General features: G+C 39.9%; 1 protein-coding gene and 1 long non-coding RNA gene across 2 annotated transcripts; one reads left to right on the forward strand and one right to left on the reverse strand.

Annotated features, from left to right (window-relative positions):
* Nucleotides 1-20,954: 20,954 nt before the first annotated feature.
* LOC119527568 (developmental pluripotency-associated protein 4-like) lies at nucleotides 20,955-21,887 on the reverse strand. The gene is made up of 2 exons (XM_037827724.1): nucleotides 21,831-21,887; nucleotides 20,955-21,785 (listed from the first exon to the last, which is right to left on the reverse strand). Exons 1-2 carry the CDS (start codon nucleotides 21,885-21,887, stop codon nucleotides 20,955-20,957), a joined length of 888 nt encoding a protein of 295 aa, XP_037683652.1.
* Nucleotides 21,376-27,915, forward strand: LOC119527572. Its single transcript, XR_005215438.1, has 5 exons — nucleotides 21,376-21,494; nucleotides 22,596-22,661; nucleotides 24,319-24,357; nucleotides 24,481-24,624; nucleotides 27,860-27,915. It is a non-coding gene; the product is annotated as an uncharacterized LOC119527572 (long non-coding RNA).
* The last annotated feature ends 32,907 nt before the right edge of the window (nucleotides 27,916-60,822 follow it).

Raw genomic sequence — 60,822 nt, forward strand, 5'->3', positions numbered from 1 at the left:
AAGATTCTGTTTTACCAAAAAGGCTAATGCATCCTGGGCCAGCAAAAACAAGTCTATTACACTCTGTATCTTGCTTTGTTCACATATATCAGACATTCTTCCATGTAAAGTAATCAATATAAATATAATGCCAATAATGGAAATAAAACTCATTTTTGTAAATACCTACAATATGGAATATAACATCTTACTATTTGTGGATATACAGCTGTCTCCCCCTCATTTCCCACAGTGCTCCAGCACTTGTATTGTCTAGGTTCATTTATTTCTGTAATACAGATTCCAAAAAGTAAGATCACAAGATCAAAAGATGAGCATGTTCAAAACTGTAATATTTGTACCCAGATTACATTTTAGAATCTGTTGCAGTTTGCAATTGCTTCAGCAGTATAGGATGAGAGTGTCGGATGCCCTGGGTAATGCTGTTTTATCATAACTACTTCAATTCTTGCAAATCTCAAGGGTGAAAATGCTATCTCACTCAGAAAGAAAAAGAATGACAAATGTGCATACATGAAAAATACTTTAACTTTGTATGTCAATGAAAAGACAACTTTTTGAAATTCAAAGCCAGAAATTAGCCTGAAAGAGCCTACTTGATACAGATACAACAAATGAAAGTTTAAAGTCCCTAATTTGCATTTCCTTGACAATTCAGTGAGGTTAAGCATTTTTCATATGTTTATTAGCTACTTGCTTTTCCTCTTCTGCAATTAACCTCTTCAGGTCCTTTCTTATTTTTAAAATTGTTGATTTTTTTTCATGAATTTTTAAACTTTTTGTGCAGTAGGAATACTTCTTAAATTTATCAGCTCATCTTTTAGGAGCTAATAGGGAAAAATATATTGTTTTCCTCTGCTTAAATATATTATTTTTAAAATATCTTTCTACATCTGTACACATATATACCATTATTCAAGTTCCTAGAGGTAAATCATGATTTTTTGTATTTTGTCCCCCCTTTTCTGCTTTGCTTCTGGCATTTGGACTCGGGTCTCCCGCCCTTCTTCCACATCTTCCCAGACACTGGCCATTTCTTGGTTTCCTTCAGAAGAGCACTTGGTGCACCAAAAAGACGAATCTCAGATTTTCATTTGGTGCTGGGCACTGTTGGCCTCTCGCCACTCTGCCAAGTGCCGCAGTCCTCCTTCTGAAACAGAATACGGACAAAAAGGAGCAAGAACAAGCTACAGTTCATGAACAGAAAATCCTTGAGCACTGGGGCCTGGTCTATCTTGACCTCCACTCTCTCCTCATGACTAGAAAAACGCCAGGCACAAGGTGGGGGCTTAATAAAGTGGGCTGCAGGAATTCACACACACACACTTGCAAAAATGAAGGATCCTACCTTGTGTTCTATGGCAAAAACCCCAGCTAGAATTCATCTTCCAATGTAATAAGCACAAATGTAGCTTTGTTCAGCACCAATTTTTGCTCACAAAGCCTTGGTTTTCCTCCCTGGAACTATCATGAGTGAAAATAATAATGTTTATGGGACACTAGGTGCCAGGTGCTGTGCTAATAAGCATCTCACCTGAACCATCTTGCTTAAAACTCACAATAACCCTCTGACTTTAGGTACTATGTTACCCAAATCTAAAAGAAGAGAAAACTAAAGCTTAAGGAGGTTTAATAACCATTAAGTGATGATAGAGCTGGGCTTTTATACCAGGTCACCTGACTCCAGAGCTCTTGGATGAGCTTTTGAAATTCTGGTCAATTTTATGGAACAAAATTTTTTAAAGTCATATGTGAAGCAATTATTACTCTTCTGAATAGTGTTTGTTCTCTTCTAGATTAATCATTGGCATCCATATATCTAAGCATTTTAAGGAGTTCAAAGCTTTTCACAAGTATTGCCATCATTTAAAATATAAGGTCTATGGGACAGTTTGCAAGTGAGCAGCAGAGAAAGAACAGAAGTGAAACCTTCTAAGTCAGAGGCTATTCTTTGCACTGTGAGTCTGTGTTGATTCTAATTCTAGTTTCTAGCTTTGAATTTCCTTTTTTTCTCTATTTTTCTTCTTTTTCTTTGTACTAATGGTTTAATTGCTTTTTCTGATCATAAAACAATGTTTGAGTATTGTGAAAATAATATTGCAGTAAAATTCTTTGTTTGAGCCTGGGTTCCCTAGAAATCAGAGTGTGGGCAAAATTCACATTATAAATCTTTGCTGGAAGGGTACAAATCCAGGAAAGCAAAAGTGAAGGGGGACAGGACAATGAGGCAGAAAAAAGGTTGCAAATAAAAGATGGTTTTTTATGGGACTGGCCTCAGCTTCATCAGAAAGCACAGCTGGTTGCTTGATCATTCTGGAAATTTCCAGAGAGGCCACCCGGAAACATTCAGGTGAGTCCATCGGGGTTAGGGGAAGAGGAAGAATTTATTCGTGGTTTTCTCCTATCTGCCACCTAGTGGTCAAAGTTCACTTCATTATTATTATTATTTCCCCACACTTCTGGTGTTGTTACCCGGCCTTCTGGCCATCCGTGGAGGAAGCAGCAGTGGCATCTGCACAGGAGCCTCAGCACACAGCCTGAGCCACGAGCAAGCACATTTCCCTTTCTGCCTGTAGCCTGCATCCTTCCAGACCCTGTGCAAGCAGGGGACCCATTAGGTCTTGTAACTCAGTGGTGACATGGAGGGCCTGGGGTGGGAGGGAAGGGGCCTGCAGTGTGAGGCATGAGGTTGGGTGATCTTCAGCCATGCCTTGGGCGACATGGGAGACATGGAGCAGCTGTGAAATGGGCCGAGGTGGCTGAGCAGCTGCAGCCATGATGTTCCATGAGTTTTCCACAACGAAAACCAAAACTGCCTCTCTGCAACCCAAAGGAAGGTGTCTTTCTGGAGTGTCATTAATAGCCCTGAGTAGCAAACCATGGCCGAAGACCAATATCTTGGTCTGTCAGGACATTGCTGTACATGTCTTCTTGTGCACATACAGAAGATTTTCTCTTGAGTGTATATATCAAGAAGTGGAATGCTGGATCATTAGGAATGTACGTTTTCAACCTTACTAGTTATTGTCAAATTATACTTCTCAATAATGCTTTAAATAGTGTCTTATTATTGATTTAGTCCGATTCTTTAGCTTTCTTAGAGATATGTCTAAAACTCATCTATTGATTCATAAATTCACTCTGGAAAAAAATCACTGCATATCCCTATCACAATTTCTTCCTTACTAAACTGGTAATAAGCATCTTTTGCCAAACTCAGAGGGAAACTGAAAGTATGAATTAAATGCTTTCTGTGAGTATTTTGAACTTCTTGAAGAGAGAGGCTATTTCAATACACATTAATTTTAAAACCAAAATTTCCCGTTGTTTCCAGGAGAGGGCACAAATTCATTGTATGATTTCTTTTAGTGCCATTTATGACTCTCACTAACCTCACCCCATGAGCACCCTTACATACCCTAACTCCTATTTTGCTTCCATTTAACAGAAAAATAGCTTCAGCTATCACTTCAGAACCTGTGACAGGCAGCTTTAGGGCAAATTCCTTACCTTGCTGCAAGATCTGGAGTGTCCACTGCAGTTTCACAAGGTTATCACATAGGGCTGTGTCCACTGGGGCTAGAATGAAGGAGAGAAAAAAAAAAGGTCATTTGAATTATATACCTATGGCTTTAAGTTACAGTTCTTACATGATTTTTTCCTCATTTCCCATGGCATAAGTGTACCAATAATGGTGATAAGAGCAACCCAGGCAATAAGAGGGTGCATTGTCTGTAGGAAATTTTAAAACAATAATTAAAAAGACCAAAAGTTGTTCTGCTTTTTATTATAACCATACACCAGCAATTCTTTATGCCAGCAATAAAATACACTTCTTTGAAAAAAAACATTTGTTGGTCTAAGTTCTAAAAAAATTGCTACAGTTACTATTCTTATTTTATATATCATAAAATTCAATAGTAATTGCAGCAATTTTTTAGAATTTAGACCAACAAAAGTTTTTATTGGTCTTTATTTATTGTATTGCTTATCCTTTAATTAAACTTTGTATTATACATGGAAATTAATTCAGAGAATCTCTGCAATAAATGGGCTTACCTACACATGTTTGAGAGTAAATTCCTAATGGTTCAGAACTGTTGAGAGCTTGCTTTGCAAGCACTTCATGTCTCCATTGACTGAACTTGAGTTACTACAACTCCTTCTAATTCATTTTAATTTTCTCATTCTAAGTGACCACTTGGAGATTTTATTTGTGATTAAAATTTTAAAAATGAATTCAACACTAGATTAGGGCTGGCATAAGAAAGAATCAGTGAACTTGAAGATAAAACCACTGAAATTATTTCATCAGAGGAGCAGAAATAAAAAAAAAAATGAAGGCAAGTGAACAGAACCTAAGAGACCTGTGGGACACCATCAAGCATACAAAAGACATTATGGAGCCCCAGAAGAAAAAGAGAGAAAGGTGCTGTGATGGTTGGGTTCATGTGTCAACTTGGCTAGGTGGCCTAGCTGTCTGGTCAAGTGGGCACTGGCCTGACGATTCCTGTGAGGCTATTTGAGGCTGGTTGGTTTGTTGGATCATCAGTCAATTGACTGCAGCTGACTGATGATTCATCAAGGGGCGTGCTTCCACAGTGAGAGAATGCAATTGGCTGGATTTGGTCCGGGTGATCAGTTGGAGGCTTATAAGCCGGACGGTTAGAGAACCTTCACTTCTTCTTCAGCTGCTCAGTGAAGCTTTTCCTGGGGAGCTCGTCGAAGTTGCCAGTTCGTTTCCTGAGGAGTTCGTCAAAGTTGTCGGTTCGTTTCCTGAGTTCTTCAAAGTTGCCGGTTCGTTTCCTGAGGAGTTCGTCAAAGTTGTCGGTTCGTTTCCCGGGGAGTTCGTTGGACGTCTTCCTTGGAGTTGACAGCTTGTTGACGGCTCTGCAGAATTTGGACTCGTGCGCTCCCGCAGTTGCGTGAGTCACTTTTACAATTTGATAATAAGAGACATCTCTCATTGATTCTGTTTCCAAGGAGAACCCTAACTAATACAACTTGGTACCGGAAGTGGTTCTTGAGAAACGGAATCTTAAAATGGGCTTTTACAACTTGTTTTCTACTCTGATTAGATTCAGAGGCACTAATGACTCTATTTCCAATAATCAAGAGGGTACTAAGAGTCCATGGCAGGAGTTGGCAAAGGAAATACGCAAAATAGCACCATTTGATTCTCCTAATTGTGCTCTAGTACGAAGCGAGGCTCTGGGTGACAGCGTTTTCGACACTTTCACAGAGTTTTGCAGTATTAAGAAGTATAATGATGTTGGCTGGCTGCTCTTAGATACTTTGGATACAGTTGTAAGAGAAAGGGATGAGCTAAAGGCTTCAAATTCAAAACTTGAATGCCGTATGACAGATGTAAAGAGTTCCATCTGTGCCCTGAAAGAAAATCTTATTTCCTGTGCCCGCAGACTGGAGGTTTCTGAAAATCAGACGCAGTCTCTTATTGTGCGAGTAGCACATTTACAGCGTAAACTAAAATCTCAACCTCTCAGGGTGTCTGCTGTTAAAGTAAAGGCATTGATTGGAAAAGAATGGGACCCAGAAACTTGGGATGGAGACATATGGATTGATAATAATGACAGTGAGGACATTGGAACCCTGGATTCTGCTGGGTCATTGTTAGATTTACCTGTAGAGGGCTGTCCTGGGGAAACAGCTTCTCTGCCTCCAGTCTGCCCTAAGGAGCCTGCCACGCAACTCCCACCTAAGGAGATTGACCCTTCAATGCCTGCTAATCTTGTAATCACCTCCCCTGAGGAAGCAGCCCTCACTCTTTCGTCTGGAGAGACTAATCCTGTTTTAAGAGATGAAAATGCAACAGAGTGCCCTGAGGTGAATGGCTTGAGAGATAATTATAACTCTTTTCATGACCCACCCCCACCACCAGTTTTTGCTTCAAGACCTATAACTAGGCTCAAGTCCCAACAAGCCCCAAAGGGTGAGGTACAAAGTGTGACCCATGAGGAAGTACGCTACACTCCAAAAGAACTGTATGAGTTTTCCAACTTATACAGACAGAAACCAGGGGAATATGTGTGGGAATGGATATTGAGAGTGTGGGATAATGGTGGAAGGAATATAAGGTTGGATCAGGCTGAATTTACTGATATGGGCCCACTAAGCAGAGATTCTGCATTCAATGTTGTAGCTCGAGGGGTTAGAAAGGGTGTTAACAGTTTGTTTGGGTGGCTGGCTGAAACATGGATCAAAAGGTGGCCGGCATTACCAGAAGTTGAAATGCCAGAACTGCCCTGGTATAATGTGGAGGAGGGGATTCAAAGGCTTAGAGAGATTGGAATGTTAGAGTGGATTTATCATGGAAAACCTGCTCACACAGTCCTGGAATGTCCAGAGGACACACCTTTTACCAGGACTGTAAGGAATAAATTTGTGAAACTAGCTCCATCATCCCTGAAGAGCTCTGTAGTCGCCCTTCTCTGTAGGTCAGATATTACTGTAGGAACTGCTGTCACTGAGCTGGAATCCTTAAACACAATGGGGATAATCGGGTCCCGAGTCAGCAGAAGCCAAGTGGCTGCAGTTAATCGCCACAGACAAGGTGGACAGGGCTACCATAATGTAAAACAGGCTCAAAGTAGCAATCAAAATAATATGACTCGCAGAGACTTACGGCGTTGGCTAGTGGATCATGGAGTACCAAGTAGTAAAATAGATGGGCAATCGACTAAATTCTTGTTTGAACTATATAAGCAGAAGAATTCTAGGCCACGTGAACAAAAATCTCCCTTGAATTACAAAAACAGAGAGTCACGGCCCCTTAATCAATTCCCAGACTTGAGACAGTTTACAGATCCAGAGCCTCTTGAATGAAGGGAAGGCCGGGTACCCTTGGAGAAGGACCCTGTCACACTGCCAAAAATTTACACTGTTAATCTTCCTCCCAGCCTTCCCCAGGGGGACCTACGGCCTTTTACCAGGGTGACTGTGCATTGGGGAAAAGGAAATGATCAGATATTTCGTGGATTATTAGACACTGGGTCAGAAGTGACATTAATTCCCGGAGACCCAAAACGTCACTCTGGTCCACCAGTCAGAGTTGGGGCTTATGGAGGTCAGATGATTGATGGAGTTTTAGCCCAGGTCCGTCTCACAGTGGGTCCAGTGGGTCCCCGGACCCATTCTGTGGTTATTTCCCCAGTGCCGGAATGCATAATTGGAATAGACATACTCAGCAACTGGCAGAATCCTCACATTGGTTCCCTGACTCCTGGAGTGAGGGCTATTATGGTGGGAAAGGCCAAGTGGAAGCCACTAGAGCTGCCTCTGCCTAGCAAAGTAGTGAACCAGCAGCAATACCGGATTCCTGGAGGGATTGCAGAGATTAATGCCACTCTTAAGGACTTGAAGGATGCAGGGGTGGTGATTCCCACCACATCCCCATTCAACTCTCCTATTTGGCCTGTGCAGAAAACAGATGGGTCTTGGAGGATGACTGTGGATTATCGTAAGCTTAACCAGGTGGTGACTCCAATTGCAGCTGCTGTCCCAGATGTGGTATCATTGCTTGAGCAAATCAACACATCCCCTGGTACCTGGTATGCAGCTATTGATCTGGCAAATGCTTTTTTCTCAATTGCTGTCAGCAAGGACCACCAGAAACAGTTTGCATTTAGCTGGCAAGGCCAGCAGTTTACATTCACTGTGCTACCTCAGGGTTCTATCAACTCTCCAGCCCTATGTCATAATATTGTCCGCAGGGATCTTGATCATTTCTCCCTCCCACAAGACATCACACTGGTCCATTATATTGATGATATCATGTTGATTGGACCTAGTGAGCAAGAAGTAGCAACTACTCTAGATTTGTTGGTAAGGTATTTGCGTGGCAGAGGATGGGAGATAAATCCAACAAAAATACAAGGCCCTTCCACCTCAGTAAAATTTCTAGGTGTTCAGTGGTGTGGGGCCTGTCGAGATATTCCTTCTAAGGTGAAGGATAAGCTGCTGCATCTGGCCCCTCCTACAACCAAAAAAGAGGCACAATGTTTAGTTGGCCTCTTTGGGTTTTGGAGACAACATATTCCTCATTTAGGTGTGCTACTCCGGCCCATTTACCGAGTGACTAGAAAAGCTTCTAGTTTTGAGTGGGGACCGGAGCAAGATGAGGCTCTGCAACAGGTCCAGGCTGCTGTGCAAGCTGCTCTGCCACTTGGACCATATGATCCAGCTGATCCAATGGTGCTGGAAGTGTCAGTGGCAAATAGAGATGCTGTTTGGAGCCTTTGGCAGGCTCCTATAGGAGAATCACAACGCAGGCCCTTAGGATTTTGAAGTAAAGCTTTACCATCCTCTGCAGACAACTACTCTCCATTTGAGAAACAACTGTTGGCCTGCTACTGGGCCTTAGTAGAGACAGAACGCTTAACCATGGGCCACCAAGTTACCATGAGACCTGAGTTACCTATCATGAGCTGGGTGTTATCTGACCCACCAAGCCATAAAGTTGGGCGTGCACAGCAGCACTCCATCATAAAATGGAAATGGTATATACGAGATAGAGCTCGAGCAGGTCCTGAAGGTACAAGTAAGTTACATGAGGAAGTGGCCCAAATGCCCATGGCCCCCACTCCTTCCACCTTACCTTTTCTTGCCCAGCCCACAGCTATGGCATCTTGGGGAGTTCCTTACAGTCAGTTGACTGAGGAAGAGAAGACTCGGGCCTGGTTTACAGATGGTTCTGCACGATATGCAGGTACCACCCGAAAGTGGACAGCTGCAGCACTGCAGCCCCTTTCTGGGATATCCCTGAAGGACAGTGGTGAGGGGAAATCCTCCCAGTGGGCAGAACTTCGAGCAGTGCACCTGGTTGTTCACTTTGCTTGGAAAGAGAACTGGCCAGAGGTGCATCTGTATACTGATTCCTGGGCTGTTGCTAATGGTTTGGCTGGATGGTCAGGGACTTGGAAGGAACATGATTGGAAGATTGGTGACAAAGAAGTCTGGGGAAGGGGTATGTGGATAGACCTTTCTGAGTGGGCAAACAACATGAAGATATTTGTGTCTCATGTGAATGCTCACCAGAGGGTGACTTCAGCAGAAGAAGGTTTTAATAACCAAGTGGATAAAATGACCCGTTTCGTGGATACCAATCAGCCTCTTTCCCCAGCAACTCCTGTCATTGCCCAATGGGCTCATGAACAAAGTGGTCATGGTGGTAGGGATGGAGGTTATGCATGGGCTCAGCAACATGGACTTCCACTCACCAAGGCTGACCTGGCCACAGCCACTGCTGAGTGTCCAATTTGCCAGCAGCAGAGACCCACACTCAGTCCCCGATATGGCACCATTCCTCGGGGTGATCAGCCTGCTACCTGGTGGCAGGTTGATTACATCGGACCACTTCCATCATGGAAAGGGCAGCGATTTGTTCTTACTGGAATAGACACATACTCCGGATATGGGTTTGCCTTCCCTGCACGACATGCTTCTGCCAAAACTACAATACGTGGACTTACAGAATGCCTCATCCACCGTCATGGTATTCCACACAGCATTGCTTCGGACCAAGGAACCCACTTCACAGCAAATGAAGTGAGGGGATGGGCACATGCTCATGGAATTCTGTGGTCTTACCATGTTCCCCATCATCCAGAAGCAGCTGGGTTGATAGAACGGTGGAATGGCCTATTGAAGACTCAATTACGGCGCCAACTAGGTGGCAATACCTTGCAGGGTTGGGGCAGTGTTCTCCAGGAGGCTGTGTATGCTCTGAATCAGCGTCCACTCTATGGTGCTGTTTCTCCCATAGCCAGGATTCATGGGTCCAGGAATCAAGGGGTGGAAACAGGAGTAGCACCACTCACTATCACTCCTAGGGATCCACTAGGGAAATTTTTGCTTCCTGTCCCTGCAAGTTTAAGCTCTGCTGGTCTACAGGTCTTGGTTCCAAAAGGAGGAGTGCTTCCACCAGGAAACACAACAATAATCCCATTGAACTGGAAGTTAAGGCTGCCACCTGGCCACTTTGGGCTTCTTATGCCTCTGAATCAACAGGCAAGTAAGGGGATTACTGTACTGGCTGGGGTGATTGATCCTGACTATCAAGGGGAAATAGCACTGCAACTACACAATGGAAGTAAAGAAGAGTTTTCCTGGCATACAGGAGATTCCCTGGGGCGTCTCTTAGTACTACCATGCCCCGTGATTCAAGTCAATGGAAAACTGCAACAACCCAATCCAGGCAGGACTACCAATGGCCAAGAAACTTCAGGAATGAAGGTTTGGGTCACCCCACCAGGCAAAGAACCACGGCCAGCTGAAGTGCTTGCTGAGGGTAAAGGGAACATGGAATGGGTAGTGGAAGAAGGTCGTGATAAATATGAACTACGGCCACGTGACCAGTTACAGAAACGAGGACTATGATGATATGAATATTTCCTCCTCGTTTTGTGATGATTATGTTTGTATTTGTCTGTGAAGAAAATATTTTTGCTTTCTTCTCTGTCTTATCCCCTTATCATATGGCATAAGCTGTAACGTTCATTTTGAAGATATGGTTTTAGGTGATGTGTACGACTGCCAAGTTGACAAGGGGTGGACTGTGATGGTTGGGTTCATGTGTCAACTTGGCTAGGTGGCCTAGCTGTCTGGTCAAGTGGGCACTGGCCTGACGATTCCTGTGAGGCTATTTGAGGCTGGTTGGTTTGTCGGATCATCAGTCAATTGACTGCAGCTGACTGATGATTCATCAAGGGGCGTGCTTCCACAATGAGAGAATGCAATTGGCTGGATTTGGTCCAGGTGATCAGTTGGAGGCTTATAAGCCGGACAGTTAGAGAACCTTCACTTCTTCTTCAGCTGCTCAGTGAAGCTTTTCCTGGGGAGCTCGTCGAAGTTGCCAGTTCGTTTCCTGAGGAGTTAGTCAAAGTTGTCGGTTCGTTTCCCGAGGAGTTCGTCGGACGTCTTCCTTGGAGTTGACAGCTTGTTGACAGCTCTGCAGAATTTGGACTCTTGCGCTCCCGCAGTTGCGTGAGTCACTTTTACAATTTGATAATAAGAGACATCTCTCATTGATTCTGTTTCCAAGGAGAACCCTAACTAATACAGGTGCAAAAAGAATATCCAAAGAAATAATGGCTGAAAAATTCCTAAATTTAATGAAGGACATGAATCAAGAAGTTCAATGAATTCCAAATAGGATAAACTCTAAGAGATCCACATTGAGACACATTATAATCAAACTATTGAATGCCAAAGACAGAGAAGTCTGCAAGCGAGGAGCAATGCATCATGTACAAGGGAGATTTAAAAAGATTAAGTGCTGATTTCTTATCAGAAACCATGGAGGCAAGAAAGCAGTTGGGCAAATATTTAAAGTGCTGAAAGAAAAAAGTGTGAATTAAGAATTGTCTATCCATCCAGCAAAATTGTCTTTCAAAAATGAGGGGGATCATCTCACACCTACCAGAATGGCCACTATTAAACAAACAGGCAACTACAAGTGTTGGAGAGCATGTGGAGAAATTGGAACACTTATTCACCACTGGTGGGAATGTAAAATGGTACAGCCACTGTTCAGGACAGTCTGGCGGTTCCTCAGGAAGCTAAATACTGAGTTGCCTTACCAACCATCAATCCTGCTACTCAGGATATACCCAGAAAATCTGAAAGCAGACATTTGCACACCAATGTTCATAGTGACATTATTCACAATTGCCAAAAGAAGGAAACAATCCAAGTGTCCATCAACAGATGGATGGGTAAACAAAATGTGGTATATACATATGATAGAATATTAATCAGCAGTAAGAAGGAATGAAGTCTTGAGGCATGCAAAAACATGGATGAACCTTGAGGACATTATGTTAAGTGAAATAAGTCAGACCCAAAAGGACAAATATTTTATGATCTCACTGATATGAACAAATTATAATATGTAAAATCCTAGGCATAAAACATACAATATAGGTTGCTAGGATATATAGGATGAGGCTAAAGAATGGGGAGCAGTTGTTTAATATGTGCAGAACTAGAGTGAAATTAAATGTTTGGAAATGGACATGCCACGTTATTATGAGAATAATTAACAGTGCTGAATGGTGTGTGACTGTGGTAGAAAGGGGAAGTAGAGTCATGTATGTCATCAGAAGGAAAGTTGAGGGTTAAAACTTGGGAATGTATAACAGAGTGAATCTTGTGGGGAACAATGTCTGTGATTAACTGTACAAATACAGTATAAAAATACTTTCATGAACTACAGCAAATTATGACACTATTATAAGGAGTTAATACAGGGGTATATGGGGGAAAAGGTTCCCATCACAAACTGTGGACTATGGTTAACAGTAATATTGTAATACTCTTTCATCAACAGTAACAAATGAACCACACCAATACTATGGGTCAATAATATGGGGGGATAGGAAGTATGGGAGGATTAGGTTTTCTTTTTCATTTTTATTTCTTTTCTGAAGTAATGAAAATGTTCTAAATTTGATCATGGGGCTGTATGCACAACTATGTGATGATACTGTGAACCAGGGATTGTATACTTCTTTCTATGCTGTGTGACTATGTCTCAATAAAATTGCATTAAAAAATGAGGGGGAGATTAAAGCATTCCCATTAAATCATCCCTATAAGAAATGCTAGACAGAGTTCTCCAGGTTGAAAGAAAAGGACACTAGACAGTAGAGCAAAGCTGCATGAAAAAATAAAGGTCTCTGGTAAAGATAACTACATGGGTAAATATAAATACAGGTACTATTATATTTTAGATTTGTAACTCCACTTTTTTTTTTTTTTTACTTCTTACATGATCTGAAATGCAAATGTCATAAAAAAAGTGATAAATCTATGCTTTTGGACACAATGTATAAAGAAGAAATTTGTGACTGAGAACAACATAAAGGTGGGAGGATGGAAGGGTACAGGAACATAGTTTGTGTATGCAAAAAAGTATATGAAACCATATATCTGATAAGGGTTTAAGATCCAGAACATATAAACAACTCCTACAACTCAATAACAAAAAGACAAAACAACTGAAAAAATGGGCAAAGACCTTGAATAAATATTTCTTCAAAGATACACAAATGACCAATATGTACATGAAAAGATGTTCAACATCATTAGCTGTAAGGGAAACACAAATCAAAACCACAGTGAGATACCACCTCACAACCAGTAGAGTGGCTATTATTAAAAAAATTATAAGTTTTGATGAGGATGTGGAAAACAGGAACTCTCATACATTGTTGGTGGGAATTTAAATTGGTGCAGCTACTGTGGAAGACAGTTTGGCAGCTCCTCAAAATATTAAACATAGAATTACCATATGATCTGGCAATCCCACTTCTAGGTATATACCAAAAAATGCTGAAAGCAGGGACTCTGGCATATATTTTACACAAATGTTTACAGCAGCATTATCCACAAAAGACCAAAGGTGGAAGCAACCCAAATACCCATCAACAGATGAATGGATAAATAAAATGTGGTATATATGCACAATGGAACATTATTTGGCCATAAAAATGAACGAAGTTCTGATACATGCTGCAACATGGATGAACCCTGAAGATATCATGTTGAGAGAAATAAGCCAGAAACAAAAGGACAAATATTGCGTGGTTTCACTTAAATGAAATAACTACAAGGTGCAAATTCATAGGGACAGAAAGTAGATTATAGGTTACCAGGGGTGGGGGAGTTAATGCTTAATGTATATACAGTTTCTGTTTGGAGTGAAGGAAAAGTTTGATCACGGATGGTGGTGACAGTAGTACAACTTGTGAATGTAGTTAATGCCACTGGATTGTATGGTTGAGAGTGATTAAAATGGGAAATTTTAGATTTTGTATATGTTACACAATAAAAATTTAAAACAATAAAACAGTGAAAACTGCAAAGTATGTTTTTGTTTCGGAAGTACAAGTCTTAGTCCACATGTGAAATATTTTACTGAATTTTAGTAATATCTTTAAAAATTGAAGCTGATTCCTTTTAAATTATTTTTCTTATTTGTTCTTTAATTACTATTGACCTGTAATGTTATTTTTCATTACTGTGGCAGACTGATGGGTAGGTATATATTTTTTGCTTTCTTTTGAAAAAATTAATGTACTTTAAAAGTATTAATCCATTACTTTTCTCTTTTTGTACTGCAATAATTTTTTTAATTACTTTATTTATTTTATTGATATGATTATATATACAAAGCTCAATAAATAAAAAATTCATTGTTTCTTTTTCTGTCCATTATTATTATTAATTTCCTTTCATGATTATTACTGAAAATAATGTTGCATATAGGAGAGAGATATTAAAAAATTATCTGCTCCATAGGCCAGATACGACAAGATGCACTACTGCTTTCTAGAGCTGTGAAACAGCCTTGTAGATCCATAGAGTTTGGGATTGGAGAGCAGCCTTGCCTGAAGCGGCTGCCCCCTGCTGCTCAGGTGTGAGTTCACCCAGAAGGCTTGTGGAGGGTGGATTAACCCTCACTTTACCTTAGTCTTAGTTTTTTACTCAGAGGTGAACATTTAACTAAAATGTGAACTCAACTCCATGAGGACAAGAAGTTTATCTCATTCATTACTGACCCCAAGAACATAGCAGGCAGTCAATAAATTTTTGTTGGATAAAAGAAATAATTTGGTGCTACTTTGCATATGTTAAAGTTTGCATTTGTGAATATTTCTGAGTGCTTTGTGTGACTATTCCCAGCACAAATGACAGCCACATCAAGAACAGACATCTTGTCATTTACTTCTTTTGCATCCCCACCCCCTGTCATACTAGAAATGCATTAATTGCAGACTGTCTAACCATTACAAGGCCAGGACTCAAAATGGTATTCTGAAAAAAATCGAGAATGGCCAAGGAGTCTAAAATTCAATAAAATAAAATGGTATCGTTGATTCTCTTCTTACCAAATCAGTTTTGTTGTTTTTTTGTTGTTTTTGTTTTTGTTTTTTTTTTTTTTTGGGGGGGGGTTGTGATACCACTCATTAGAAAGAAAAACACTCACCTTATTAAAAGACATTATAGATAATAGTTATCTTTGTCTAATCTTAATCATTTATTTCTCACTCATGTAACTGATGTTCAGGAATGCATCTGACTGTGTTTTCAGAATTGTCGCGGGATGTATTCAGAGTAGGAAGGGAGGCATGTAACTTTTAAAGAATCTGAGCTGCTCATACAAGAGGTTGTTTCAAAGATAAGTAATATAAACTGTTAGTGTTAAAAGACTCTAAACATCTAGGCATAGTCCAGCCTCTTCGGTTTATAAATAAAGAAACCAGAACCCAGAGAGTACAAGACTTTTGTCCAAAAGTCTCACAGGGTGGAGATAGAGTCAGGTCTAGAATCCAGCAATCCTGACTCCTGCCCACGTGCTCTCCTAAATGACAGAGCATCTGCAATACAAGAAAATGGCTCTATATTTGTTTACTGCATTAAATTCCCTAAAGTATTTAAGATAGGTGTTCCAGAGCTACAGCTATTCATAGAGGCGTTTGACTAGACAATGAAAAAGAATGTTATACAGGTATCATTACATTGGCAGATAACAGTATACTGATTAATGAGGATTTGAAGATAAATTTAACAACCACTTACAGTATATACATTTAAAAGGGAGAATTAATAAATATTTACTGAGCATCAACCATGTACATGGCACTAGTTAACTACTACAGAAATTGCAACGATGAATAAATAATAGCACATATGTAATACCATATGCCAGTCTCTGTTCTAAGTGTTTTACATTCATTAATACATTTGCTCTTCACAACAATCCTAAGCATAGCTGCTGTTATCATCATCCTCATTTTACTGATGAGGAAATTGAGGCACAGAGAACTTCACAAAGGTCATGCAACTAATAAGTTGACCTTTACTAATCTGGTCATCTGGCTTGATACACTATGCAAACTATGCTCTATTTTCCATCTTGAGGAGCATAACCATAAGAAAAGGTAAATGACAATACAGATTTAAATAAGAGTTAATAAAGACTATAATATCCACAAGGCAAGGCAGAACATAGAGGCCAAGTGATTGGTAAGTCAGAACTCTTTGGGTGCAAGTGACAGAAATTCACTTTAAAATAGCTTAAGTTATTTGAAGAGCTATTTATTTAGTTATTGTCCATATCAGAAAAATTTGAAGGAAGAATTGCAGGAACTGGTAGCAGGAACTGCCCCTCATCCTCCCTTTCAGAAGAATCTGGTGCCTCAAGTTGCGGGGACTTCCTGGGTTCTATGCTGTGCACCAGCTTCCATCTGCAGACATTCGGATTTCAGCTTTTCCAGCCTGCTGGGGTAGTCACCACAGACCTAGCCACTATCCATGTTCCAAAAATGAATTCACATTGACTCTTCACCCATCCCCTTTGTCCTTGTGGACTTTTTGGTTTCTTTGTTGTCATTTTTTGTGGAGTTTTGGAAGAAACCAAAGAAAATTGCATGCTTTTAAGCTGCAGTGTTTAACCAGAAGTCTACTCTGAGGATTTTCAAATAATTTTCTGTGAAGATGCCACAGTGGCTGCCTCCTGACTTGGGAGTGGTGGGGTAGTGGGGAGCAGAAAGAGAGGAGAGGAGTGGGCAGGCTCTGTTTCCCACCCCTATACCAAGCAGAAAACTCTGCTCTTTTCTGTTTTACATTTTTTTCTTCTAAGATTTCATTTGAAAAGGAGCCTTTAGCTAAAAATAGAAAACCTTAAAAACCACTGCACAGCACCAGGCTGCCGCCTACATATTTTATAGAGTTATAATCATGGTGTAATACAATTTTGTATTCTGGTTTTTATTTTTTTATATTAGATTACATTATAAACATGTTTCCATATTTCTGTAGCTTTTTCATAATCAGTTTCTTAACCTAGTACCTGGCACATGGTAGGGCCTTGATAAATAGTTGAGTGAATGAATTATAATATTTAATAATTGCATTTTTATTAATTTTTATTATAGATAATACCATCAGGCATATAGCTGTTTACTTCTGTCAAATTTATTTATTCATTCATCTATCCAGCACATATTTGTTGAATACCTACTATGTGCCAGGCACTGGTGGTTCGTGGTGGGAATACGGCAATGAAGAAAACAAACGAAGTCTTTTCCACTCAGAGCTAACAATCTAAAAGGGTAAACTGACAGGTGAATTGACAATCACAACACAGAAGTATAAAAGTCATGGAAAACAAAACAGGCTAAGGGAGCACATAGTAAGAGCCCCTAATGCAGACTGGAAAGTCTGGGAAGGCTTCCTGGGCAAGAGAGCTAAGGTGAATTCTAAAAATTAAACAAGATGTGACATATACAGAGGGGAAAACAAATGCTTCATGCAGAGGAAGCAGCAAGTTCACAGCTAGAGACAGAAGATACCAAGGCCCATCTCAGGAGCTGGAAGAGGTTCGGGGTAACTGGAGGGCAGAGTGCACGCCAAGTGAGAGTTCCGGAGATGAGCTGGAGAAGAAGGCAGGAACAGAAATTTATTTTCTCAGGTTTCCAGGAGTTAGAAATCTGAAATAGGGTGTCAGCAGACCCATGCTCTCTCTAAGGGCTCTAAGGGAAGTTCCTACCTTGCCTCTTTACCTCGATTCTGATAGCTGCTGGCAATCTTTGGTGTTCCTTGGCTTGTAGCTGTAAAACACTCCAATTGTCTTCACATGACCTTCTTTCTGCATGACTCTCCTTTTTACAAGGGCACCAGCGATTAGATTTAAGGTCCTCCTTAATCCAGTATAATCTCATCTTAACTAATTATATCTGCAAAAACCTATTTCTAAATATGGTTGTATTCTGAGATTTCAGGTGGACATGAATTTTTGGAGGTCACTATTAAATCATTAGAGGGATGACATGATCACATTGTGTTTCCAAAAAATAACCCAGTATGGTTGCTATATGAAGAATGGGTGGAGGGGAGAAGACAAGACTGTTTGTAAGAAAGAACTTTTAGGAATAGTGGAGAATATAAAACAATGACAATGGGAATGAAGAGAAGTTGATAGGTTCTCTAGGCACGTGTAGAAGCAGTATCTCTTGGTGGCTGGATGTGGGAAGTGAGAGAGAAGTGGGAGACTAGAATGACAGCAGGATTTCTGGTTTAGGCAATCAGTGGTTTATGATGCCATTTATTAAGACAGAGACAGAATGAGAGAAGTCAGTGAGTTCAGTTTGACACATTGGGATAAGTTGCCTCCATGTGGAGGTGTCCAGGAAATAATTTGAAATGTGGTTCAGAAGCACAGGAGAGAGGTCTGGATTGCTTCAGGGTCTGGGTATTCTCAGCATGAAGTTGGTAAGTGACTGGAACAGAAAAGGAATGGCAAGATCTCTCAGGGTGATATGTCGAGGGAGAAGAAAGGAGGAGTGCAGTCAGATTCCCTAGGCATACCCATACTTAAGGATGAGCCGAGGTTGATGAACCTGCTAAAGAGACAGAAAGAGCAGCCTGAGATGTTGGATGAAACCCAGGGATAGTGCCGGGTTATGGAAGCCAAGAGAAGACAGTGAAGGGGGAACGGTCAGTGTGACAAATATGATATGAACAGAAAGTGGCAACAAGAGCATCACTGGTGTGCTTGATAAGGCAGTACCAAGCAGAATGATGGGCAGAAGCGAGGTTGCAGTGGGTTGAGAAGCGTCTGAATTCCAGACAAGGTGTCTAGACAAGACTTTCAAGAAGTATGGCTGAAAGACAGAAGAGAAAGATAGGGCCTAGCTGGAAGAGAAGGTCAAAGAGACTTGAGCACATTTTTAATGCTACTAGTGGCTCCCTATTTCCATCTATATAAAAACAAAACAAAACTAGCAGCAAAAATCCCCAGTCTACTTACTACTCAGGGTCCTCCGAAGTTTGGCTCCAATCAGCTTTATTTTCTACCAGTCTACCACCACTCTGTAATGCAACCAAACAGGTTCATCACTATTTCCCAATCATGCTGCAGAATTCACCCCTCCATTTCTTGGTGTGTGCTGCTTCCTGAAATGGCCTTCTCACTTCCCCTTGGTACTGCCCACCTCTAACTCTTGGGAACCCCATGACTCTCCATCCTGAGAATCCCCAGAACTCATTTTTTGTCCCACTCATATGTCCCTCATTATCTTCTGTATTCACATTATTTGGGTATTTCTTTTACGCCCCTACTTGACTATAAATTCCTTGAGGGCATAGGATGTGGCTTACTTAGAACTTTGTAAGCCCTTTTAACACAGTAAGAGTTCAATAAATGTGAATAAGTAAACAAATGGATAAAAGTATCAATGAACATGAAAGTGTTTCCCTACTAAACACAGTTGATGTCCTGACAAGAGGCAACCCTCTTGTCATATTTTGGGCCCCCATGTTCTCATTACATAGTAGCACCCTGGGCACTTAGGAGGTACCAGGCATAATATCTGATTTACTCTTTTTTTTTTTTTTTTTTGGATCCATAATGATTTATTAATATTTCTAGATTTCACACCTATATATACATATACATTTTCTCTTTTTATACCACATTAACATCTGCCAAGTCCTTACTATGTGCCAGATAATACTGATAACATTTAAAGAACATATTATGTGCCATACACAGTACTATTTCATATAAAGGAACTATCTTCACAAATCCCTCTAAAGTGGGTATTGAAATTAGTCATGTTGTATAGATGCAAAATTGAGTTGTCATTCAGTTGTGTTTTGATTCATTTAGTCCTCACATCCACCCTGGGATACTACCTGTGTATCTTTTTTAACAAGTGGAGAAATTTAGGCACAGAAAAGTTTAGTAAATTGCACCTTCTGATAGCCTGGTTATGGTAGTACTAGGATACAGGTCACATCAGCCCCTTAACCTCCTTGCTGGGCTGCTGCACTTCTGTTTCCTCTGATGGCTAATGAGCAATTTATGAGGATTCATGGTTGAGACTGTAAATATCCTGCCCCTCAATAAACTTTTCTCTCTAGCTTTAATATTTACTGAGGCTTCTTGCCCAAACCAGTCCATAAAATAGCTACAAACTTCCCAACTTGACCACTTTTTCCACTGCATTACTTTTTATATCTTCATTGGAGTAAAATAAAAATAAACCTCCCCAACTCATAATAAAACATGGAAACTGACACATATAAAAATCACATGACAAATGAAAAGCTTTAGATCTTTCTAAAATTCACATGACAATAAACTTAGTACGTAAACAATTAGACATGAATCATGCAAAAAAAAATCATACTTCTTGCCTTAATTCTTCTTTGAGCTAATAATATTAACAACAATTTACATGCAATGACTATGACCCACTAAAACACAATGGTTGATGAATTATTTTATATATAAATTTCTAATTCAATATACAGACTGCGGAAAGGCACTGTCTTGATCCCACAGCCAAATCACAGTAGCTTAAAGAATAACTTTTTTGAAAAATGCTGTTTTGTATATTAAGAATCATGTTTTTGGCAGGGCAGTGAGCAATAAAAGCTTTCCCAACAGCTTAAAACATTCAACAGTTTGAAGTCACTAAATTTACAATTAAGAAGGAGAAGTTTCCAAGCCAGTCAGTATTCTGAGCCTGGAAGTCCAGTAAATTTCTGTTATCTCTTCACTCAACTCCACAATGCTCAGGTGAAGAACATCTCTCTTAAAAGAGCTGTTTTCATCAGTTCTATTTCAGGAGGTAGATATTTGGGAATATAGACAACTTTTTCACCTTATTAAACTGGAATGAATAGTAAATTTGCAAAGCTTTTTAAACATGAGTCTCCTATGTCCCAACCCACACAGGAGCAGGCACCTTTGGGGCCTGAGGGTAAAATCTGCAACACACCAGTCCGTGTGCCCCGTAAGCAGGGAACCTGCAGGGCGTGGTGAGGTCCAGGGCTTAGTGGTGGGGGGCAACATAGAGTTGACTGCAGACCTTTTCCACCATTAATTGCAATCATGGAAGTGCCCTTTTCTTGGTATTGCAATTTCACTGGAGGCTTTTCATTAAGACCTTGTTCCTCTGAACACATTTGGGACACAACATATTGTCCTCCATGTGTGGGGGTGGAAAATTGCAGGCAGGTAACAAGAAGAGTGCACTCACTCTCCCTTGTTTTTCAGGAACCCAGGCTTGTCCAGCATGAAATTGCAAGTGAACCCAACCATCTGTGTTTGCAGGGAGACTTCTTCCATGTACCACACACCACCTGACATCACAGTCCTCCTGTGGGGATTCCCCTGCCTCCAGCCTGCCGGCCCTGGCTGCAGTTCTCGTCCAGGAGGCCATCACAGCCTCCTGCTCGGAAGTCCTCACCACAACTGTATTCTCTCCCTCAAGACGACTCGATTCTTCAAGGGCAGATATTCCCTCCTCAGGGGGAGGAGCCACTTCCGGAGGGTCAGTGCCCTCAGAAGACAGCTTCCTTTTCTCAGAATGTTCCAGAGGCATTTCCCCCATTGATTTTCTTTGAGACTGTGTCAGGATCTTGGCCTCCTTCGCTGTGACAGGAAAATCCTTTTGGTTTGGGTAAGCATGTTCACAGAGCCGCTTATATGCTTCTAATTTCTGGCCTTTGGTGCTCAGCTTTAATTGCTGGCACCAGGCCCGCAGGACATCTCGGTGAAGCAGGTTGGCTGGTGGCAGTTTAGATGGTAATGGAGGGATTGCTATCTTCTTCCGAAGTTTGGGGCTGTGGTTGCTTGGTGCATTCTCTTGTAAACAGGAAGCTTTGTCATCTTTCAGGGGCTTTTTTCGTTTGGTGCCCTTAGCTGAGGTTCTTGATAAACCTGATGTGCTTGGTTCACTGGAAGCCCACTGCTCGTCTTTCGTTTCTACTGACACAGGCTCAAATTTGAGAGTCACGCATTCTTCCCCCGACTTCTCTGTGGAGTTCCACTCCTTGCCTTTTGCATTCTCCATAGTCAGAAAAGAAGTTGGGGTTGATAAAATTCTACTTCTGCCATCTGATTTACTCTTTAGTCTTATGATGTAGCTACTATCATCATCCCATTTTGTAGATAAGGAAATTAAGGCTCAGAGAGGTTCAGTAACCTGTCAAGGTCACACAGATAGAGAATGGCTGCTGGCCCTCAGAGACTGTGCTCTTATCCAGGACACAATGCTGCCAGTGATGACTTCTCTCTGCTTTCATTGCTGATTTGAAGAATGGAGAAAAATAATTTTAGGAAATACTTTAACAGTTCTAGGAGTAACAGTCATACAAAAGATTGTAAATTGTCCTACTCTGGGAAGCTTTGTCAGATGAGTAGAAAAATTAGTGGATTTTGTCATTTTTCCTTCTATAATATGTAGAACTGCCAAGAAATAGCCAGGTAGAACACCATTAATGAAAAACAAGGCATTAGATCACTTCAGAAAGAAGAGGAGTGGCTAGATAGTGAAAACAGTCACATTTTAAGTTTTCATTTGACAACATTTAGTATTTAGTAAATTCAGAATGTTCAACTCCTTGGCATGATTCTGAGAATCAATTTCTTTCAAAAATTATATTTGTTAGCGAGTTTCCTAGGAACATTCTTTCTTGGTAACACAAAATTAGGTGACCTTAGTTCTTCAAACTTGTAAAATGATTTTTTTGCTTACATGATTTTATTTTTCCTAGGACAGAAACATCAAACATCAAGCATAGCAATTTGTCACTGGCTTGAATGAGAACTCTGCCCTCATTCCTAGGTAATGATCCAGGAGTTGGACTGTATTTTCTGTTTTCATAAACATGTTGTGGAAGGTCTTTTTCCATTCATTTAATATTACTCACTATTTCTTGACAATGATTATTTAACAATTCATTTGTTTTTCTTTGGGATACCATTTCTAATTAGATATTCATTATAATAAATTAAAATGTAGCTTAATTTTTGCTAATGGACTGTGGCATCCCTCATATTAGGAAAAAATTCTATCTCTGTGGCACTATTAAAACACTGAATTCCAGGAATATTCAGAAACATCAAGTAATAGTCCCTACTTTGGCCAGATTCCCTGTAATGTCATTGTGCCTTTTCCCAAATAGTCTATTAGAATGCTGTTTTCTCATCTTTTAAAGATGAGCAAGCCAACTTTGATGTGAAAGATTTCTCTTCTGGCCCCTTTCTTCTATCTGAGCATCTGTCTTCCACCAAAAATTATTCATGGAAGCTCTTTCTAAAATAAAAGTGAAATTAAAATATTGTATTTTAAGATCCTCTCTCCCCATAGATGTAGAAAATCAGTTCTGTCAAGATTCACTACCATCTAAAAGTTTTATAGCCAATTTACTCTTTATTCCTTTTTACTTAATGAAAAATTCAGAAGTTGTTTAAAATAGTTTTCTTCCATAGAGGATTTTAGACAGGAACTTACCTTTCAGAGGCACTAAATGCCACATTTTTAGGCATAAAACAGCTGTGCTTTATCCTTTGCTCCAGGCCCCAGGGTAGTAGGTAGAGCGTGTCCCATCATACATCCGCGTAGAAGCCAAAATACAGATGAAAAGTTAGGAGTAACCACCAGTGCAAGCAGCTTGGTTTATCTTCACTCTTATATAGTATAAAAGGCACCATTTCTGATATCAGATAGGACTGGATTCAAATCCTCAAGAAGACTTTCCTAGCTCTGTGAAAACTGAACTAAACCTCTATTTTCTCATTTACAAAATGGAAAAAACAATACTGCAGCTGTCAGGGTAAATCAGGAGACAGAAATTACACCAATTATCTGAGCAGTGAGAATTTAATGTAAAAATGTTAACTAGGTGCAAAGCTGTTAACTAGGTAACGAGAAGGAATGGTAGCAACTACAGGAAACAGCGACCACTCCTAGAGGTGGGGAAGGAAATGGGGAAGAGACTGCAGCAGGAACCCTGTGGACCTCTGAGGATGGGCACAGGCAGGCTGGTGCTGGTGTCTCTGCGGGAATACAATGAGTGAGGCCAGTAAGGGGAAAACTGCAAACCCCAAACTGTATTCAGATGCTGCTCTGGGTAGGAACTGCCTCTGCTGGGGTGACTATGCATTGCTGGCAGAACGCTCACAGGAACGGGAAGTAGACTTAGGCCCACAGGAAGGAGCAAGTCTCTTCTCCCTTCTCCAGTCTTGTGGTCTCCCTCTGGCATCCCTGTTGGCAGAGGCCAACAAGGAATGGTGGGCAAATGAGAAACCTCTTCTGCAGAGTCTGGCCCCTGCATCACAAAGCAGAGAGAGGTCAGCACAGAGCTGAGAGACAATAACGTAATAACTGGCACAAATGCCATTTATTGAGCACTTATTCCATGTCACACAAACTGCTAAGTACTTTATATGTATTACCTTATTTAATTATCTTAACTTAATGGAGTATTCCAATTTTACAGGTGAAGGAACGAAGACCAAGTACCTTGTTCATACAACTAGTAAGTAAGGAAGCCAGGTTTATCCTACTCCCTAATCTCTCTGCTGTATAAAACAAGATGTTATCTGGGTCTTGTCTCTGAAAGCAGATTTTATTTCTCCCCTAACATATTCAATACATGCAGAGCTTGGAGATTCCTGGGGAGAGGTGAGAGGAGTGAAGAGTTGGGCAAATTCACAGAGGAGCAGAGAGATCTCCTCCCAGGAGGAAGGAGACCTGTCTTGTGGTTCAGAAGTATTCATCATATGTCCTTGACAATTGGAAGATGGTAAGAAAGGGTAAGAGAGCCCCAAGGAAATTCACCATCCAGGAAGGAGAAGACTGAACTAAGGCTGGGCTACTGGAGGGGAATATTTGTGCTCGTTGCCGAAGCCTTGGCAGCTGGCATGATCCAAGAGGGCTGCTGAGGTGGAGGGTGCTCCAGAAGAGCTGTAAAGCTGGGGTGGAGTTCCTGAGGTCACAAAGGGAAAACACATCTAGCATCTTTCTTTGTATCTTGAGCTATCACTGTGGCCTGGGCAAGGATCAGCACGGGGGCACTGCTGTGGGAGAGCCATCCCTGTCCACCAGGGCTGAGCAAGGAGCTTCAGTTGTAGTGAGAACAGCTGTGAGGAGAAATGGCATCTTTCTGGACTTTCCAGGTTTCAGTGAGGACACTACAGGCTTTTGTGGCAGCAATAGCACATTTGGAGCAGCTAGCTTCAAACAGGTCCAGAGGAAGCTCAGAGAGCACTGTTGAGGTAAGAGCCACAGGGCTTAGAGAAGAACACATTACGTCTCCCTTAGTGAAGAACACATTCCCTGGAAATAAACTCTGGCATGGAGATTTATTTTTTTAAACCAGAAATGAAAAAGTGGTATATTTTTATCTTTTTTAAAAATAGGGTATTTTATTGTTAGACAAAGTGCCTTAGGCCATTTTTTGTGCATTTTTCACTTTGTTCTTTCTGTTATGTGTGTTATTTTTATATGTAACCTCAGTTCCCTCTTTAGGTTTTTTTATTCTTTTTTTATTTTATTTTTTAATTCAATTTTATTGAGATATATTCACAAGCCATACACTCAACAACAGCATACAATCAATTGTTCACAGTACCATTATATAGTTGTGCATTCATCACCACAATCAATTTCTGAACATTTTCATTACCACACACATGAAAGAAATAAGAATAAAAGCTAAAGTATAAAAAAACACCCAAAACATATCATACCCCCCATCCCTCCCTATTGTTCATTTACTTTTTGTCCTCATTTTTCTACTCATCTGACCATACACTGAATAAAGGGAGTGGGAGCCACAAGGTTTTCACAATCACATGGTCACACAGTGTAAGCTATATAGTTATACAATCATCTTCAAGAATCAAGGCTACTGGGTTGCAGTTCAACAGTTCCAGGAATTTCCTTCTAACTACTCTGATACACTAAAAAGTAAAAAGGGATATCTATATAGTGCATAAGAATAACCTCCACAATGACCTCTTGACTCTATTGGAAATCTCTCAGCCACTGAAACTTTATTTTATTTCACTTCTCTTCCCCCTTTTGGTCCAAGAAGGCTTTCTCAATCCTACAATGCCAGGGCCAAGCTCATCTCCATAAGTCATGTCCCATGCTGCCAGGGAGATTTACACCCCTGGGAGTCATGTCCCATGTAGGGTGTAGAGCAATGAGTTTACCTGCAGAGTTGGCTTAGAGACAGAGGCCACATCTGAGCAACAAAAGAGGTTCTCTGGGGGTGACTTGAGATGGAGATTTGCATGCAGGTAGTTCACTGAGAGGTGCAGTCAGTTACAACACCTATAAAGAAGTGAGGGAAGCAGGGTTGGGCAGAAAGAGAAGTTGAACTGGAATGCAGATGCAGAGGCTGACTCTTTCTTCAGCTGAAACTAGGATAGCCCTTCAGGGTCTTCCCGTATTGGGTCTATCTTTTAATTCCTGCCTAGACCAATAATAGGAATGTCCCTGACCAGTGTTTGCAACCTTGTCCTGAGGGAAATTCCTGGAGAGATGTCAGCTGGGAACCCTCAGCAGAACGAATTCTGGCCTCAAAGTGGCATTATATTTGCTAAACCTTTCTTTGCCTCCATGACCTCATCTATAAACTGTGGGTATTAATCATTCCTAACTCATAGGATTACTGCAAAAAGTGAATGAGATAACCTACATAAAGTTCTTAAAACTATGCCTGGCATATCGCAAGGTCTCAATTAGTAAAAGATGTTATTATTATTTACAATGTCCATTCTTCAGTATTTAAGGACTGTCTGGAGGACCAGCTGTACCCACCCTTCCCAGGCATGTATTTGCAGGAAGAAGAGGGGAGTCCTCTGGAAAATATTCAGCCTAAGGGAGAAAAAGTTGGGACTCTAGGCCTGACCCAAGAGCAATAATAAGCCAACACTGAGGGAGAGGCAGGGTTCTGAGTCATCTGCCCCCATATGAGGAGCCAGCCCAGCCTCTATGGATTCATTGTGCAAAAAGGCTGCAAGGAAGAATAATTAACAACTCACTAGACTATTTGACTAAAATCTTTGTAGCCAAATAAGCATAGTCCCTCTCAGAATACCATGCTTGCCCAGCCCAGCAGCTCTGGGAGGGCAGCTGTGAGATACTCGTCAAGCAATCAACTCAAGCTCAAGTCCACCTCTCCACCTCTGTGCCCCTCATCTATCTGCTGCTCTCAGTGCTTGTACTCAGGCTCCAAACTGGGGTTTGCACAGGATGCTGCAAACAGGAATTGACCTTGGCTCCATGGCTCTATGTCCTTGGCCTTACAATCACAAATAATGGTGACTCAGCCCCATCTCTGACTCACCTGTCACCCATCTGTCAGATAAGGACTGGGTGGCAGAAGTAGGGGTAAAGGGTACTATCATCATGCAAGGTTCCTGTTGGAGAAGGGGAAGAGACAACACTTTTTGAAGGGTTTGTCCTCTTTAGCAATGTAAGGGGTGTCTCTGCTGCCTCTGGAGGGCATTGGAGGCTGAAGCAGCCGTGCTGGTATTTGGGCACCCTGTCCTTGGCAGTCATGGAAACATCATCACAGGAGACCACAGGCAAAGTGGGGAGGAGATTACAGGTGCTGAGTGCTACCCATAAGAATTATTTCACAAGTACACACGAGATGCCTCATTAAAGTCTCTGGGTGCTCCCCAGAATAATTTGGAAGGAAGTTGGTGGGGGTTGGGGGTGGGGGGCTGGAGATCCCATAGAATAGTGGGGACAAAGCCAGATGTGATGGTGAGGTTCATGTGTTAACTTGGCCAGCTGATGGTGCCCAGCTGTTTGGTGAAACAAGCACTGGCCTGTTACTGTGAGAACATTTTGTGGACTTAAATCTTCAGTAAGTTGATTTCATCTATGGTAACTTCCATATACAATCAACTGAGGAGATTGCCTTCAACAGTGAGACATGTCTGTTCCAATCATCTGAGGGCTTTAAAAGGAGAAGTGATGATTTCAGCAGCCAGAAAAGAGAATTTTCTTCTCTATTTCAGCCTGGGGAATTCATCAAAAACCTTCATTGGAGTTCCCAGCTTGCAGCCTGCCCTACAGAATTTGAATTTGTGCATTCCCACAGTCACATGAGACAACTTTAATAAAATCTCATAATACTTACAGATATATTCTGTTGGTTTTGTTTCCCTAGAGAACCCCTGACTAATACACTAGAGAATTCTACTTCTTATGTTCTTGTGACACTGTTTGTCCCTCCCATCTGCCTCTCACCACCACTGCCACCAGCCTTGTGTGGCCTAAGGTATTAAGAATTACATGGGGGTAAATGACGTCTGTTGTTTCTTCCATCCGCCTCAGTTCTTCCTACTGGTAACCACAGCACAATTTCCCTCTAGGGGACTATCAGCTCTTCCATTCTCAATTCATACAATTACGATAGGGTTGACTCTACCCTTGGCTAGAGGTATGGGTATGGGACTCAGGCATAGCTATTCAGAAAGAATATCTTTTTTTTGGACATGACTGGTTTGGAGATGGGCACATCATCCAAACAGGGACAGTAAAACTCAATGAGATTTCTGCTGGGATTCCTAGGAAAAGGATAATTACTCCTTTTCTAATAGGCTCGAATAAGGCTGGCTTCTGCCACAGGCATCTTGTGACCACAGAGACAGTAATGTTTGGAAATTGAGTCAAATGGTCAGGAATGTAAAAGACATGCAGAAAATTTAGTTCCCCTTCTCTTTCTTCATTTAATCCTGCAACAACTATGAAAGATACATAGGAATGATAATTTTATTGTCTCCTTGAAAAGGTGATAAAAATATTTCCTGGAGATGTTGAGTGACTGTCTTCTGGCTAATAGTTGATAGAGCTTGGGGTTGGCCACCTTCTAATTTAAAAAATAGAGAAAGTCAGCAAGATAAGCACACCAAAACATGGGATTGTCTTGAGGATAGTTTTAGAAAATTATTTGATTATTTGATGCTTCAAACATTTTCTGTTTGTATCTATTAATGTAATTAATTTTATTCTGCTATTGGTCATATTTATAACCCCATATAGTGCCTCATACTAATGGAGAGAAAAAATGTCTTTAAGAAATAAATTCAACTGATCCATAAGAATTTATTAGATGCTGAGAAACTTCGCCATCAACCCCTACTTATTTCCTCAGCTTCTGTGTCCCTGGCTTTCCAGAGCTGCCTGCTGAGCTGCCCAACTGCTGACAGAGTTTGGCAATAGTTGCCACAAAAATTAGTTCTAGGTGTAGGTAGCATTTAAACTGCCTACTCCCAAACATGAGTCAGTCTCCTGGGAGTACTCGTGTTGAGTGGATGCCCAAGGATATTGAGACAAATAGACAGACAAACAAATTGGTTCCTTCTGTTGTCCACCCCAAATTATCCATGGTTTCAATCTATCCACCTGTGAAAATCTCTTATTGTAAAACTTGGAGGTAGACTTTTGCCCATTCAGTCAGTCATTCATCCATGAGACAAATACTAGTCACGCACTGGGGTAGACTCTGCAAAAACAAAGTCCATGAATAGACAGCTCTTGCCTTCAACAGGTTAACAATTTACACAGAGAGAGACCAACACCTATAAGAACAAGGGTTCTAAAGGGATTTTGATGTTGCCATACAGGTGTGTACAGAATACAGTGGGGAGGGTGGGGCAAGACAGTGGAGTGGTGAGATGTACATTTTATTTACTCCTCCAGGGCAGTAGCTAGAAAGCCAGGAACTGCATGGACCGGACACCACAGAGCAATTTTACTTTGGGCATACTTCATACAACACTCATGAACACGTGGAACAGCTGAGATCAGTGAAATCTGTAAGTTTTCACTGCCAGGGACCTGCGCTCCTCCCTGCCAGGCTCAGTCCCGTAGGAGGAGAGGCCGTCGGCACTGGGAATAAGGAGGAAGAACTGCAGTTGTGGCTCTTATCAGAAATTCATTCTATTGATCCAAACTCCAAGTATAGATAGACTGAGACCAGACACCAGAGAATCCGGGAGCAGCCAGCATGGTGGAGACAAGATAGGGACAGCAAAAACAGCAAGGAAAACCCAAAAATAAAAGTGGAGAATTTTCGGAGTTCTGGTGAACACAGAACTGGGAAGGGCAGAGCTCAGGCAGAGTCAGGCTCATATGCAAATCCAGAAGGTGAGTTTCTTTGTCTGAAAAACCAGTTTCTCTGCTCCCTGGATTGTTCCTTAATGGCCCTAATTGCCTATGCATTTCGATAACCCATTAGATCTGGAAGGAGGGCCCTCCCCCCCCTTATTTTTTTTTAATCTTTTTCTCTTTTTCTAAAGCAATTACTCTAAGAAGCTTGTTCTAGTTTTCTAATGCTGCTGGGATGCAAAACACCAGAAATGGATTGGCTTTTATAAAAGGGGTTTATCTGGTTACACAGTTACAGTCTTAAGGCCATAAAGTGTCCAAGGTAACACATCAGCAATCAGGTACCTTCACTGGAGGATGGCCAATGGTGTCCAGAAAACCTCTGTTAGCTGGGAAGCACGTGGCTGGCGTCTGCTCCAAAGTTCGGGTTTCAAAATGGCTTTCTCCCAGGATGTTCTTCTCTAGGCTGCAGATCCTCAAAAATGTCACTCTTAGTTGCACTTGGGATATTTGTCCTCTCTCAGCTTCTCCAGAGCAAGAGTCCACTTTCAACAGTCGTCTTCAAACTGTCTCTCATCTGCAGCTACTCTCTCAGCTTCTGTGCATTCTTCAAAGTGTCCCTCTTGGCTGTAGCTCCTCTTTGAAATGTCACTCATAGCTGCACTGAGTTCCCTCTACCTGTCAGCTCATTTATATGGCTCCACTGATCAAGGCCCACCCTAAATGGGTGGGGCCATGCCTCCATGGAAATATCCAATCGGAGTCATCACCCACCACTGGGTGGGGCACATCTCCAAAGAAACACTCAAAGAAATCTAATCAACACTGATAACATCTGCCCATACAAGATTACATCAAAGATAATGGCGTTTGGGGGACACAATACATTCAAACTGGCACAAAGCCCAATACAGAAAGCCTCAAAGACTTGCAATTTGGGCAAGTCAAGACGAGAGCAGAGCTAAGAGAGCTCTGAGACACAAGGCAATAAGTCCAGCGGCTGAGAAAATTCACCAAACACCACAGCTTCCCAAGAAAAGGGGGGCGTCCCCTCACAGCCATCTTCCCGGTGGGCAAGGAACACTCCTGCCAGTCACCAGCTCCACAGCCCAGAGCTGCCCCAGACAACCCAGTGTGATGGGAAGTGTTTCAAACAACACACGCACACACAACAAAATCAGACATGGACATCAGCCTTTCCTGCACCCTCAGCTGGTTGTCCCAGAGTTGGGTAGGCAGAGCAGTGTGAATCAACATGCCCCGTTCAGCCATCCTTTCAGCAGACTGGGAGTGTTCCTATACAGCCCAGCAGCCCAGAACTGCTCTGGGGGGACGGCACTCACCTGTGACATAGCACAGTCATCCCTCAACAGAGGACCAGGGGGTGCACGGCCTGGAAGAGGGACCCACTCACAAGTCTCAGGGTCCATATGCCAATACCAAGGACTTGTGGGCCAGCGGCAGAGACAAACTGTGGCAGGACTGAACTGAAGGATTAGACTATTGCAGCAGCTTTAAATATCCAGGAACACCAGGGAGATTTGATTGTTAGAGCTACCCCCCTCCCTGACTGCCCAGACACACATCCTATATACAGGATGGGCAACACCAACTACACACTCAAGCTTGGTGCTTAGGGTCCAATTGTACCCCACAAGACTCACACCCCCACTCACCACAAAGACAAAGCAGGGGAGAACTGGATTGAGGGGAATAGGTGGCTCATGTACACAACCTCCTGGTTAGTTTGAGAAAGGGTACTCCATGAAGCTGTAGATCTGACAAATTAGAGAAAAGGGTTTTAATTGGTCTACAAATCCTAAAAGAACCCTATCAAGTCAAGCAACTGCCAAGAGGCCAAAAACAACAAAATTTTAAAGCATATGAAAAAGCTAGACGATATGGATAACCCAAGCCCAAGCACCCAAATCAAAAGATCAGAGAAGACATAGTACTTGGAGCAATTAATCAAAGAACTGAAGATGAACAATGAGACCACAGCACAGAATATAAAGGACATCAAGAAGACCCTAGAAGAGCATAAAGAAGAAATTGCAAGAGTAAATTTTAAAAATAGATGATCTTATGGAAATTAAAGAAACTGTTGACCAAATTAAAAAGATTCTGGATACTAATAGTACAAGACTAGAGGAAGGTGAACAATGATTCAGTGTCTTAGAGGACCACAGAACAGAAAATGAAAGAACAAAAGAAAGGATGGAGAAAAAAATCGAAAAAATCAAAATGGACCTCAAGGATATGATAAAATAAAACATCCAAATATAAGACTCATTGGTGTTCCAGAAGGGGAAGAGAAGGGTAAAGGTCTAGGAAGAGTATTCAAAGAAATTGTTGGGAAAACTTTCCAAATTTTCTAAATACCATAGATACACAAGTCTTAAATGCCCAGCAAACTCCAAATACAATAAATCCAAATAAACCCACCCCGAGACATATTCTGATCACACTGTCAAATACGGAAGAGAAGGAGCAAGTTCGTAAAGCAGCAAGAGAAAAGCAATTCATCACATACAAAGGAAACAGCATAAGACTAACTAGTGACTACTCAGTGGCTACCATGGAGGCGAGAAGGCAGTGGCATGACATATTTAAAATTCTGAGCGAGAAAAATTGCCAACCAAGAATTCTTTATCCAGCAAAGCTCTCCTTCAAATTTGAGGGAGAGATTAAATTTTTCACAGACAAACAAATGTTGAGAGAATTTGCTAAGAAGAGACCTGCCCTACTGGAGATACTAAAGGGAGCCCTACTGAAAGAGAAACAAAGAAAGGAGAGAGAGATATGGAGAAAGGTTCAGTACTAAAGACATTCAGTATGGGTATGTTAAAGGACATTATTAGAGAGAGGGAAAAAATATATCTGACAAACATAAACCAAAGGATAAGATGGCTGATCCAAGAAATGCCCTCACAGTAATAATGTTGAATGTAAATGGATTAAACTCACCAATTAAAAGATATAGTTTCACAGAATGGATTAAAAAAATGAACCATCAATATGTTGCATACAAAAGACTCATCTTAGACACAAGGACACAAAGAAATTGAAAGTGAAAGGATAGAAAAAAAAATATTTCATGCATGCTACAGCCAAAAGAAAGCAGGAGTAGCAATATTAATCGCAGATAAAATAGACTTTAAATGCAAAGATGTTATGAGAGACAAAGAAGGCCACTACATACTAATAATAGGTGCAATTCAACAAGAAGAAATAGCAATCATAAATGTTTATGCACCCAATCAAGGTGTCACAAAATACATGAGAGAAACACTGGCAAAACTAAAGGAAGCAATTGATGTTTCCACAATAATTGTGGGAGACTTCAGCACATCACTCTTTCCTATAGATAGATCAACCAGACAGAAGACCAATAACAAAATTGAAAACCTAAACAATTGGATCAGTGAATTGGATTTAACAGACATATATAGAACATTACATCCCAAATCACCAGGATACACATTCTTCTCTAGTGCTCACAGAACTTTCTCCAGAACAGATCATATACTGGGACATAAAACAAGGCTCAATAATTTAAAAACATTGAAATTATTCAAAGCACATTCTCTGACCACAATGGAATACAAGTAGAAGTCAATAACCATCAGACACTTAGAAAATTCACAAATACCTGGAGGTTAAACAACACACTCCTAACCAATCAGTGGGTTAAAGAAGAAATAGCAAGAGAAATTCCTAAATATATAGCGATGAATGAAAATGAGAACACAATATACCAAAACCTCTGGGATGCAGCAAAAGTGGTACTGAGGCGGAAATTTATAGCATTAAATGCATACATTAAAAAGGAAGAAAGAGCCAAAATCAAAGAACTAATGGATCAACTGAAGAAGCTAGAAAATGAACAGCAAACCAATCCTAAACCAAGTAGAAGAAAAGAAATAGCAAGGATTAAAGCAGAAATAAATGACATAGAGAATAAAAAAACAATAGAGAGGATAAATAACACCAAAAGTTAGTTCTTTGAGAAGATCAACAAGATTGAGAAGCCCCTAGCTAGACTGACAAAATCAAAAAGAGAGAAGACCCATATAAACAAAATAATGAATGAGAAAAGTGGCATTACTGCGGATCACAAAGAAATTTAAAAAATTATAAGAGGACACTATCAACAACTGTATGGCAACAAACTGGATAATGTAGAGGAAATGGACAATTTCCTGGAAACATATGAACAACCTAGACTGACCAGAGAAGAAACAGAAGACCTCAACCAACCAATCAAAAGCAAAGAGATCCAATCAGTCATCAAAAAGCTTCCCACAAATAAATGCCCAGGGCCAGATGGCTTCACAGGGGAATTCTACCAAACTTTCCAAAAGAACTGACCAATCTTAATTAAACTCTTTCAAAACATCAAAGAAAGTGGAACACTACCTAACTCATTTTATGAAGCTAACATCAATCTAATACCAAAACCAGGCAAAGATGCTACAAAAAAGGAAAGCTACAGGCCTATCTCCCTAATGAATATAGATGCAAAAATTCTCAACAAAATACCTGCAAATCGAATCCAAAGACACATTAAAAAATCATACACCATGACCAAGTGGGGTTCATTCCAGGCATGCAAGGATGGTTCAACATAAGAAAATCAATCAATGTATTACAACACATTAACAAGTCAAAAGAGAAAAATCAAATGATCATCTCAATAGACGCTGAAAAAGTATTTGACAAAATCCAACATCCCTTTTTGATAAAACATTTCAAAAGGTAGGAATTGAAGGAAACTTCCTCAATATGATAAAGAGCATATATGAAAAACCCACAGCCAGCATAGTACTCAATGGTGAGAGACTGAAAGCCTTCCCTCTAAGATCAGGAACAAGACAAGGATGCCCGCTATCACCACTGTTATTCAACATTGTGCTGGAAGTGCTAGCCAGGGCAATCCAGCAAGACAAAGAAATAAAAGGCATCCAAATTGGAAAGGATGAAGTAAAACTGTCATTGTTTGCAGATGATATGATCTTATATCTGGAAAACCCTGAGAAATTGATGATACAGCTACTGGAACTAACACATTTAGCAAAGTAGTGGGATACAAGATTAATGCACATAAGTCAGTAATATTTCTATATGCTAGAAATGAACAAACTGAAGAGATACTCAAGAAAAAGATACCATTTTCAATAGCAACTAAAAAAATCAAGTACCTGGGAACAAACTTAACCAAAGATGTAAAAGACCTATACAAAGAAAACTACATAAATCTACTAAAAGAAATTGAAGGGGACCTTAAAAGATGGAAAAATATTCCATGTTCATGGATAGGAAGGCTAAATGTCATTAAGATGTCAATTCTACCCAAAGTCATCTACAGATTCCATGCAATCCCAATCAAAATTCCAACAACCTACTTTGCAGACTTGGAAAAGCTAGTAATCAAATTTATTTGGAAAGGGAAGATGCCTCAAATTACTAAAGACAATCTAAAAAAGAAAAACGAAGTGGGAGGACTTATACTCCCTGACTTTGAAGCTTATTATAAAGCCACAGTTGCCAAAACAGCATGGTACTGGCACAAAGATAGACATATTGATCAGTGGAATCGAATTGAGAATTCGGAGATAGATCCCCAGATCTATTGTTGACTGATCTTTGATAAGGCCCCCAAAGCTGAGACATAACAGTCTTTTCAACAAATGGGGCTGGGAGAGTTGGATATCCATATCCAAAAGAATGAAAGAGGACCCCTCCCTCACACCCTACACAAAAATTAACTCAAAGTGGATCAAAGATCTCAATATAAAAGACAGTACCATAAAATTCTTAGAAAATAATGTAGGGAAACATCTTCAAGACCTTGTATTAGGTGGCCACTTCCTAGACTTTACACCCAAAGCACAAGCAACAAAAGAAAAAATAGATAAATGGGAACTCCTCAAGCTTAGAAGTTTCTGTACCTGAAAGGAATTTGTCAAAAAGATAAAGAGGCAGCCAACTCAATAGGAAAAAATTTTTGGAAACCATGTATCTGACAAAAGACTGATATCTTGCATATATAAAGAAATCTTACAACTCAATGACAATAGTACAGACAGCCCAACTGAAAAGACAGTTCTCTGAAGAGGAAATACAAATGGCCAAGAAACACATGAAAAAATGTTCAGCTTCACTAGCTATTAGAGAGATGTAAATTAAGACCACAATGAGATACCATCTCACACTAATTAGAATGGCTGCTATTAAACAAACAGGAAACTACAAATGCTGTAGAGGATGTGGAGAAATTGGAACTCTTATTCATTGTTGGTGGGACTGTATAATGTTTCAGCCACTCTGGAAGTCTGGCAGTTCCTTAGAAAACTAGATATAGAGTTACCATTTGATCCAGTGATTTCACTACTCTGTATATACCCGGAAGATCTGAAAGCAGTGACACAAACAGATATCTGCACGCCAATGTTCATAGCAGCGTTATTCATAATTGCCAAGAGATGGAAACAACCCAAATGTCCTTCAACAGATGAGTGGATAAATAAAATGTGCTATATACACATGATGGAATACTACGTGGCAGTAAGAAAGAACGATGTCGTGAAACGTATGACAACATGGATGAAACTTGAAGACATAATGCTGAGCAAAATAAGCCAGGCACAAAAAGAGAAATATTATTTGCTACCACTAAAGTGAACATTGAAAAATGTAGAACAAATGGTTTATAATGTAGAATGTAGGGGAACTAGTGATGGAGAGCAATTAAGGAAGGGCAAACGATAATCCAATAAGAACAGATAAGCTATCGTGGGAAATTTAATGTTCTGGGAATGCCCAGGAATGACTATGATCTGTTAATTTCTGATGGGTATAGTAGGAACAAGTTCACAGAAATATTGCTATTAGGTTACTTTCTTGGGGTAGAGTAGGAACATGTTGGAAGTAAAGTAGTTATCTTAGGTTAGTTGTCTTTTCTTACTCCCTTGTTATGGTTTGTTTGAAATGTTTTTTCATTGCATATTTTTTTAAATTTTTTAAAAAAATTTTTATATAGTTGATTAAAAAAAAAGAGTTAATTAAAAAAAAAACAATGAAAAAATATGCAGAGCCCCCTTGAGGAGCTGGTGGAGAATGCAAGGGTGTTGGGGTTCCCCACCTCGATGGTTGCCAATGTGCTCACAGACATAGGGGACTGGTAGTTTGATGGGCTGAGCTCTCTACCACAGGACTTGCCCTTGGGAAGACTGTTGCTGCAAAGGAGAGGCTAGGCCTCCCTATAATTGTGCTTAAGAGCCTCCTCCTGAATACCTTTTTGTTGCTCAGATGTGGCCCTCTCTCTCTAGTTAAGCCAACTTGGCAGGTGAAATCACTGCCCTCCCCTGTACGTGGGCTCAGACACCCAGGGGAGTGAATCTCCCTGGCAACGTGGAATATGACTCCTGGGGAGGAATGTAGACCCAGCATCATGGGATGGAGAACATCTTCTTGACCAAAAGGGGGATGTGAAAGGAAATGAAATAAGCTACAGTGGCAGAGATTCCAAAAGGAGCTGAGAGGTCACTCTGGTGGGCACTCTTACGCACAATATAGACAACCCTTTTTAGGTTCTAGTGAATTGGAGTAGCTAGCAGTAAATACCTGAAACTATCAAACCGCAACCCAGAACCCATGAATCTTGAAGACGATTGTATAAAAATGCAGCTTATGAGCAGTGACAATGTGATTGGGAAAGCCATATGGACCACACTCCCCTTTGTATAGTTTATGGATGGAGGAGTAGAAAAATGGGGGAAGGAAGGAAACAAACAAACAAACAAAGGCACCCAGTGTTCTTTTTTACTTTAAATGCTCCTTTTCACTTCAATTATTATTCTTGTTATTTTTGTGTGTGTGGTAATGGTGTCAGGGATTGATTTTGGTCATGAATGCACAGCTATGTAATGGTACTGTGAACAATCAAATGTATGCTTTGTTTTGTATGACTGCATAGTATGTGAATATATCTCAATAAAATGAATTAAAAAAAAGAATACAGTGGGGACTAATAAAGGAGAGGTCAGTTCCATCAGAGGTGGGGGCAGGCAGGAAAGATTCAAATGACTGGTGTTTAAAGTGGGTCTTGAAAGAGAAGAGGGAATTTGCCAATAGATGGGGTGGAGTAGGGTGGGGTGAGGGGAACTCCAGGCAGAGGAAGCAGCAGGAGCTTGCCACTTCAGTTGCATGCAACAGAAAAGATGATCCCAAATGGTTTAAGCCAAAAATGAATTTATTGGCTTGTGTAACTGAACAAGTCCAAAGACAGATTTGTTAGCCAAGGCTGGATTCAGGGCCCAGGCACCATCTCCAGGATTTGGTTTCTCTCCATCTTTCATCTGATTCCCTCTGAAACGGCTCAGTGGTCACCAGATGGTAAGAGCAGATCTAACTTGACAGCATCTCAGGCTTCAGCTTCCTTCTGTCCACAGAATATGTCTTGAAGCCATCCCATCAGCTCTGGGGAGGAGGCAGTGATGTGCCCATCCCTAAAGGAATCACTGTGGCCAGGGGAATGCAAAGCTCTGATTTAAATATGTCCTGGTTCCTTGCTCTCCTAAACAGCTGGGGTATAGCTGTCCCACCAAGACAACTTGGACTAAGAGAACAATTACCACAAGAAATAGGATTTGACAAACAAATGTCCATTTCAGTTCTAGTCTTGGTGTCTCTTAGGAATCTGGAGCCAAGGAAACAATCACAACAGAACCCCAGGTGACTAGCACCAAGTTGCATTCTCCAAAAGGATCAATTTCTGATCATCTCACCTGTGCATGGCCATCTTCCCTGTTGTCAACCCTTTGGGAAAGGTTTGCACTTGATTCCCATTGGAAAGTGCCAGCCTCTGGAAGGAACCAGTGAGCAGCTGCAGCCCTAAGAGGCTCAATGGTTCTCTGGGGAGTCCTGGTTTACCCACCAAAGCCAGATGCAGTCCCTTCCTTCTCCCGCTCTACCACCAACTCCTCCCATCTCTGCCCAAGTCTGCCAAGGCCAGGCCACAGGTGGTTTTCTATTTTTCATTATACTTGAGTGGGATCTCCTAATTAGTAGGAACACCTAGAGACTTCATCTCCCAGAAGTCAAGCTTTAAATTTGTGTAGTGGGCTCAGTCCTGCACTATGGGATCCTCTTCCTACCTGCTTATTGAACGTTATCCTCAAAGCTAAGTAATATTCTTATTTTTGGTACCATGTGTTCCTTTTCTGGAAATTTTTGACAGTTTCTTATATCCTCTAGCCCTTCTGCCTTCCTATGCAGATGATATATGTGTTGTATATATGCATACACACACACACATACATATATATACACACGTAGTTTATAGGTAGATACGTATTTTTTAAATTGTATTTATTGAAATATAAATTGCATACAACGAAATGCTCCCATACTAAGTGTAAAGTTAAATGGATTTTGACAAAAGCATATGCCCATGTAACTACCACCAAAATTAAGACAAAGGACATTTCTATCACTCCAAAGAGTTCTCTTGTGCCTTTTTTGCAGTCTATCCCACTCACCCCTCATTTCTGACCCCAGGAACCCATTGATACACTTTCTGTCACTTCGAATTAGTTTTGCCTGTTATAAAATTTCATGTTAATGGACTCATACAATATGCACTCTTTTAGGTCTGGCTTCTTTTGCTTAGTGTGTTTTTGAGGTTCATCCATGTTGTTGCACATGTCAGTAGTATGTTCCTTTTTTTTCCTTGAGTAGTTTTTCTTAGTATGCATATACCATCATTTATTTGTCTATTTGTATATTTCTTGTTGCTGAAACTTGGGCTATTCAGCTCTTAGTTATTATGAATAAAGCTACAGTAAACATTCAGGTACAAGTCTTTGTGTGGACATATGTCTTTATTTCTTTTGGGAAAATCCTAGGAATGGGTTTACTGGGTCATAAGGTAAGTATAGTTTAACTTTATAAGAAAAGAGGCAGATGGGTAATTAACAGAAGAAACAGAGCACCCATGTGTGTCAATACTCTGGGCCTTGGTTTCCTCATTAGCAAATGGTAATAATATTTACCCTGTCTAATTTTTGCCACCATTGTGGATGACGTGTTAATACACCATAAAGTGCTTAACTATGAAGTATGGAGAAAGGGCTATAGGGATTCTGAGCAAAGGGAAACAGTATGGTTTGAAGGAGTCAGAGAGCACAGAATGGAGAAAGAGCTCATCCTTGAATGCTCAATTAAATCTGCTCAATGATGGATGCGTTGATGGATGGATGGATGGATGGATGGATGATACAGCCTCAAGGAATAAAAAATATTTTAAAGGATATAGGGAGTACATTAAGTCTATTTTATCTTTGACACATTCTTTTTAAAGAAATTGCATTGACACAAGAAGGTGCGTAACAACTTTGTGATACATTTTGTCTTCTGTAAGTGCTCAAAGGAGGTGAGAGTGATAGATAGCTGGCCAGTGTGGTCTTGCAAGAAAGAAAATGCTCACTCATGTCAAAGGAAAGGGGTCATCTTTTCTCTTGCTTCAAACTATGCTATATCAAGCTCTATTTAAACTTTCCTCATACCATTTCTATTTCCTACTAAAAACCAAAAGTAAGCAATGCAAAGAATAGAAATAAAAGGGAAGAAATGTGTAAGTTTATCAAAGAATATTTTACCCTTGAGTTGTGATTAAAACATACCCCCACACACACACTAATTGTGTATATACATACACTAATAAAGTTGCTTTTTTACCAAAATTATGTAGTTGCCCAAATCCCCACTTATTAAGGCAGCCTCATGCAGTGCTCTGGGTCAGGGGTGATATATAGTAACCGGTCTGAGGATGCAGGAGACCTTGGAAACTTTGGGAAATTAGAAGACAACCTCTTTCTCACCTTAGAGTCTTTGCACTTGCTATTTCCTTCACCTGAAGTGCTCTCTTTTTTTTTTTTAATTCTTTTTTATTGAGATATAGTCACATACCATGCAGTCATACAAAACAAAATGTACATTCAGTTGTTTACAGTACCATTACATAGTGTTGCATTCATCACCAAAATTAATTTTTGACATTTTCATTACCACATACACAAAGACAATAAGAATAAAAACCAAAGTGAAAAAGAACAACCAAAGTGAAAAAGAACACTGGGTGCCTTCCTCTCCCTCCCTGCCCCCCCCCCCCCATTTTTCTACTCATCCATCCATAAACTAGACAAAGTGGAGTGTGGTCCTTATGGCTTTCCCAATCCCATTGTCACCCCTCATAAGCTACATTTCTATACAATCATCTTCAAGATTCATGGGTTCTGGGTTGTAGTTTGATAGTTTCAGGTATTTACTGCTAGCTACTCCAATTCACTAGAACCTAAAAAGGGTTGCCCATATTGTGCGTAAGAGTGCCCACCAGAGTGACCTCTCAGCTCCTTTTGGAATCTCTCTGCCACTGTAGCTTATTTCATTTCTTTTCACAACCCCCTGTTGGTCAAGATGTTCTCCATCCCGCGATGCTGGGTCTACATTCCTCTCCAGGAATCACATTCCACGTTGCCAGGGAGATTCACTCCCCTGGGTGTCTGATCCCACGTACGGGGGAGGGCAGTGATTTCACCTGCCAAGTTGGCTTAACTAGAGAGAGAGGGCCACATCTGAGCAACAAAGAGGCATTCGGGAGGAGGCTCTTTGGCACAATTTTAGGGAGGCCTAGCCTCTCCTTTGCAGCAACAGTCTTGCCAAAGGCAAGTCCCGTGGTAGAGGGCTCAACCCATCAAACCACCAGTCCCCTATGTCTGTGAGCCCATTGGCAATCATCGAGGTGGAAAAGCCCAACACCCTTGCATTCTCCACCAGCTCCTCAAGGGGGCTCTGCATATTTTTTTTCATTTTTTTTTCAATTAACTCTTTTTTTAAAAAATCAACTATCACAAAAGAAATAAATAATTTAGAAACATACAATAAATAAAACATTTCAAACAAACCATAACAAGGGAGTCCAACATGTTCCTACTCTACCCCAAGAAAATAACCTAATATAGCAACATCTCTGTGAACTTGTTCCTACCATACCCATCAGATTTTAACAGACCATAGTCATTCCTGGGCATTCCCAGAACATTAAATTTACCCACAATAGCTTATCTGTTCTTATTGGATTATCTTTCCCCCTTCATTAATTGCTCTCTATCACTAGTTCCCCTACATTCTACATTATAAACCATTTATTTTAGGACTGTGTTGTTTAACCTCCAGGTGTTTGTGAATTTTCTAAGTCTCTGATGGTTATTGACTTCTAATTGTATTCCATTGTGGTCAAAGAATGTGCTTTGAATAATTTCAATTTTTTTTTTTTAATTTATTGAGACTTGTTTTATGTCCCAGCATATGGTCTATTCTGGAGAAAGTTCTGTGATCAACCTGAAGTGCTCTTTTCCTTTTCTCAAGTCTGGCTCTTTCTTATCATTCAGTTCTCAGCTTAAATACCACCAGAGCAAGGATTCCTTGAACACCAGGCCTCCCTATCACAACACCCTGATTTAATTCTCTAGAGAGCTTTTCTGACTGTTGGATATTTTTCATGTGTTTATTCATATTCTTCTTTATTATCCTCTTCCCCACTGGAACATATGCTCAAGGGCAAGGGCTTTTTCCTATTTACCACCATTTCCTAATGCCCGGCACATTCCTGGTACATCATAGGAGCTCAATAAACATTTGGTAACTGAATAAATGAGATCATGTCTTGGCAAAGGAGAAGAAAGGGAGGGGCATTGCATTGCCTGAGTAATTACCCAAAATAAACTGAGAAGAATCTAGAAGTGATTGTGTTTAGAGTCAATTGGCAACACTAGGGACCTGAGAAATGAGTTAATTTCAACTATAAAGCTGCATTTTTGTGACACCTACATTCTTATGTGCCATATGATTGACAAAATGAGTGAATGTCTTCATTCACTTAAAGATTGCTCAATTCAAACTTAATGTCTGGTCTGATGGGCAAGATTCTATTAGCGATTTAAGCAATAGAACTAGTGTCACTAATTGTATATATGGCATTTGTCCAAACTAAATATAAATATACTTCTGATGTCTTTAAAACATTGGTCAAAATTTTACGTACAGTGTATTGTAAAAATCTTAGAAGTGTGTCTTTAGGACCAAGTTGCTGAATTTAAAAACATCCTTCTGAAAATGTAATTAAAGCTCTTTTCTTAACTTTCCAATGTAAATTTTTCATTTTTTATAACTATAATCTCTTTCATCTGCAGAATTAAGGTAATACAATTTTTGTTTAATTCTAAAAACTTGAATTTAACCTAGGCAGAAAGCTCACTTCCAAGAGAAAAAGTACAAATCTTCAGCTGATTATATTTTGAAATCCTAACTGATCATTTGTATATCTTTCCTTAGGTTTTAAACACCAGATATGGGAAAGGCTGTCTGTACCTGCTGAGAATGTTTAGGAGCATGGCTCGTCTTTTCCCCAGACAACAAAAGAATAAACAAAGGAAGGGAAGGAAGGATGGAAAGAGGAAGGAGGGGAAGGAAAGTTTTCATAATAAAGAGAGAAGTTATAAGCATTTGCTAAAGTAAAAAACACCATTTATTTAATAATTTGCAAGTGAGAAGCTGTTTGACTATTCTGTATACCAGGCCAATTAAGTTTAAAATCTAATCAGTTATGTAGATTAGCACTAGCCAATGACTGTAGCTATGGGGGACTTGAAACATGACTAGGGCAACTTCATTTCATTTCAGTAAACATAAATTAAATTCAAATAGCCACAAGTGGCTAGGGACTACCATATTGGACAACACAGACCAAAATAATTGGCTAAATTATATTAAATGTTCTAATTTACTGTTTCTTAGAAAAATATTAAAGTAATCAGAGTTATGCTTCAAAATAAATTAACAGAATCGAGGTAATATTTTTGATAGGTAGAGATCTAACTTCAAAAATAATAGAGAAGAAACAACAATGAAAAAGGATCTCCCATCACCTTCTTGGCTATTCTTTATGCCTGCTGTTATCATATTCCTTTTTCTGTAAGCCAAGAAGCAAGTGTTTTCCACTTGGACACTTGCAGATTCTGTTTTTGGTTTCTTTACCCCTCCCACCCCTGCCCTCAAAGATTGCACTGATACTGGGTTTGGTATTGGAAAATTTTCTTGGGTGGTAACAATTTTGAAGGCAGGAGTTATTTTCCTGGTATTATAACTAAGAAGCTAGGATTTAAGAGATTATTTTGATTATTGTATCATTATATAGATACTCCTTTTTACTTTATAGTGTGTTAGAAAAGACAGAGAGAAATACCTGAAATTACTGAACTATAATCCAGCTGCCTTGATCTTTGATAATGGTTGTATAACTGTATAACGTTTGCTTTGTGATCTTGTTATTGTAAAAACCCTTTTGACTTAACCTCACTTGTATCCCTTTATCTGGGTTTTTCAACTTTAGAGTCTTAATGATCACTAAAGACAGCCGCTAATGTTTATTAATGAAGGGCCTTGAGTTGGCACAGAACTAACCTACCCCAATTCCAAAGCTATCTTGACAGAGGGAGCTGGATCTAACCAAAATTGACCCACCTACCATGTGCAGTAGCTTAAATTTTAACCTATAAAGTGATCAATACCTCATAATATTAAAAATCACTCCCATCATCATATTGAGGCTGCCATTTTCTTACATATATTCTATGACTAAGTATATAATCAATCTGTGCATGCTCAATAATTAGATCATTTCTAACCTTGTCATCTAGAGCCATTGTGCTCATTACCCTAAAACCTGCCCATCTTTTGATACCATAAAACTATCAGAGTTACTGCAATTTGGGGAGACATATTTTTAGGCTGATAGACTGTCTGATCCTCTGTTTCACAGCTAACAATAAACTCTTTCTCTCTTTAAAACCAAGGCAAATGAATTGGTCATTTGAGTGCATCAGGCACAGAACCCACCACTTTTGATCAGTATCAGTTTGGCGACCATGAAGGGACAAAGGGTCCTAAGAAACAAGGAGTCCAACTGCCAGAAATTCTGGAGTTGTGGCAGGATAAGTAAACATGGTAATTGAACCACTTGCAGCTGCTAAACTGTTTTAGACTAGAGGCTCAGCAACTGGATTTTTTCTGTTCTGCTGTCACTACGGACACTCAGTGCCTTAAAAAGCTTAAAAGAAAGAAACCGTTTTCAGTTCCAAGTCCTGATATCAGACTGGGTGAGTGGGTCATCAAGGTAAAAGTGGGTCAGGAAGTCAGTACAGAGGTTTGAGTCCCCTGGACCTGGGACCGAGGCCCAGGTCTCACTTCCAGAATGATCCCCCTTTGTTCTGATCTCTACATCTTTCTATTTTGAGTACCATTCTCTGTGGGGTTCAAGGCCCCAATCTGAGTTTGTCTGTTGAGTATATGCCTAGAAAATAAGTAATCTAACAATTAATTGGTATTTAATGAAATTAAGTGTATAATGCCTGTTTAACTGTTAATTGGTCTATTACTTAGGTATAGTAAGTGTTTTAATGCCTGTTTAATTATTAATTGGTGTGTTTGGTCTAGTAATTTATTGGTGTGTTACTTAAATATCTAGTAATTGTGAAGTGTCTGTTTAAATTTGTTAGTTGATGTGTTACTGCATTTGTATTGTTCGACTGTTCCTAATTGGTAACTGATTGCAGGAGTTCTTTATAATTGGCAATTCTAATTCTAATAGCATTCCTGAATATAGACCTTTGCACTATATTTTGAAAAACTGGAATGATTTTAGTTAAGAGCTGTTTCAGTTTGCTAAAACTTCCAGAATGCAATATACCAGAAATGGACTGGCTTCTAATAATGGGGATTTATTAGCTTACAAGTTTACAATTCTAAGGCCATGAAAATGTTGAAATTAAGACCTGTTAGTTTCATACCTTCTCTGAAGATTGGTTAGTGGCAAGCTTGGGCTCCTCTGTCAGATAGCAAGGCACATGGCAATGTCTGCTGTTCCTTCTTTCCTGGGTTTTGTTTCTTCCAGCTTCTGGCTTCAGTGGCTTCCTCACTGAGCTTCTATGGGTCCTCTCTTAGCTTCTCTGGGGCTTTTCTCTATGAACTTCTCTTAATTTCATCTTTTAGCTTTTGTATGTGTTTTGAACTCTTATAAATGACTATAGCCAGGGAATTAAGACCCACCTTGAGTGAAGAGGATCACATTTTAATTGAAATAACTTAATCAATAGGTGTCACCCATAATAGGTCTGTACCCACAGGAATGGATTAAAAGAAGATGACCTTTTCTGGGGTACATACAACTTCCAAACTACCACACAAGCCTATGGGAAAACAAAACAAAACAAAAGTTTATTTCTGTAATACAGAGGGCTGCCTCAGGAAATGGCAAAGACTTTTCCAATTGTCTGGATCACAGCTTTAAGTGAAGTAGATCTAGTAATTTAAAACAATTAAAAGAAGGATGTAGGTACTCTCATCAACACTAAGGCCACCTTAGTGGTCTTAAATCCCACTGCCCTCATTTAAAATTTTTAAAACCAAGTTCAACAGACCAGGCCTCATTCTTTCTGTCTCACCCCAGCGCCTAACCAGCTAAGACAGCTATGGGGGAGGGTTGGGTGCAGAAAGATGGGGGAGGGTGGGTGTGTCAGTTTGAATGTATTATGTCCCCCAATATGATGCAATCTTGTGTTGGCAGATGTATTAGTGTTGATCAGATTGCAATTCTTTGAGTGTTTCCATGGAGATGCGACCCACCCAACTGTAGGTGATAACTCTGATTAGATAATTTCCACAGAGGTGTGGCCCTGCCCATTCAGCATGGGCCTTGATTAGTTTAGTGGAGCACTATATAAGCTCAGACAGAAAGAGTGAGCTTACTACAGCCAAGAGGGACACTTTGAAGAACACACAGGAGCTGAGAGAGGAGCTGCAAATTACAGAGACATTTTGGAGATGGCCTTTGAAAGCAGACTTTTGCTCCAGAGAAGCTAAGAGAGGACAAATGCCCTAAGAGCAACCAAGAGTGACATCTTTGAGGAGCTGCAGCCTAGAGAGGGATATCCTGGGAGAAAGCCATTTTGAAACCAGAACTCTGGAGCAGATGCCAGCCACATGTCTTCCCAGCTAACAGAGGTTTTTCCGGATGCCATGGCCATCCTTCTGTGAAGGTACCCCCTTACCTTGGACATTTTATGGACTTAAGACTGTAACTTTGTAACCAAATAAATGCCCTTTATAAAGGCCAATCCATTTCTGGTATTTTGCTTAATGGCAGCATTGGCAAACTGGAAGCGTGGTCTTGGTTTAGAGTCTTTTTACTGGGCCTAGAGATTAGAAATGGTAGGCACAGAATAAATGGTCTGGAATAGGCCATGTTTGTTCTGAAAAAATTGCCCAATTAAAACTATTTTTTCCAGTAACATCTTTCTGATGGTAACCATAGTAAAAAAATAATTATTAAAATATAAATAGCCTTGGGATAGGAGTAATTGAGTAAGATCTAATTACCAAATTTCAGTTAGGAAAAGAAAATGTCCTTGAATGGTATGGAAAAGTTTTCCTGGATTTATATCTTGGGACAAATTAAACAATTGTAGTATATTTTCTAGATCTTAATAGTCAATATGCTTTTGAGGTTGTTCATAATTTTGGGATATTATGAAAACAAAGAGATTTTGTAACCTCCAATTGAAGAAATAAAAAAAGCAAATACAGCCACAAAAAATTCAGTAACAAATTTCAGCCCTATTCCTGTTTTTCTGATGACTTTTTGAATCAAACAAATATAATTTTATTCTACTTAAGTAGGTTCTCAAGTTTACTGATAAAACTAACTAGTAGTATATCTATTAGATCTTTATTATGGTAAAAAAGTATGTTTGTGTTTCATGAAATTAAGTTATTACTTTAACAAAATTTATTTTAAAAATAATTATGCTTTCTAAGATGTTTAAAGCCAATATCAAAGATCTTTTTGATAACTTAAAATATGCAGGTATATAAAATGTGCTTTGCTAAAGAAAAATGTGTAGTTGTATCCTTGAGAATGTGTAGGACAAAGCCTGAGTGAATATGGAAAGTTGTAGAAGGTTTGTGGAAGTGAATTTTGTTTATTGTAGTCAATGCTGACTAAAATTTGTTAAGTTTGTCTAAGGAATTATGGTTTGTCTTAAAATAAAATGGCTAGTTTTAATGTGTAAGACAAGACCTGAATGGATATGGAAAATTGTAGGTTTGTGAAAGTGAATTCTGTCTGTTATAGTCAATGCTGATGAAAAATTTGATAGGTCTGTTTATAATATATTTTTAAGAGTTTTGTGTCAAACTGTGTATTCATACAAAGTTGGAGTTTAGTTTTCTCTCTGTTAAAATAATGTGGATTGTTGGTCAGCTCTTAATGAAGTTATTAAAAGTTTTCTTAACCATCTGAGTACGCTGTCTAGAAGAAAAAGATTTTATATCATATCAGAATAATATCCTTGTTGATGTTAATGTTGAACTTACCATCCTTTATTTCAGATGAGTTTTCTCACTTTTAAAGGAAAACTGTTACAAAAGATTTGTTTTTTCATCTTGTAAAAGTGAGGTGCAAAAATAGTTTAATATATTATATAGGAAGAGCTGGGGAAGTTTTACAAAAATTAAAGGAGATTTTCTATCCTATTAGCTAAATCTGTATGGGTGAAATGTTATTCACATATTTAGAGATTGCATAAAATTCCAAAATACTTGACAATTTTCTCACTGTCCATGTTGTATTCTGATACTGATCTGCATGAGTTAGATAACAGTATGATGTTGTTAGTCATGGTTTTAGTTATTCTTAGAAAAAAGGTTACAGAGCATGGGAACAACCGAATTTACTTGTCAGTTACACTGCTTTGCTCTAATACTTCTATAAAAGTACATGTGGTCAGACCTTCATCTCCAACAAAAATGGACTTCAAAAGAGAAGCAAGTCGGCAGATATGACTGTCAGTATTAGTGCATACAGCCACTGTTAAAAAAAAAAAAAGGCTGAAAAAGAGCCCAGACTTCAATTAGTGATATGAATGAAGCAGATCTGGTTAAGACCAGGGCAAGCCAGGCCAAAGGGTAAAGGTTGAAACTGACTGTGTTTTAAAACTTCAACTTCCATATGAGACCAAGGGAAGAGATATCTATTTGGTACAGGATCTAAATTTTCTAAACAGTACAACTCTACAGTCGATTTGTTCAAACACCACCATTGCATGGAACTTTGAATAGGAAGTGAGATATGGTAGGTTAGTATAAGCTGGAGTGAAATAGTGACACATCCCAGAGTAAGTTGGGCAGATAATAAAAAATATATTTACAGCCTCCCCCTCCCCAGCCCCGAGGATCTGGGGGAAGGTGTGGATGTGTTGGACATCCTCACCTGGACTGGTGTTGATGTTGTCACAAACATTGGGACTGGCGGTTTGATGTGCTGAGCCCTCGAGCATGGGACTTGCCCTTATGAAGCTCATTACTGCAAGGGAGAGGCTAAACTTGCATATAATTGTGCCTAAGAGTCTCCCCCTGAGTACCTCTTTGTTGCTCAGATGTGGCCATCTCTCTTTCTAACTGAGCCACCTCGACAGGTGAACTTGCTGCCCTCCCCCCTACGTTGGACCCGACTCCCAGGGGTGTAAATCTCCCTGGCAATGCAGAATATGACTCCTGGGGATGAATCTGGACCTGGCATCGTGGGACTGAAAGTATCTTCTTGACCAAAAGGGGGATGCAAAATGAGATGAAATAGTTTCAGTGGCTGAGAGATTTCAAATGGAGCTGAGAGGTCACTCTGGTGGATGTTCTTATGCAGTATATAGATAACACCTCTTAGGTTTTAATGTATTGGAATAGCTAGAAGTAAATACCTGAAACTACCAAACTCCAACCCAGCAGTCTGGACTCCTGAAGACAATTATATAATAATGTAGCTTACAAGGGGTGATGGTGTGATTGTGAAGACCTCGTGGATCACACCCCCTTTATCTAGTATATGGATAAGTAGAAAAATGGGGATAAAAACTAAAGGACAAATGGGGTGGAATGGGGGGATGGTTTGGGTGTTCTTTTTTCACTTTTATTTTTTATTCTTGTTCTGGTTCTTTCTGATGTAAGGAAAATGTTCAGAAATAGACTGTGGTGATGAACGCATAACTATGTTATCATACTGTGGACAGTGGATTGTATACCATGGATGATTGTATGGTGTGTGAATGTATTTCAATAAAGCTGAATTTAATAAAAAAAAAAAAAAGAGAAGCAAGGCAAATATATAAATTATATTCATCCTATTAGTTAACATAAACCTGGTAAATGTGTAAAGGTGAGAAATGACAAAATGTTTGCTATGGTTTGTGGTTGATGACCTCAATATAAATCAGCTGTCAAATGTTTTTATTTCCGAGAATAGCTTCATTTAGGAAATGCTTATAAGACAATTAGAGTCTAGATTGTAAACTTTTAAAACAGTAACATTTATTCCTGAGCTTTAACTGTTATTTATAAATTCTGATATGCTTTTGCTCTTTATGTATAAGCTGGTAGTTGCCTGGACCTTTGGGTATCTGTTTGATACCTGAGACTCAGAGTTAGAGTTCTCCAGCTCTGAAAGTTAGCATTACTCCATACAGAAACTGTTAAAGGAGCTGAAAAAGAGATCAGACTTTGATTAGAGATGTGAATGAAGCTGATCCGGTTAGGACTAAGGTGAGTCAGAATACAGGGTAAAAGATAACATTGTCTGTATTTTAAGACTTTAACTTCTGTGTGAAACCAAAGGAAGAGATGTTTATTTGTCCAAAAATTAAATTTTCTTACCACACTATCTAATTTAACCTATCTGGTCTGTTGATTTAAAAAACCTAATTCAGCTTTATTTGACATGGAACCTAGAATAGGGAATAAAATCTTGATATTCTGTACAGGTTAATGTAATACCCTGATGCATTCCAGAGTATTTTGAGCAGAAAACAAAAAACTATTTGCAAAGTCCTTTGAGGGACTGGAGAGCTATTAAACTTCCCCACTTAGGGAATTCCTGCTATTCTCTTAAGAAATAGGGGCTCCCAATTTAATAAGCCAAGACCTCAATCTTGAAGCTCTCCCCTTATGAAATTTATTCCTGTAATGGCAAAGCTCAGCCTCCTATATTAGTGCCTTAGAGTCACCCTCAGAGAACCTCTTTTGTTGCTCAGATGTGGCCTCTTTCTCTCTCTAAGCCAAACTCTGCAAATAAACTCCCCCACTTCCCCCCTCCATAGGACAGGGCTTCCAGGGGTGTAAGTCTTCCTGGCAACATAGGACATGGCTCCCAGGGATGTGCCCAGGCCTTGCATCATGGGATTGCTTGACCAAAAGGGGGAAAGGAAATAAAGCAAAATAAATTTTCAGTGGCTAAGAGATTTCAAAGAGTCAAGAGCCCATTCTGGAGGGTTACTATTATACGAGTTTCAGCCAGATATTGCAAACAGCCACATTGCCAAGCCCCAACCAATAGTGTTCCTGAAAACCTTAAAGAATACCCTGGGATCTATATAAGACTCTATAAAAGTTTTACTTATCAATTTTATTTTTCAGAGACTTAAAGCCTCCAGATTGTTCCTATGCCAGATAAGCCCTGAAATGTAGAGGTACCGGTCTCTTTGAGAACAACCAGCAGTTTCATTCCTCTACCCTATAATGTCAACACCCCTTTTTCAACATGAAGAAGTTAGAACAGTCATCACCCAGATATCCCTCAAGATTGAGAGAATGATCAAATGAGGGGGAGCAGTTGTAACTGAGAAGTTAGGATTTAAAAGATGATTAGGATTACTGAGTCATTATATTAACATTTCTTTTCACTTCCTAGCATATTAGAGTAGACAGAGGAAAATACCTGAAATGACTGAACTGTAATTCAGCTGCCTTGATCTTTGATAACAACTGTATAACTATATAGCCTTTACCTTGTGAACTGTGATTGTAAAAACCTTGTGACTGACCCTCACTTGTACCCCTTTGTCTGGTTTTTCAACTTTAGATCAACCTTATGATCACTAAAGAAAGTCCCTAATGTTTATTAATGAACAGCCTTGAGTCAGCCCAGAACTAACCCACCTCAATTCCAAAGCTATCTTGACAGAGGGAACTGGATTGGCCCACCAGCAATTGTGCTCATTATCCTAAAACCTTCTGAGGCTGTAAAACTATCAGAGTTACTGCAGTTTGGTGAGATAGGCTTATAGGCCATCTGATCTCCTGCTTCATGCCTAACAATAAACTTTCTCTTTTTGAAACCCCAGTGTCTCAAGAATTGGTCATTTGAGTGCATCAGGCAGAGAACCCACCACTTTTGATTGGTATCAGTATGTTGCTGGTTAAAATACTTAGAGCTGCCCAAGTTTTCAGCTGTACTAGGGCAATCTTTGATGAGATGACAACATGGAGAAGGGTTGATCAAAAGCAGTTGGGGCATAATTATTCTGGTGATAATAACATAGTATTATAATTTTTCTTTTTTAATCCATTTATTGTCTTCCTTTTCCTTTGTTATTTTTGGTGTTTTTTGTTGTTGTTGTTGTTGTTGTTGTTGTTTTATTTTGTTTTAAGAGAAGAGAAAGACAATCTAAAGAGGTCCCTAGATGTCTAGGCCCAGGGAGGATGTGACATGAGTGTCTAAAAAAGACAGGTCATGCAGGATGCCTGCTGTGTATTTTTTTCATGATTTGATTTTTATTTTCTGAAATGGAACCATTGTACTTTGTACAAACTGTATCTACTGATGGAATAAATAAGTGAAAAATTATACTGCTGTGCAACACAAAAAAAATCCTAAGAGATTAAAAAAAAAAAACTTGTAATGGTGAAAAAAGTCTTCATACCTCTACCAGGTCCTTAGCAATAATGAATATTCCAAACCATTATACCACTTGATATATGCCGTCACCTATGTGAATTGGTCAACTGCCTTCCGTGTCAAAGATGGAAGGGTCAGCACTTTGTGGAATGTTGTAGCCACAGCTTCCCCAATATCAAGACACATGGGGAGTAAGCTTTCCCTGAGAGCTCTTTAGGCCCTGAGGCCCAGTGTCTGCAGAGGATATTCGCTGAGGTCCCCTGCCCCAGGCTCAGCTGTCTGGAAAGTTCTTAGATTCTTGGGGGTTGGGGATGGGGGCGAAGAGGGAGAGAAGGGTGCAGGGAAGGGTAGGGAACAGCAGCTTGGAGGAGTAGACCACATCAAGCAATGAAGCACATGTGGATTTTTCCTAATTGCTCCCTGTGGAAGGCCTTCTCCACTAGTGCTAAGTGCAGGGCCATGGTCATTTTGCCTGACATGGCCATGGTGGGGTTCAGCGGGGCCTGACCACTGGTCTAGTCCTATACCTGATTTGTGGTAGGTGTCCATTGTGGGATAAGAGTGAAAAAAGATTTGAAGGCTTTGACACCCTAAGAGATGCATCATTACAAATGGCACCCCAGCTACTTTCAATAGAATTGGACTTCTACAACTTGGCCCAATCCAACATAGTGATCTCACTGATAAAACTGGGAAACACACAGATATTCACTGGTGAGAGTGTCACAAAGTTCAGTTCTTAATGTCTGTAGTCCTTATAGGGGGCAGCTGTGAAGTGTCTCTTCCATTCGGGCTCCACTCCCAACTATAATGAGAAACTGAAAGTAAAGTTGCCTCTTGGGATAAAACTATAAATGCACCTATTTGATAGTATAGGAGTGTACCTCACAGATCTTCCTTCGAGAGAGAACTTGCTGTAGGAAGTATCATTAGTTGAAAGCCTCTAGCTGCCCCAACTTCAGGATCTGCTGCACCGTACATGCAAAGATCAAGCTCAGCTTAGATGCCCCCAGCCAATGATTGAGCAAGACAGGGGTACTAGGGCCAGGCCATGCCTGCCCTCTAGCAGGCAGTCTTTGCTGGAGCTCCTCATTGGCCTGGTCAAGATTTTTCTCAGGGCTGTGCTCTTCTAACCCAATCCTCTTTCTTTCCCTTTCTCTTTTCACAGGTGTCAGACCTACAGTGCAGTCTGAGGCTCCCCACCTTCTCATGGTTCCTGTTTCCCTTATCCTTACAGACATTTCCCCCAATATATTCCTTGCATGTCTAATTCCATCATAGCATCTGCTTCTCAGAGGACTCACACTGACAATACAAAATGAATGAGATTATTCAAAGAAACAGCCTTAAAAGGTTTTCTCAACTCTGAGTAAGTAATACGTCTGTTGGATTCAATGCTGTATTTCCAGGGCCTAGGGCAGCACTTCACATAGAGCAGGCCTCGATAATTTGTGGAAGGAAGGAAGGGAAGGAGGGAGGGAAGGAGGAAGGGGGAAAAAAGGAAAGAAGCAAGGAAAGGAAGGAGAAAAGAAGGGAGGAAGAGGGGGAAAGATATTTAGATGGGGGGGTAAAGATCTAATCATGCCTTAGTGATTTCTTTTTTTTTAATACTGTAGCATAGGAGAAACATGCTGGCAGAAGAAAGTGGGTCAGCTTGGAGTTTAGAAAAGGGAAATCCAAAGAGTGGAAATTTGTTAATATGGCTACAACACTGACAAGGAGCGACACGTGTGCTCACACAGATGCAAACACACATCATACAAGCCTCTCTATCTACAGGTACAAAAATGACAATAAGTAGGAAATATATCATATATCTGGTATTTATTTATATACCTAGTGTTTTCCTCAGAATATCCAATAACTCCTAAATATGACACAATGCTAAAAGGAAAACGAAACAATGAAAAAAAATCTCTAGATACAACTGATGGAAACCTTACTGATTGAGAAAACAGACAATTTTTAGCTCTGGGCATAGAGACAGTGCTTCTGTTGCTACAACTTCCTGTTTATGCAATTAGTCCTACCCAGTGGGCCAGGATGCTGCTGTCATTAAAGTCTGGCAAATATCCCCCAGCTAAGAAGCATCGATTGCAACATCCCTGAGAAAAGGCTCTGGACTTGATCAAGAGCTGTGATCCTATTAGATCTGTATTCAGTCAAACAGGGGAGTCTCATGCTGATTTTTAAAAATTAATAGCCATTTATCACCCACAAATTAATAACAATTTAATATTCACAATAAATACACGTTGATATTCAAGCATTTTGGCTTTATTTAAAATTTACCAAGAGTGATGCTTTTCTGTATGTCTTCGTTTGCAATTAACTTAATGAGAGAAAAATGTAGTATTCAGAGTTCTATTTGTTTCCTAGGAAAATGAAGTTCTTGTTGAGATTATTTCAAAAGCATTTGCAGAACTATAAAGTGCTTTTAGAATTCTGAGGGCAAAAGACTCAAGGCACATACTTCAAACTAGCTTTATTAATTCTATGGATTCAGGACTGGATAATGAGTTTTTTGTGCATACACCTCTGTAAATTTTGGCAGTGATTCTCTTTTAAGTGCAGTCTCTAAAGAATCTCTTAATGACTCAGTCTTATAGTTCTAATGCCTTTGTGTTCATGTAATATTTATTCAGATAATGTCTTTTAGGTAGTTATCATATTTTTTTCCAAAGCAATAACCCTTACACCATCTTGAAAGTCGTAACAAAGCAGGCTCAAATTAGAAACCGAACTCTTTTATTCCAGGTGTTTAATGAGCAATGAATGGAAATATTTTTCTTGAGGGACAAATAACAAAATACTTGAATTGAGGTAGATTTGTCAGCTCCGGAACTGGTCTTTCCAAAGAGCAGTTTAGAAGAGCAGTGAGCAAAAAGGAAGGTACTTGTGAATGGAGTTAAGACAGAAAAAGATCCACTACCGGTCTTCTAGGGAAGCCATTCTAAGTCACTCTTTTATTATGGTAATTTTGACACTATAAAATCCTCCTCATTATTGAACTTTACTGGTGACTTTTCTAAAAGCAAAAAACTGGAAGGATTTGGAATTAAACTCTTCAAATTCCTAGAAATAATTTTATTGTAGAAGAGACACACTGGAAAGGTAGTGGATCTAAAGTGGCACTAGTGTTGCCCTGGGTGGCAAAGTTAAGGTTGATTTACTTAATCTTTCTCCTTTTTTATATTTCCCAGGTTTTATATAATGAGTGTTTATTGCCTTTATACTCTAGGAAATTTTTACTTAAAAAATAAAAAGAAGAGAGATGGTGACAAAAGTTGGAAACCCACATGACTTAAGAGATGGCTTCAGTTTTCATCTCCTAGTGTGGTTAATGTCCAGGCACTGACACCAAACTCTTGCCCTGAGTGTTCAGAACCAGTGAATGAGTAGAGCACAGGGGCCCTAGAGTCATTAGGGTAAATGGACTCTGGGCTGATACCCTCTGGTACCCCAGGCATTTCCTGCTCTGGACTCCTGGCTCCTTGTTGGCAGCCAGTCTTGCCGGCTTTCCTCTCATCTTCAGGGTTCTAGCCCTTCCTCAGTGGCCTCTATTGTGTTGCCTCCTTCCAGGCAACTGCCAGCTTGGCATGATTCAGAATTATGAGTAATACTGAGTCCTGGTGAGACAGCCAGATGAGATAGCTACAACATACACCCAACTGGCTAAATGGGTCAACCTATTGGATGAAGTTATTTAAATGTAGGGGGTATACCTAACAAATAAAAAGATATTTATTACCTACAGTTGCTACTAATCACTCTTATAGGCAAAAGTTCATACCCAAGGTCAACATAATAAAACTATTCCAAAGAGTTTTGTCTTGATTTGGTATTTTTGTTGGACCTCAGGTGCATGAGACTGAATTAATCATACTCTTCATTTCACAGACCTCATTACCATGAGTGGCTCAAACGTCCAGATATTTTTAGAGTCAATTTGTTTTTTTTGTTTTTGTTTTTTTTTTATTAACACTTGTCCTTATATCTTTTTTTAGGCCCAAATCTTCTCCGCATTACATGTTAGAATCCTGGGTTCTCTCTAGTTTTTCCCAAATTCTTGAATGGATCCAAAGCCCCTTTATTGAGGAAAGCATTGACCCTACCAATCAGGCCTGCAGAAGAGGTGGATGGGGTCAGTGTTCCCAGAACCACAAGACATGGGAAGGGGGGGTTCCCCAAAGGAAGGGGTCCTGGGCAGATAAACAACTTACATCTTTTATCCCCACCATCAATATTTGCACTGAGCAGTCACAAGTCCTAAGAGAGGCTCCAATAGGTTGTCACACAGTATTGATTAAGAGGGTAGACTCTCCAGTCAGCCTGGGTTCAAATCCCAGCTTTCCCATTTTACATATTGTAGGTCTTGGATTAGTATTTAACCTCTGTAAGCCTCAGAATCTTCACCTGTAAAACAGCAATAATCATTCTCACCCCATAGGGTTATTGTGAGAATTAAATGAAATATTACTCATAAAGTACTTAATACAGATCCTTGCATATAAAGTATGCTCAGTAAAAAGTTAGATATGACGACGACAACGATGATGATGATGATCCATACTGGAGTGCCTCCACTGGGCAAAGTTACATTAAAAACTAGTAAGAAGCAGCTGACTCCTTTGTGCGCAGCTTAGCCGACTATCAGATGGTTGCTTTTGACTGAAACAAAATTCCTGATCCAATGTGGGCAGATGAGTGGAGCTGATTTCATTCAACACACATTACATTGCCTCAGCAACTTTATTTGTAAAGAACCCCTTGAGGCTGTTTTCCTCAGCAAGGGGATGCAAGGAGACAGACTAATTGGGTTTTGTAGATTCCTGTAATAGATGTTAATCATACTTGTGCCTGCCCATTTTCTTTTCACTAGCTTTTTAATACTTGGGGAAATTTCTACATTATGTGGCTTTCATCCCCACACATAGTGTTGAATTCCCAGCCTCCTTTGCAAATAAGACCCAGGCATGTGACATAGACACTACCAATTGGATGCACTTGCATGAGACTTTGATTCAAATGAGAGCAACATGAAGAAAGGGGGTCTGTTATGAGCTTTCATTCTGTAGGTGGTAGTGGAGGTGTCTGGCCTTTGGGGCAGAGTCTTGCAACGTCATTTTCCAGTGCAATGCATCTAAGAGGCTCACAGCAGTAGCAATTGAAGTAAGTTCGAGAATCTGCATTTAGTGCTTAGTTGTGGCCGCAATGGTAGCCAAATTTCTCACTAGTCCATTTCTAGAGAGAGAGTGACCAATAGTGAATTGGTCACTATTTTGGGAAAATTAGCCTTGAGACTGTTTCTCCAATTTTCTTAATGATAATGTGAACTATCTGTTGTTTTAAAATGCATCCCTTTTACTGCTTGAACTAGCCATAATGGACTCACTTGTTTGCAGTTCAGAAGCCTCATCAACACAATTCCTCTCCAGTGCAATAACCCAATTTTTATTCTTAGGCGTGGAAAAATTCTATTTTTCTCCCCAATATTTGTCTGCAAACATAAAAAATATTGAACTAACTTTTAGTTCTAAAAATCCTTGAGCACAAGAGTGTCTCTCTGTTGACTGGCGTGTGCTCAAGAATCCAAAGATTACAGGGAGTTCTAAATGTTTATAGTATCTACAAAAAACGAATTTGAAAAAGGCATTTTCATCACTGTGGAGTAAATATCATAACTCAACCCAGATAAAAGAACATAGGGAACTTCTGGTTTGATAATTCTGAAGCACTACAGGCATTATGGAAATGTCATGAACATGGTTGTTTCAGTTTTCCTGGCTGCCAATGCAAATAAAAACAATGGGAATTGACTGGCTCATGGTCTTGAGGGTAGGAGAAGTCCAAAATCAAGGCGTCATCAAGGAAATGTTTTCTTCCAAAAGACTGTGGCGTTCCATGGCTGGCTGCCTGTGATCCTTGGTCCTTGGTGTTTCTGTCACATGGCAGTACACATGGCAGCCTCTCGTGGCCTCTCCCTTCTCTTCCGTGTTCTGTTGATGTTCAGCCTCTGGCTGCTCTCTCTGGCTCTTTTCTTTCTGTGTGACTTTTACTCTACTTATAAAGGACTCCGGTAATCTGGATTAAAGCCCAGCCTGATTCATCTGGGCCACACCTTAACTGAAGTGACGTCTTGAGGAGATCTTATTTACAATGGGTTCCCACCCACAGGAATGAATGAAGTTTAGAACATGTTTTTCTGGGGTGCAGAGCTCCCAGCCACCATAATTATATTACCCACTCATTTGGGTTGCATAAAAGAATTTCCACACCTATTGTTTTCTAGATAATTTTCATTAGTTTTATGCATTTGTAACACTTATAAATCTAGAGACCCAGGTGGTGCATCTGGAGCAGTGTCATACTCAAGGAAGGACAGACCAAGCCTGAGTTCTAGATATGGCTCCAATCTCCAGAAGAACAGTTGAAAGGATCCAAGGACAGGGTCCACAGCAACTCCCATTATCTCTTCTCCCATCCCTTCCTTTCCCCTCAGCCTGATGCAGTCGAGGGTCCGTGCTCAGTCACCTTTCACGATAGGTAGAAATTATCCATATCTGAGCTAATTGTATTGGAAAAGGCCACTAAAAATCTACTTCAGACAGGCTCCAGAATCTCATAGCAGATAGTGGAAAAATACTTGAAAATTAGAAAATTAAATTTATTTTGCATTTAACAAAATTTTAGCTGTATTTACAACTATATACCAATTCTTGTAATGAACAGAGGGTAGCATATAGTTCTCTTCCTAATATTTGTTTGCAAACATTTAAAAATATTGAAGTAACCTTTAATTCTAAAAATCCTCAAGCACGAGAGTGCTTTTTTAGCATAATTTTCCCTATAAAACCTCATTATAGAAAATACAAATGTCCTTCCCTTTTTACTTTCACAGCATTATAATGAAGAGGATTACTTTTGGGAAAATATTATAGGGATTCATCATTTTTTTCTGGGCTTCTCCTTTATACTTTTGCATTCAAAGTCATTCTTTCTCAAAGGGACTTTTTGATCCACAACCTTCTTCAGTTTCTTTCCCTTGGCTGTTCATTGTAGTAACTCACCCAGATCTTCATTTGTCAAGAAAAAACTGTCATTCACCCACTTCTTTTAGCAGCACTTTACATCCATTTTATGAAATTTTGCATATTTTACAAGATCAGTACTGAGCTATGGCATGGATGTGCATTGTATTTACACTGCATTTTCAGATGTGTACAAGGTTGATGAATCGGCCAGAGACTAACCAACAAAGATGTTGACATAATGGGCCCAGCGAGATGCTAATATTACACAGCTAAGGTGTTTGAATAGGGTATAATTTTGTAAGTTGTCAGCTCATTGGCAAATATTTTCATATTCCCATAACTTTGATTCTCTGAACAACCTGGTAACTGCAGAATCGGCATAATATACTTTGGATAAAAAGGATCCTTCATCTACTACTATGCTTTTCTTTTGAGAATCCACCCACAGGGCTTTGTCCTCCCTTCCTCTCCCCTTTCTTATTGCCTGGAGTCCTGTGGCGCCCTGCCCATTATACCAACCCTTTATTGCAAATGTCTAGGAATTGGTCTCCCAGAGATATCTCATATGCACCTTCACAGTCCATTGGATCTCAGTTTTAACACATCAAACCTCCCAGGACATTCAAGGTTTATAATTTTGGTCAGAACTGTAGTTCCAAGTCAAATATGCATTTCTAATAGCAAATTACATGGGTCTTAGTAAACTGTTTTGAAATCACATGGTAAAATCAATATCTTTCTTAATGTGTAGCAATAGCAATAGAATAAGTATTGTGGAACCAAGCTAATTCTTTAGTGAAGCTATGAACACAGTCATCAGTTTAGACATTGAGGAAAGAAAATACTGTTGCATATTTATGTTCAAATAATTTTCTATCCACTTAGGCATGTTATTTCTTTGTGGTTTTTTCTTTTTTTAATTCTGAATATTAGCTTAGTTCTAAGAATCTGGCTACGATGACCCCAAATCACTACCAAAAAGTGAATTGAGCAA

This window comes from Choloepus didactylus, chromosome 1 (genome assembly GCF_015220235.1).
Source record: "Choloepus didactylus isolate mChoDid1 chromosome 1, mChoDid1.pri, whole genome shotgun sequence".
Taxonomy (NCBI): Eukaryota; Metazoa; Chordata; class Mammalia; order Pilosa; family Megalonychidae; genus Choloepus; species Choloepus didactylus.

Excerpts from the sequence above, each read along its gene's own strand:
- LOC119527568 (XM_037827724.1), bottom strand. The coding sequence starts at position 21,887 with ATGGAGAATGCAAAAGGCAAGGAGTGGAACTCCACAGAGAAGTCGGGG. Across the intron at positions 21,786-21,830 it reads AGAAGTCGGGGGAAGAATGC|CAGTGGGCTTCCAGTGAACC; the intron begins GTGACTCTCAAA and ends ACGAAAGACGAG.